General features: G+C 30.6%; 4 protein-coding genes across 22 annotated transcripts in view; 3 read left to right on the top strand and 1 right to left on the bottom strand.

Moving 5' to 3' along the window:
• Positions 1–2,658, top strand: part of LOC110649243 (protein SEMI-ROLLED LEAF 2) — a 15,854-nt gene extending 13,196 nt beyond the window's left edge. For 4 of the 5 annotated variants that reach the window (XM_021803742.2, XM_021803739.2, XM_021803743.2 and 1 more), the window contains 2 exons: positions 1,530–1,730; positions 2,191–2,658. In XM_021803742.2, the coding sequence (XP_021659434.2) occupies positions 1,530–1,730; positions 2,191–2,349 (360 nt within the window). In that variant the 3' untranslated portion in view covers positions 2,350–2,658. The remainder of the gene's footprint in view (positions 1–1,529; positions 1,731–2,190) is intronic. The other variant, XM_058144830.1, reaches the window with a different exon arrangement.
• A 6,929-nt stretch (positions 2,659–9,587) lies between these two features.
• On the top strand, positions 9,588–24,715 carry LOC110649240 (ATPase family AAA domain-containing protein At1g05910). 2 transcript variants are annotated; one of them, XM_058144840.1, is made up of 11 exons: positions 9,588–9,795; positions 11,404–11,678; positions 15,751–15,852; positions 16,022–17,848; positions 17,920–18,108; positions 18,837–18,973; positions 20,777–21,022; positions 21,671–21,857; positions 23,290–23,355; positions 23,444–23,693; positions 24,204–24,715. In XM_058144840.1, the coding sequence occupies exons 2-11, from the start codon at positions 11,454–11,456 to the stop codon at positions 24,605–24,607; spliced, it is 3,633 nt and encodes a 1,210-aa protein (XP_058000823.1). In that variant the 5' UTR covers positions 9,588–9,795; positions 11,404–11,453; the 3' UTR covers positions 24,608–24,715. The 2 variants fall into 2 exon arrangements, with proteins under 2 accessions (XP_058000823.1, XP_058000822.1); XM_058144839.1 differs by having other exon boundaries at positions 9,608–9,795; positions 11,399–11,678.
• A 765-nt stretch (positions 24,716–25,480) lies between these two features.
• LOC110649241 (uncharacterized) lies at positions 25,481–44,106 on the bottom strand. 14 transcript variants are annotated; one of them, XM_058144859.1, is made up of 12 exons: positions 43,857–44,094; positions 41,893–42,085; positions 40,292–40,817; positions 39,774–39,924; positions 38,363–38,476; positions 34,522–34,864; positions 33,672–33,923; positions 27,227–27,296; positions 26,965–26,994; positions 26,617–26,777; positions 26,074–26,140; positions 25,481–25,950 (listed from the first exon to the last, which is right to left on the bottom strand). In XM_058144859.1, the coding sequence occupies exons 2-12, from the start codon at positions 42,040–42,042 to the stop codon at positions 25,790–25,792; spliced, it is 2,025 nt and encodes a 674-aa protein (XP_058000842.1). In that variant the 5' UTR covers positions 42,043–42,085; positions 43,857–44,094; the 3' UTR covers positions 25,481–25,789. The 14 variants fall into 14 exon arrangements, with proteins under 14 accessions (XP_058000842.1, XP_058000834.1, XP_058000845.1 ...); XM_058144851.1 differs by having other exon boundaries at positions 41,893–42,077; positions 43,784–44,094; XM_058144862.1 differs by having other exon boundaries at positions 38,363–38,473; positions 43,784–44,094.
• An 8,844-nt stretch (positions 44,107–52,950) lies between these two features.
• LOC110652796 (NAC domain-containing protein 55-like) lies at positions 52,951–54,634 on the top strand. The gene is made up of 3 exons (XM_021808414.2): positions 52,951–53,092; positions 53,375–53,634; positions 53,965–54,634. The coding sequence occupies exons 1-3, from the start codon at positions 52,951–52,953 to the stop codon at positions 54,349–54,351; spliced, it is 789 nt and encodes a 262-aa protein (XP_021664106.2). The 3' UTR covers positions 54,352–54,634.
• The last annotated feature ends 1,734 nt before the right edge of the window (positions 54,635–56,368 follow it).

Below are 56,368 nucleotides of genomic sequence, written 5' to 3' on the forward strand. Positions count from 1 at the left end.
TCCCTTTGTCAAATTTTCCTTTATTCATGCTATTCAAACTACTATTTAGTCCCCTTTATCTTAATGAAACTAATTAGCTGACCCTATATTTTGAAAAACACTACTATGTAGTCCCTCTATTTTAGTGAAACTAATTAGTTGATCATTGTATTTTGAAAACTATATTATTAGATAAAAATACAAATTTTACTATGTTGAGACTAAATTTGAATTTACATTTTTTTCTTAAATTTCTAGTTCTTTGGATATCATTTTTGTATTTTCTTTACGGGAAAATAATTTTCCTTTATTACTTTTAAATTTAAGAAATTAATTAACCTTTTTATATAGACAGCTTATACCGTTTTTATCAACAAATAAAAACAAAAAGAGAATTGAGGGGGAGAATGGTGCGGGCGTAAAGGATAAGAAACATGAAGAGAGAGAAATAAAGCAAGATAAGAAAGAATGAGGGGGAGAAGGGTGCGGGCGTAGAGGAGAAGAAATATGGAAAGAGAGAAATATGATAAGATAAGAGAGAAATAAGGGGGAGAGGATTAGGATAATTTAGATATAAAAAATAATTATGGGACTAAATAGTTAACGGAGTCAGATTACAGAAACTAACTAATGTTTTTTTTCAAAATATAGGGACTAACTAAATAGTTTCATTAAAATAGTGAAACTAAATATTAATTTGACTAAGCAGTTTAACGGAAGCAAAATACAGGGACTAAATAGTGTATTTTTCGAAATACATGGACTAAGTAGTTAGTTTTATTAAAATATATGGACTAAATAGTAACTTACCTTTTTTTTTATTTAAGTAGGGACATGAGTGTTTTGTCAAACCTCATGGGTGTTTTGTATTTACCTTCGATTATCATATCAATTTTTAGAATTTGGAAAAAAAAATCTTTGGAGATAGAGATTGATTCTCTCTCTCTCACACGCACGCGCACACACACACACACACACACACACACACACACACATACACACGCACAGAGACAGACACACACACACATATGTATGATAACATAGCATGTGTCCCATGTAATCACTAAAAATGACAAGCGTGCATCCTTGGTGCTGATATGGCACACGTATAATTTTTATTCTAATTACTCCAGTGAAGCAACTTAGAATGACCAGACACGCATAATGCACTCACTTCCACAATAATGTTCATGCACTCAAAGAAAATAAAAAAGTAAAAAATAAAAACCAAAATGTTTGGTTGTTCTCAATGACATTGTCCCCTGATCTATAATGAAAAGACAGGCTAGATCTATATTCAAGAGCCGAACAGTGTTTAATAGAGGCCAAATACTAGCTGGTAAATTTACCGCAAAAACAAGGTTGTTATGAGAACAAAAGCACATTTTATCCTTTCCTAGTTGTCACATACAAGTAACCAACCATTATATAAATGCTGTTGGTTGTGTATATAATGTATGCAGCATTCTTTTAAAGTTTTTTTTCTTTTCTTGATGCATGTCTCTTTCTGTTTCACATTTGCAAATTATACGGTTTCTTAATACCTACAGGTCTTGGAAACTGCACATCAAGTTGCAAGCTCCCAGATTTCCTCCACACCTGTACCTTATGACCAAATGAAGAGTCAGTGTGAAGCTCTTGTGACAGGTAAACAACAGAAGATGTCAATGCTTCAAAGTTTTAAGCAAATACATGATGCCAAGATTTTCCCCACTGGAGATGAAAAGAAAAGCGCTTCAGCATTTAATGAGGTGAGTTTATTTATTAAATGACTTCAGCATTTAAGGTGGTGAATTTAGTTACTAAATGAACGTATTGATACGGTGAAGTGATTTTTCCTCTAGTTCCCACTCTCTCTCCATACAAAAATACAAAATAGGGACATCATTTTCAAAAAGAGACTAGAAAATGGAAATGACAGAAACAAGAAAAAATAGTGGGCAACTTAATAATAAAATGGAGACTAGACTCTGCGGGGCCGCTAGAAAAGCTTTTTGAATGCTCCTTTGCTGACAATGTTTACTCATTTGTTTTCTTCTTCCTTTCTTTTTCTTTAGTGGCAACTATTGTTCAGAACTTCAGATTTGAAGAATCTTGAGTCTAATTGTATCTAAAATTGACTGCCTATTAGCATCATATAATTTTTGTACCTGATAACATGAAAATATTTGCAAATTATTCCTTTATTTATTTATTTCGCCTCTGTTACAGAAAGTGAAGTTTTTACAAAGTGACTCAAAGTTAAACAACAAGAATCAAATCCGAGCACCTGACCAACTTGCCCTCTGCTCAGTTGAGTACGGACATAGTTCTTTCAGATTACCACCTTCATGCCCCTATGACAAATTCATGAAAGCAGCTGGATGCTAAAGGTTTAAATGTCTTGAACACAGCCTCTATATGTTGTTTGTCTTCCTTTTCATTCATTTTCTTCAATTTAATTTCCATTTTTGAGCCAATTCTTTGTGAAGGAGACTGTTATTTAGCATTAATCATAAAATTAATATCAAGTTTGATTAGAAGGTTCTGCCTGTCTGCCTCAAATGTATGCAGGGAAGGAGAGTTTGTGTTCTTGGAAAATTGGGATCCTAGGCATATGCATCGTTTTGAACATTTTTAGGAATATTTGTTAATACCTTGATAGATCTTTATATAAAATAAACATTTACTTGATTTGTACACTGCTTTGTCATATGTTTGTAGAATGTTTTGTATAAAGGGACATCAACCTTGCTCAGTGCCTCTGTAATGTTTAGGCGTTACTTTGCAGATATTGATTTGTATTATAGCATGGCATTATACCTTCTTGGGGAGCATATTCTTGTAATAGGAAGTTCTGTTCTTTTTCCTTCTATTTTCTGGTTGTCATTGGTTTTTTTTTTTTTTTTTTCAGAAAAAAGGAAAAATTGAAGCCTGTAGCATGGTAGGAGTAAAACCATGTCTAACAGAGCTTAACGGGGAACAAGGATTCATATATTCGATCCTAAACTAGTTTATAAAATTAAGGCTTTGTTGTTGTTGTTGTTATTTTTTCTAGTCCTTCTAACTCCAAAATACATGAGTAGTATTAGAGACTCAATAATAATAAAAGAAAATAGAACGAACTTCAAAAAGATGTGCAGGAAAGAACTAAAAAAGCCACCAATGGTAGGCTCTGTTTGGCTTGAGGAAAGGAAACTTGAGAGGAAAGAATGAAGCATAGGAAAAGAAAGGGGAAGGAAAATGAGTGACTGCCATTATTTCTTCTTGATGATTGGTTGCCTGTATAGATAAGAGTTGAGAAGCGATTTAAATTACTGACTGTTCCCTTGATTTTACCAAAACCCATGAGATGTAACTTAAAAATTATTTGTTGGAGTGGTAAAAATGAAAAATAATCAATCACACTTCTTTTCCCTTCCAGCAAGACACAATGGGATGATAGACAGCTCTCTTCCTTTGCTGGTTATACTGTGAAACCAAATAAAACAACCATTTTTTTAGTGGGTGTAAATGTACACTTGTAAATTTAATGCATTCTTTGTACTCATTAAGATTAAGGTTAAGGTTATGCTATGTTTGGAGCAAGGGATTTTATCCTATGAATTTGGATTTAGATTAAATATATTGTTTGAATATTTTAAATGAAAATGAATTTAGATTTAATCCAAATTTCAAATATTCATGATAAGTTGAAAAATTAAAGAGTTAAAATAACTACTTTTAGTTTATTATTTCAAATTTATTTCACTATAATCAAATATATCAGCTCTATGTGATGTTATAATTTATAGGCACTTCCATGAAATTTTATAGGCACTTCCATGAAAGCTTTTTTAATAATGAAATAAAAGATTTTAAATTTATAAATTTTAAATTAAATATTTGAAATTCAAATTTAAAATTCAAATCTTAGAAACTAAAGGCAATCTTAATGTATTTCACTTATGGTTATTAAACTTGGGCAAAATTAGCCAATCGAATCGATAAATAGGTCCTCAAACCGATTTGAGTTTGTAATTAAACTAAAGAAATAAGCGATTTGGTGTAACCTAGTTAATCCGGTGAATCAATATGATCCAATTAACTTGATTGGTTTAATTAGTTAATAGAATTAATTTTTTTATTTTTATTTTTTTAGTGTTAGTTTGGTGTCGATAAATAAATTCAAAACCTCTTAAAATTAAAACCAATTGAATTAGCATTTTTTTTTATTTTAATATGCTTATTTTTTACATATATTTCATATTTTATAAACATTAAAAAGATTATTATACATTTATAAAAAAAATTTATGTATTATATTATTTTAATACTTTTATATAAAATTTAAAAGTAGTATTAAAATTTACGTAAATATGATTTAATAAATGTTAAAATTTTATTTTAAGTCATTAAAATTTAATTCTTTATATTAATAAATATTATATTTAATATTTTTTAATAACTTACTGATTAAACTATTGATTTATTGACCTATCAACCCATTCTCTTGGTCAAGTCAATCTCAGGATTGAATTTAACAACACTAATTCCACTAATATGAGGAACTACAATTTTAATGACAAATTTATTGAGGACATAGAGAATTAGCATCAACTAATGTACTTGACAATGTTGTGGACTTCAAGGACATGACAAAGCCTAATTTTTGCAAATTGGCCACGGTCCGATTGGACCCATGGAAATCTAAATTATTGAATGTCTAACTCAAATTAGTATTGTCTTTGCCGAACCGATCTCGATCTTTTTCCCTTTTTAATCATAAATCAAACCGAAATCAATGATTCAATTTTATGCACTAATCCAATTCGACCCGTTTTTTAAGCCGAGCTTGTGGAGATCAGTTGCTTTAATTTTTTTTTTTAAAATATTTTAAAAAATGCCATTATAGCTTTTTTTTAATTGGAAAATAAATATTAGGGTATGCAAGCAATAAATGTAAAGTAATTTGTATTTAAATTTAATGATGGATATAATAATTAAATTTGTCTTTAAATGTGCTTCATTTATGATTGTAATTTTTTTAAAATTTATTTTTTATTATTAAAAGGCATTTTAAACAATATAAGTTGCTAATTTTTTTTTATTTTAATTGAATTAATAAAAATAATTCTTTTATTTTTTAAAATGTGAATTATTTAATTGAATCAATAAATAAATATTATATTAAACTTTTGTTAAAAAATTTTATGTGAGCCAAACGTGATAATTTATTAAAAACATGCTTACATTAAGATGGACGATCTCTCCTACAAGTTCCCTTAAGTCCATCATTATATGAGCATCTTAATTATCAAATAATTAAGATCAAGTCTTCTTTTTTCAAAATTTTCACTTCAAAATTTTCAATGTAAAAAAATCTTACTGATTAGAATACTACTAGTTATATTTCATTCCTTTTATTTGTAAATATACATAATTTTTTATGATATTTTTTTTTATTTAAAAAATGCATGTAAAAGAATCCCCATAATATGTATCCTTCATTTTTATGCTATCAAAATTCACAATTGACTCGGATTCAAATAGAGATGACAACGGGTTAGATTTTTGTAAGTATTTGATTTGATGGAATCCTAATAGGATAGCTTTGGATAGTACATAATCAGGTTTGAGACGGGTTTGGGTTTTATATATTGAGTATTCGTTATTTGAACTCATTTATATAAATATTTAATTAAATATAAATATATATTTTTATAATAATATTTATAAATTTGTATATATTTTATTTTATATAAGATAAAATTAAAATATTTTATAAAATTATTAAATTTTTAAAAAATAAATTATTAATAAATATTATTTTTTTATAAAATATTAATTAAAATATATAAAAATTAAACGGGTTCAGTTATTTACCGAGTAATAATAATCGGATTTGAAATGGGTTCAGACAATTAAAAATAAATTTTAATTGGGTTTGGGGCAGATCCGGGTTTTGAGAATATTAATTGGGTTCGGGTTCAAGTAAAGTGATTTTCGCGAGTACCTTATCAATTGCTATCCCTATATCCAAACCTTGAACTACCATTAAGCTGGACCAAAATCAAACTAGAATATTAAAAATTAAAATTATTAAAAGTTAGGAATTTAAAAAAAAATGAAAAACCAACTCCCAATGTATAATATGATCATAAGCATGCATGATTGATGATTCTTTTCTTGGCCAAATATATATTCATACCTTAGTACTCTCTCCATTCACTTTTATTCATTATATTTTAAAAATTAATTTATTTAAAATTATTTATTGTTTTGTTAATATTAAAGAATATTAATTAATTTTTTTTTTATAATTTTACTCTTATTTCTACTAAAAACAATAACTATTTCTATAATTTCTTAAAATCTATTTTATTACCTTCTCTCTCTTAATTAGGTGAGATAAAAGGTAATTTATTTAAATAAAATAGAATTATGTTATAATTTAGGTAATTTAATTATTTTTTTAATCACCATATTAAAACCTTATACAACAAATAAAAGTGGATGTCATTGACACACGGGATGACTCGCCAATTAAGTAATTATAAGTGTAGTAGTGATTCCATGTATTTTGGATAAATTTTAATAACTGTCCATGAATTTATATAGTTGTAATATTATGATTTTTTAATTTTAAAATATAATATAAAACTCTTTTAATTTTAAAATTTTTTATAGTAAAATTTCTTAAACTTCCAATTATTGATTTTTCAGTTAGATGCTGACGTGAACAGATCAAGTGTGGAGTTTAATCGGTATTTTTCTTTTCTTTTTATGTAAAATGCAAAATTATTTTCTTAACACATGAAAAATTATTTTCTCTACAAATAGTAGAAGAATTCAATTTACACCTAACTTGAGAGAGGAAAAAGAATGACGACTAAGCATTATGTTGGAACTATACAGGTTAACGTTTAACTGGAAAACCGGTGATTGAAGATTAGAGGAATTTTATTATACAAAATTTAAAAGTTGAGGAAGTTTTATATTACATTTTTAAATTAAAGGATTATAGTTTTATAACTAAATAAGTTCAAAATAATTGTTAAAATTTACTCAAGTATTTTACATGAAATGATAAACCAATAAAGAAGAAGCATATATAAGCAATTGGGCCATATAAAATTATAACTATCTAATAACTATGAGGCAGTTTGTATTTTTCTTAAAATTTAATAACTAAAACTATACATGTGTCGAACCCTCGTTGACTGGTCATTTCAATGATAACCCTACATGGAATAATAATTTTATAATATAACTTCTCCAAATTTTAGGCCAAATGTTAAATATTCGTCCAAATTTTAGGCCAAATGTTATTAGTTGACTTTTTATAAGTCAGCTAATAACTCAAAACATGAAGAATTTCTGTTTTTTTTTTTTAATAAAGAAATTCTCTCTCTTGATATCCTCTCCCCTCTTTTTCTGTTTTTTTTTTTTTTTTTTTTTTTACCGGATCCCCTCTTTTCTGTTTGTTTGCTTAGGAAAGATGTAAAATTATAAGAAAAACTAATGGAATTCTTGGGAAAGTTAAATTCTTTTCTCTTTATTTTCTTGGAAACCAAACAGAGACTATAGCTTCCTTTGTTTACCAACCGCATGGCATGCGGCATCTAATTCAACAACGGTATTTGTTCCAACTCAGTCTAATCCATTATTCTAAGTTGGTGTTATTATTAATTTTTTTTTTAGGTATAAAATTTTTTTTATTAAAATTTAAACTCGAAAATTTACGAATTTAAAAATAATTTTAATATTACTAAATTAAAGTTGATGGTAAAATATACACATTGCACACAAGGACAAAAATTTAAAATATTTATTATGGAACACTCAAGTCTCAATTTCTTTAAAATGTTATTAAATTATTTATGCGAATCAGTCTGTTATTAATTAAATTAAATGTGTAATCAATAAATTTATTATCTTTGTCCTACTTTAACTTTCATATTAGTTTTAATGAGAAAAAAAAATTTAATGTTTGCTTAAATTTATAATTATGATAAATATTTATAAAATTTTTTATTTAATGTCTATTATGTCTAAGTTTAAAAATAATTATCATAAAACTTTAAAAGTGAAATTGAAATATTTAGTCTGACTTGATCTAGTGAATAAAAACATATCACTTACTTAAAAAATGTTAGTTTTGAGTTTATACTGCCATAATCCCTTTGTATATATATATATATATAAAAAAGTGAAATTGACATATATTTTAAGAAAACGTATACTTTAGTACCTTGTATTTTAACACTTTATTTTTTTGTAATTAAGTATAAGAATTTTAGTATCGTTAGCACTTTAAGGACAAATTGTTAAAAATATTAAATGGCTTTGATGTGGCACTTGTGGCATGTTGACGCAAAGCCCATGTATGATGTGGCGCTAATATAGCATGCTGTGCCATATTAGTAATTTTTATGTTATTATTCATTATATGACCTAAATTCAAAAATGTGAAAATATATATTCTGAATTATAAAAAAAAAATTCAAATCCTATATGCTAAAAGCGTAAAAATTTTGAAAGTACATGAAAAATGAGAAAAAAAAATATATATATATATAGAGAGAGAGAGAAAGAGAGAGAGATGAAAAGGGAGAGAGACATGTGAGAGTCAATCTGTCTTTCTCTTTCTCTCTCTCTCTCTCTCTCTCTCTCTCTCTTTCCTAATTTTTTATCTCTCAATTGATCAAAGCGAAAGAGAGAGGGGGAGAGTAGGATAAAAAAAAAAAAAAAAATTAACAAATAGAGTGAGAGAGGTAGTGATAGATGGAGAGAGAGGCAAATAGGAAGAGAGAGAGGCATGAAGAGATAGAGAGGGACAATGAAAGATATCGAGAGATATCGAGAGAGAGAGAGAGAGAGGAGACTCTCTCATGCCTCTCTCTTCATCTCTTCCTCTCTCTCTTTCTCTAAATGTGTGTCTTTCTCTTTGTATCTCACCCTCTCTTTCTCTTCCTATTTGTCTCTCTCCCCTTATTTTTTCATATATTTTCAATTTTTTTACAATTTTAATATTTAAGACTTGAACTTTATTTATTATTATTATTTTTTTTTATAATTTAAGACATGTACTTTCATCTTTTTTATACTAGGTCACAAAATAAATAATGTTATAAAAATTGATGACACAACACTGGTGTCAATATGTCATATCAACGCCATATCAAAATGCCATATTAATGCCATTTAATATCGTTAACAATTTATCCTTAAAGTGCTAATAACATTAATATTCATGTCTTTAATTATAACAAAATAAATAACATATTCTTAATACTAAAAAAAAAAAGTGTACTTTCTCTAATATTTTATTAAAAATTATCGTATTTGTTTTTAATAAAATATATTTAAATATATTTCTTATTAAAGTCAGCATTATGTGTGGTAGCGTCTACGAGTTCACTAAGCATGACCCAATCACAAAACGCCACGTCATACGTAAAACATTCATACGTCACTAGACTTTATTGTTTGATGTCGTGGCAAGTTTCTAGTGGGCAGTATACGGTCACGCCGTAACGCGGAGATTCTCTTAAACGTTATAGACACGTGGTGAACAATGACGGGACCAAGAAACAAGTGGGTCCCAGTCAATATAAAAATATGCACATGTCGTGACTCGTGCCCATCGTAAAACTAGTCGACTCACTGAGTCTGTACTCAGATTGGAAACTCGGCCTCCTTGTACATTAGGTTTTTATAAAACACAAAGCTCTCTGCAAAACCAGGCCCTGGGGTTTTAGACCTCTCTTTCTTACCCTCTTTCTCTCTCGCTTGGAATTTATGTTCTTAAGCTCGGCTCGCTCGCTCTCCCTGTGTAGCTAGATCTCTGATCAGGTAAATCTCCATCTTCCAGTTGCTTTTTTTTTTAATTATTTTTTTGTGCCCTCTGTTAAGCTTATAATGAGTAAAGGTTTGAAGAATTTTGTTAATTCGAAGTGAAATGCAGAGAACGATGGTTAGGAATTTTTTGAAAGTGAAACTTGAAGAGTCTGTATCTGTAACATTTCTATTGTTCAATTCCAGAGCTGTAAATTTCTGTTTTGGGTACATGCATTAATCCCGTTTGTCTTAAATCTGTGAATTTTTGAGTTATTGATGTATGTTTCGCTGATTAGAGCTGAGAGGTTTGTTTAAATTGATTGAGGTTTTATTCCCAAGTTTTAGGGCTTTGATTAGCTGCAATTTCTTAAATGCATACATGTGTGTCTTTTTCATATATTCTTGTGCAAGTGAAGAAGAGCACAAGGATAACCTAAGAACAAAATAAGGGAGTACGTGTTGTGTTGGTGGCATGTCAAGTTTGTGAAATTTGTTTTGGATATTATCTTTTTTCGGGGGTGGGAGTGGGGAGTCCATAGAATGAACATAAGTTTATTCTTTTTAAACACGTACACACACCTGGCCTGCTGCCTACGTGTTAAAATAGTGTAAGTTATTAAGCATTGGATAGAATGTTCTGAATGAGCGTAGCTTGAATAGCAAAATACAAGAACTTTTTAGTGCCAACTACAATGTCATGATTACCAGATTGTTGTAATTCCCATCAATGGAAATAACGTAGAGCTTGTTATGTCTTTGCGTGAGCTTGTTTTCAGCTATGCTTGTATATGCACTTAAATATGCATATTGAAGTTGCTATTCCTCGGAATCCTGTTTACCTCTACCGTATCATGCTAGAGATGACAGTGCTTCTGATTAATGTACCAATTTCTTCTTTTGATAGTTAAGTGTTCTGTTTCTGAGCTTCCATCCATCTATTGTTGGAATGAGCTCATGCTTTGATTTTAAAATTTGGGGCTTTAGGGGTTCTTTTATTTATTTATTTTTTTAAGATATCTGTATTTCGAGCTTTACTATATTCCTTTTAAACTTTATGCATCTTTGCTTCTTTTGGAAATATTACAATATGTGGATTATTTAAAGTTGTATATCTCTGTCTGGGACTTTAGCTGACTATTTCTGATTATTGTTCTTGTTCTTTGTATCTTAGACTCCTTAGATAAAATCATGTTGTAATTATTGTGAAAATCTGTTTGATTCTGAGTTTTCCTTAGAAACGTTTCATTTTCACATTACAAACCTAGAATAGTAAGTCTTTTTCTATTTTGTAATTGGGTGATTCAGATTTCATTTTGCACTGATGAAACTATTTAGTTTGGGTATGTGACTTAAATTTGAGGTTTTATTTTTATTTTTATTTTTATGCTAGCTTCATTTTTTGAAACTGAAAGATTTCAGTTGTTTTCACGCTTTCACTAAATATAGCATAAATCAACAGGGAAAGAAAATAAGAAAAAATTGGGTGTGACTATTGTATGATTCTTCTCTATTTTTCCTATTGGGATTAATCTAAGGTTTCAATTTGGAGTATTTTAGAGATGCTTATGTCTGTTTATTTGAGGCTGAAACTTGCATTCATTGTTTCTCTAAATGGGAGATTAGGCATTTCAAGTTGCATGGAAGAGAATAATCACTAGAGCTATCATTTGCATATGTATCCAAAGCGTTCTGGCCAAGGAGATGGGCCTGTTTCAAGGCCAGTACGAACAAGTGATAGGCTCAGGAGGAGGCCAAAAGTTTTTAGTCGTACATACTTGTATTACACTCCAACCATCATTCGAAGCAGGAAAGGTAAAACTAAGACGAGGACAGCTGCATCTCGAATTGCTAAGATGTTGTGTCCATCAAATCGGCCAACACGGAGCCCAAATAATAATGTAAGCACCTCCATTTGTTTCCCCGCATTTCCCTTTTTCTGTTATGAACTTTAAAGAATATTAACTCATATTGCTGGATAAATGACCCTTTCCTGCCAATTTAGGACAATAGTTGATGCAAGATAGCCTGTAGGTCTTAAAATTAATGTTGAAATTTAAGGTTTGTGAAGGCTAAAATAAGTAGGAATTTAGGTGGATAATTTAGGTTTTGAGAAAGGATGGAACAGAAAAGAGAATTTGAATAAGAAAAGATTTGTGCGTTGTGAACAATAAATAAAAGGGTTAGAAAGTATAATTAGTTCAAGAAGCAGGTTTCTTGGGGGCTATTTGCAAGACTGATTTAATCAAAGTGAACATTAGAATAGATAATGTTTCACACCTAAAATTCCTTGGGCCTTACACCCAAGGTTTCATAGACATCACACCTAGGGTTGAATTGCAAACACAATGTCACAACTCAAATCATAATTGCTAGAATATTTATCGATCAAAATTGTCCAACAACATAACAAACATAGGTATTTATGGACTTAAAAAATTAATCATTAACCAATAAGGACTCTAAATAATGACTCTTATAAAAATCTAGAACTTGCTAGCAAATATGAAATTAGAAAATTATCCCTAACATAAATAAAGGACCAACAACTAATATATTTAAATAGAACTCTACATTAATATTGAACCATAATCCTAAGCATCTTGAATATTTGATTATGAATTTTCTTGAATTCCTTGACTACATCATTCTCTCTTAGTTGGAGAAAGCTCGACCTCGAGTTTTGAAATGCCTAAGTAACAAAAATGACAATTTCTTGATTGAAAATGTTGCCTTCTTGGTTGTCTACAACAATAGAAACATGCGGAACCTGCCTTTGGATTCGCTAATGAACTTAGTTGGAATAATAAAATCCATTGAGCATCATCTGCAAGTAACACATCCATCATCTTCAGCATCTTGAACAATGAATCCAAACTCCTTTATTCCTTATATTTTTCATTCAATAGCATTCTTGCTAGAGAATTCCTTGAATTGATGCTCAATCTCATTCTGATGCAAATTTGGGAGCAAGTTTGTTGTTAAAGCTTTTGAGATAGCAATTCTAGCTTTTTTGGTTCTTATTCTATGTTGAGAATACTTGTCCCATATTGAGAAAATACATTTTGATGTGTAAAGCAACTTAATCACTTATATAGGCCCATATTAAAATTAATTAATATATAATTTGCCCAACACTCTCTCCAAATTTAACATTCTAGCTTATCTTCATGCTGCATAGGCTCTTCTAGTTGTTGCCTCTTTTGTTCCACCTTTATTAGTTGCTGATGAGGCTCATCTATGTGTGTCACATTCATTGCATGCTGTCCAAAATTTCCTGCATGTAATTCTTTGTTCTACTTTTGGTTTTGGAGAGGTTGTATTATATTTTTATTGTCATAATTGTGAACCCTAGAAATTGGAAGATTACAATCAAATTCTTGTGTAGTTCCTTTTGTTGGTTGGCTTGGAATGCTTGACTCTTCATAATATCTAGCAATTGGCACATGGCCCCTTTTAGAAGTATACACCTATGGTGCATCTTTTCCTTAATAATTAGGTGGCAGGTACTTCCCCTTGTAACTTATCTTACATCTCTTGCTACGTAACAATTGGTGGTTGGCCCAGGCTTTTCATATCGTTCTCAACACCATGCCACCATATTTTTGCTAATCTAATGAATTTCATCTTTGCAAACCTCACTCTATGATCTTCCCCCTTGCTATACTTAGCAAAGTATGATTCAATAGAATTCAGCCAATAACAAAATAGAGCAGGATCCAACAAACCTTCAAAAATAGGAACCTCTATCTTGTAACTCATATCAAGTTGTCTTTTGTATCCTTTCGTTGAAGTTACCCTCTATCATGTGAACGTCAATGATAGGAGTGGAGAACGAGGTCCATCTAGCCCAAAGACATTCTAGGTGTATTCTAGAAGAATCAAAGATATCGATAACAGAAAAAGGGAGGATGTTGGAGCAAATTGTGGAACGTGAGCATGTGAAGATGACAGGTGGAAGAAAAGGGTTGCTAGTAGGGAATTATAAATAAGAGGAAGATTTGGCAAAAGGGAATTCATGAACATATTTCTCCTGTAAAGGGTTGGGGCAGAATTGTTCCATGGATTTCTACCTTGGGCTATTTGAGTAAAAAAAGTAGAAAGGAGCATGGCCACCTTAGAGGAGGCCTTAGCTACCTTTAGACTTGAGCAGGATCAACGATTTAATAAGTTTGAAACTCTACTCACTTTCTTCATGCGTGGAAAAATGGTAGCAGATGACGGTGAATCCTCCAATCTTCTTCCTCATCTGGTGGCTACTAGCAATGCATCAACTGCTTGACCTAGCGCTTGTGCCTTGTTGCTCGAAGACCCTCCTATTACAAACAAGAAAGTTGAAATGCCCAATTTTGATGGAGTAGATCTGGTGGGCTGGATTGTTTGTGTGGAGTGATATTTCGAATTACTTGGTACTTACGATGATGTTAAAGGTCTTCTTGGCTCTAGTGAGTATGGATTGTGCTCCTTTTCGCTGGTTATACTGGTTGAGACAGCAGAATCCATTGCTTTCGTGGGAACAATTAATTGCCTAGTTGTTGCAACATTATGGGGGCGATATAGTAGAAGACCCATTTGAACACAATGTTGCTGTTCCCATTGCCTTGGCTATTTTCTTAATGGTTTACGAGATGATATTCGCATAAGACTATGGTCCCACGACATTTTGGACCTATATTGCACCATGAAGTTTGTGAGGGAGATTGAGTGGGAACTACAACATTCATAATGAACTAGAGATTCATTGCAACCTAAGTTTGGCGATTCTAAGGGGTAGATTACCATTGGGTATGGGCTTGGGCCTCAAGCAGCCCGTTCCTCCCCTCGTGACTAGCCTGCTGTACACCTTTTAAAAAAGAATTTGACTAGTTGTCTCCCTAATAGTTCCTTGCCAGATTTCATAGATGACATTATCTTAAGCATCCTATTCTTATGTAGCTTAGCTTCCATTAAATTCAATCTTGCATTTGTTTCTTAATGGTCTTGACAAAAGGAGATGAATTCTTGTTGAAAAGAATCAAAATTTGAATTTAATTCAACATTTGTCACCATAGGTGAAATAACGAATCATAAACTTCAAGGATCTTGAAGCTCTGATACTAAACTAATGGAGGACAACTTACAAGTTTTAGAATTAATGTTGAAATTTGAGGCTCTATGAAGGCTAAAATGAGCAGGAAATTTAGGATTTGAGAAATGGAACTGAGAAGAGAAATTTAACGAGAATAGAAGATTTGTATGCTTTGAACAGTAAATAAAAGGTTTAGAAGGATATAGGTTTGGGAAGTAAAATTAGTAAACGAAATAGGGTTTGGGGGCTGTTTGCAGGACTAAATTAGGCAAAGTGAACAATAAAATAGTGTAGGCTTCACACGTAAACTTCCTTAGACATCACACCCAAGTTTTCATATGCATCACACCTAGGGTTGAATCGCATCACACAACTTGAAGCATAACACAACTGGAATATGTATTGATCAAAACTGTCCAACAACATTACAAACATGGATATAGCCTAAATATCATTGCCTGTGTAAGGATGTGGCTTAAATATGATCATTTGGTTTTTGGATGAATTAAAATTCTTATGTATGAGAACTAGGGTCTCACAAGAATAAGAATAAATTTCAATCTTCAAAAGGCCAATCCAACAGAGCAGCAAATTACCAAAAATTATCCCTGACATGTAAAGCATTAAAAAAAAAAAGTTGAGCAGCAAATTAACATCTTAGATCTTTAGATTGCTATAAAGGGCACTTGTTCTTGGACCAAAATGTCTTCTTATCTGGTTTAGTGTCCATGAAGACAAATATTTTAGTTTCCTGGATATACATCTATGTAGATTTTATTGACATTTACATTTTTCAGGTGCATACCTTTTCTCTTTCTTTTAATTAAATTCAAAAATCCATTTCCTTTTTCTACTTAGTTAAGCATTCTAACTTCTGATGTATGCTGCTTTCACGTTCATTGCAGTCAGTTGCAACCAATCTTCGACGCTCAACCAGAAAGAGGAGGATTTCTGTAAATCTTGAAGATTATACAGACAGTTCTGGATCAGAAGATGAAGACTTGATGGTGAGGAACTGTACTCATGCATGCAGTGGTTCTTATGATGATTAATTACTATTTTCATTTGGCCTTGATGTGTTTTAGCTTGAACACTGTAACAAATACAGCCAGTCTGTATGATGATTTGTTCTTCACCTTTCATTTTATGTAATGCTTTGGTTAACTTTATTTTCAGAAACCAACTTATCGAACCTTGAGGAACCGGATTGGTAATAGTGTCAGTCAGGATGAATTATCATCTCCTAAGTTCAAGAAGATTATGAATACCAGATCAACCCCTCGACGTGAAGGACTACGGCCTCGTCGTTCAAAAACATTAGCAAGAGAAAAATTGAATTTAGAATCTGGTGATGAACAAGAAGCTTTTGAGGAGAAGGTTGTTGAGGATGAAACTGAAAATGGGAATGAAATCGATGATAATGATGCAGATGATGGTCAGAATGATGATGAGGCTGAGGATGAGGGTGATGGAGAGGGTGAAGATGAAGGAGAGGAAGATGGTGATGATGAAGAAGGTGAAGAGGAAGAACAGGAGGGAAGGAGGAGATATGATCTCCGAAATCGTGCTGATGTCCGTAGGCTTTCTATGGAAGAAGGTAAGCAAAGACCACGATCTCCGCGAAGGGTATTGCATCAAGGAATAGGGACTAGGGTTAATAGGGATGTAAGAAAGGGTGGATCACGAGTTCACAAACGTCATCGTATAACAAGAGCTGAAGATTCTGATGATTCCCTTCTTGTGGATGAGCTGGACCAGGGTCCTGCTATTCCTTGGTCTCGAGGAGGGAGCAGATCTGGTCCACCTTGGCTCTTTGGGGGACTAGATGTCCATGGGACAACAGCATGGGGACTGAATGTGGCTGCATCTGGTTGGGGTCATCAGGGTGATACAATTCCTACATTAACTTCTGGGATCCAAACTGCTGGGCCAAGCTCTAAGGGAGGGGCAGATATCCAACCTTTACAAGTTGATGAGAGTGTAAGTTTTGATGAGATTGGTGGGCTTTCAGAATACATTGATGCTTTGAAGGAGATGGTTTTTTTTCCCTTGCTATATCCAGATTTCTTTGCCAGCTATCACATCACCCCACCAAGGGGAGTTTTGTTATGTGGTCCTCCTGGCACTGGCAAAACATTGATTGCAAGAGCATTAGCTTGTGCTGCTTCAAAAGCTGGTCAGAAGGTCAGTTTCTACATGCGTAAGGGTGCTGATGTACTTAGCAAATGGGTAGGTGAGGCTGAAAGACAATTGAAATTGCTTTTTGAGGAGGCACAAAGGAACCAGCCTTCTATAATCTTTTTTGATGAAATAGATGGACTTGCTCCAGTGAGGTCAAGCAAACAAGAGCAGATACACAATTCTATTGTTTCCACCTTGCTTGCCTTGATGGATGGTCTAGATTCTCGTGGACAAGTTGTTTTGATTGGAGCAACCAACAGAGTTGATGCCATTGATGGAGCCTTGCGTCGCCCTGGTCGTTTTGATCGTGAATTTAACTTTCCTTTGCCTGGTTGTGAGGCACGTGCTGAAATACTTGACATTCACACTCGAAAATGGAAGCAACCTCCTTCAAAGGAACTAAAATCGGAACTTGCAGCTAATTGTGTGGGGTATTGTGGTGCTGATTTAAAGGCACTATGCACTGAAGCTGCCATCCGTGCTTTTCGTGAAAAATATCCTCAAGTGTACACAAGTGATGATAAGTTTCTGATTGATGTCGACTCGGTCATGGTTGAAAAGTATCATTTTATTGAGGCCATGTCCACAATTACCCCTGCTGCTCACAGGGGTGCTGTTGTGCATTCTAGACCATTGTCTTTAGTGGTTGCGCCATGTCTGCAAAGACATCTCCAGAAAGCCATGAATTGTATTTCTGAAATATTTCCCCCCCTTGCAGTGTCATCAGAATTTACCAAGCTTTCTATGCTTTCCTATGGGTCTGCAATTCCTCTTGTGTACAGGCCACGGCTTTTGCTGTCTGGTGGTGAAGGTTCTGGCCTGGTAATTATCTTGAAATCTTTGGTCATTATGGGAAACTCAAACTAAATATACTTACTGAAATAGTTTAACAGGATCATCTTGGGCCTGCAATTTTACATGAACTGGAAAAATTTCCTGTTCATTCTCTCGGACTTCCATCTCTTCTTTCAGATCCTAGTGCAAAGACACCAGAGGAAGCATTGGTACATATATTTGGTGAAGCGAGAAGAACAACACCTTCAATCCTTTATATACCTCACTTTAATCTTTGGTGGGAAAATGTAAGCGCTTTATTTATTTTTTCAGTGTGGGGAGGGGAGGGCATGTTAATTACCAAAAAGAGCATGAATTTTGGCCCAATTTATTATTGTGGCCAATTCTTTGGAAATGCATTGTTATGGCCATCGTTTATGTGTCATTTACATTTGGATTCAAAGCCTAACATTCCTTTTCAGATGATGACATGACCATTAAAAAGAATATTTCTTAAAGCAATATTACTCCATTAGGCTTAAATGAGAACCATGTTTGACTTAATGTGAACTCCATTAGGTATGAAAAAAATGTTGTCTTAGTTGATAAGTATTATTGTCTTAATGGTCCTATGATAAATTGCAATAAGATTTTTAACCCAATATGAATTCTATATCAGAAAAAACTTCGTTGATAAATATTATTTTTTTAATGGCCACATTATAACCTGGAATGAAATTTTAGATTTGGATACAATTGTAATTGATATATGAATTATAGACCATATAATGCATTTCAAAAAGATTGGCCATAACTGTAAATTTGGCTAAATTTGTACGTTTTTGGTCATTAACCCTCCCTCCTTCCCTCCTCAACTTTTATTGTGTCTGATCTGATTTGACGCAATTGACAAAGATTGCCTGAATTTTGTGATTCTGTTCTGTTGCTCTTAATAACGTGTTTATGATCTAGTACATTTAAATTTAATGATATCCTTGTGCTGTGTAATCTGATTTCAATAACCCTGATATTTCAGGCACATGAACAGCTCAGGGCTGTTCTACTGACGCTATTAGAAGAACTGCCATCTGACTTGCCCATTCTGTTGCTTGGAACTACCACAGAACTACCCACTGATACACAGCCATTTCCAGTGTTTGCTCAACGTTCCATGTATGTCTTATTTTTTAAAACAACTGTTTATTGCAAATGATAGTATTGAAGCTCCTAAGTTTTCTGATGCATAAGTTTGATTGTTGGGAAATCTCATTTGTAATTGCACTATGGACAGCCTTTCATTTTAATTTTTAATAAAAAAAATACTTTTTTTCCCAATTAAATATCATAGGATACCATTCTGCTTCTGGCAGTCTTCTGATTCACTGTATTTTTCTCCATTATTTTTTTCCTGACACTTCTACATTCATATGGTTGTTGTGAGATTAAGTTGGATCCTATACAGCTAATCCTAAACTAAGGGTGAAGAGTGTCTTGCTAAGGTATGGAAAGCCATCAATTGCAAGCTTAAATACCTTAAAAGTGCTTTAGTGCCAACATTGAATTTATGTTGTTATTTAGAGCATCTTTGACGTAGGATTGCTCACAGACCTGAATATTGGGGCTAGATTTAAGTTATTTGAAACCTAGAATGAGTAGAAAATTATAGGAGGACAAATAGGGTTTGTAGAAGGGTTGGATTGAGGAGCAAAATTAAATAACAAACAATTTGTGGGCTGTTTGTAATGCAAATTTGTTAAGATCCCACATTGATTTGGGATAGGGGTAATATGCCCCCTTATATGGCCTTGAGCACTCCTCCTCTCTTGAGTTAGCTTTTGGGTGTGAGTTAGGCCTAGCCAATTTTCTTGAGATGGTATCAGAGCCTCTCCAACCAATGTTTTGGTCTCCCATAAGTGTTTCACACCCCAAATGTTTGGTCTTGGACGTGAGGTGGTGTTATATTGGTTTGGGATAGGGGTAATGTGCCCCTTATATGGCCTTGGACGCTCTTCCCCTCTTGAGCTAGCTTTTGGGGGTGAGTTAGGCTGTGCCTATTTTCTTAAGAAAATTAGGAGTTGTAAACAGTAACACATAAAATAAGGGCATAGGCTTCACACCTAAACTTCCTTGGGCATCATACCTAGGTTAGAATTGCATCACACAATCCAAAGAAGTTTAACTGTTTGTATTTTATTCAATAACAAAACTCAGTTATAAGCAATCATAGGTACTTGTGGACTCACATTAACTCTGAACTTTCAAGATATTGAACTCAAAACTAATTCTAAATCTCTAAAGTATTTGTTCCTAGGAAAACTAAAAGAGTTATATTATCCCAAACCAACGTGGAGGCTAACGATACTTCAAATTAAAGATAGATTCCAAAAGAAATATGGAGATCTTTTTTAGCAAAACTGGAATAGGAAATCTAGATAAAATACAAAAATAACTAATCCTAGTTGAAATAGGAAAACTAAATTAAACCTGTTAGAATAGGAAAAAGTAAGTCCTAAATAGAATAGGAAACAATAAATAAATCCTAGTTAGAATAGGAAAACATCTAAACTAAGATTTCAGCCATTGCATCGTCCAAAATAGGAAGTCTAGCACCGTGTCACATATAAATAAGACATGAGCACTAGAAAGTGTTTTATGCTATCCCAAAGAAACCAATTATGACATCTAAATCATAATTCTAAGTTTCTTGAGTTCTCAAATTTCTTGACATCTGCATCGATCTTGATTAGCCTCTATTTGAAATTTAAATTCCAAATTTAATGTTGCTTTCGCATTATCCATTTTCATTTTTTGAAGTTTTTGGATGTCATCCTGTGTTAACAAATTAATTCACATTAATAGTGAATTTTTCTGCCATACAAAACTTAATTCTAGTAAATTTGAAGAATGCCATTTTTATGTATTTTTAGCTTTAAGATTTTTTTAAAATGTAGTCATAGATTTACTTTTTATTGTCAGCTATCAAGTGGGCATACCGTCAACTGAAGAAAGATCTTTGTTTTTTGACCGTTTAATTGAAGCTGCTTTATCAGTCTTGTTAGAGGGTGTAACGAAGAAATCCCAAGGATCAGTATCCCTTCCTGATCTTCCCAAGGTACCAAAAGTGGCAAGTGGCCCAAAGGCCTCAGAATTAAAAGCCAAGGTAGAAGCTGAGCAGCATGCCCTTCGCCGAATGCGTATGTGCCTCAGAGATATTTGCAATCGGTGAGATGACCTTTAGTTTGCCCTACTCCATTCCTTGAATACGAGTGTCATATTTCTGGACCTTGTCCTACCTTGCAAGTACATTATAAATTGTAATTTGCCCCCGGCATTCAACAACAATTTCGCTGCCTCTTGTCATGTGACATTTTTATATTAAAATTGCACTTTAAATTATGAAAATGGACATATGCCATGTCAATTTAAGTATGTATTATCTTTTTTTTTCTTATTTTCTTTTTAATCTAGAGATCAAAATGGAAGATGATGTCATTGAGCATATTTCTATTCTCAATGTATTTTATGCCAAATGTGAGCTAAAAGAAGGGAAAATTCAGATTGGATGTTGAGGTAATAATATTTTGAACAAAAAAAAAAAATGGAATCAAGTCATTTTAATGTTCTAAATTGGATCATTAGCAGTAGATTGTGCGATGTGTTGGCCAATCTTTTTGACCTGTTAAGCAACTGGAAGCAGGTGCCTGTAGTGAATGTGATGAATTAGAACAAATTGCTAGCCAAATTCTTTGGACTAACAAATAAATTTTATACACTGTCAAGTTAAACATGATTTTAATAATAAACAATATTGTATTTACACAGTAAATGACAAATAGGAAATGACAATTGATTTGTCTTCTTTTGTTGCAGGATACTGTATGATAAACGGTTTAGCGCCTTCCATTATCCTGTCACAGATGAGGATGCTCCAAATTATCGCACAATAATCCAGAATCCTATGGACGTGGCTACTCTGCTGCAGCGTGTCGACTGTGGTCAGTATATTACATGCGCAGCATTCTTACAAGACATTGATCTCATCGTGACCAATGCAAAGGTCTGTTCATTAGTATGGTTTTTTCTTCTAACTGAACCTTTTATTCCATTTCTATCACAGTTTTGTTTATTTATCAATACTATTCGATATATATTCATTGTTAATTACTGATCAGGAACATTTTTAGGGTATAACATTGCCTCAAATATTAAGTCATGGACAATTATTTGTGTACAAATAAATTATATAGAAGTTTCATAAAACACTTGTGGAAGCTGATAACACTTGCCAAACTCATACACACGCACATATATATTTGAATACAATGAAGGCACAACGGGCGGGATAATAACTAGTAGGCTACACAATGAAAGGTAGTGAAGCATACCATATCGGTTAGTAAGGGAGGTCTTGATTGTTATATATATGGGTTTACAATCCTCCCCTTAAAATTTGGCTTTTAAGGTGGAGTTAGGCAGGTAATATCATTTGGTATCAAAACCTTACCTTGTCTGGTCGGTGGGCTATGATCTCGGTTCTATGTACAAGGAGTACAGTCTAAGGGAGTCAGTAATGATGCATCCCACATCGGTTAGCAAGGCAGGTCTTGGGTGTTATATATATGGGTTTGCAATCGTCCCCTTATAAGTTGGCTTTTGAGATAGAGTTGGGTAGGTTCATATCAGGTAGCCCTCTCCTTTTCTCACTATAAAAGTGAATAATCTTATAATAGGTAGATGGAAGACTCGAATTCGAGACTTCTCCACTCCCTGCACCTTAAAGTTGAAGGAAAACTAATCGGACTACCTCTTGATTGGCACATATATATCTCATTATAATATTATCTTACGATTGTCAAGTTAAAATGACCTCATCTATTCACTGGTGCAATTTCTGAATAGCTTTTCTTTTTGCTTAATTGCTACTGTTTTAATTTTATCTAATTCTTTTAATTATCAATTTAGTCCGCATACTGTGGGAATATTGGCTAAGATGTATGTCTACTCCGACGTGGCAAAAATTTGCTGATGTAGCATAGAATATTTGCTGCCTTCACATTTGTCATGCGTTGTATTTGCTATTTTGTTAGCACATCTGCCAGTCTGACCTGTACATTAATGATCCATCTCTTGTTCTCTTTTGTGATTAATTCTTATAATAATTTTCTTATTATGAGGATGCCAGAACTTAAGCAGCTAATTTTTTGGATCCTCTGCTGCTTCGGAGCTGATCATGTTCAGATGTTGAATTTTATAAATTTTTTCACCTATATATAATTGCGTAAAAAGCTCTGTTCTTATTATATGTATCTTTTTACTGTGAAAAGATGCTGGAGTTATGTTATGAACCAGTCAATGCATGCATGAATTTCAACTATGTTGTGTTCAAGGATCTGGAGTTCGAATGAAAAGAAATTTAGATGATGCTTTAAAATTTGTCTTGGACATTTTACGTATCTTCCAAGTTGACCTTTCTTCTCTTTCAATTTCAGATGTATAATGGAGATGATTACAATGGTGCCAGGATTGTTAGTAGGGCTTATGAGCTTCGGGATGCAGTGGGTTCTTTCGTTCTTTTGTTTCCTCTCCTTGTACTACCTCCCCCTTTTGCCTATAAGGGCCTCACATAAATCTGTCATTTTTCAGGTACATGGAATGCTGTCACAGATGGACCCTGCACTTGTTGCATTCTGTGACAAGATTGCTGCCCAAGGAGGTCCAGTTCATGTACCAGAGGATTTAGGGGGATCTATTTTCCCACCAACGCCAGTTGTGCAGCTGGCAACTGTTACCAGAGCAAGTGCCCGACTACGTAATGTACAGCCAGAGGTTAATCTGGATCAAAGCTATGAGGCTTTGAAAAGGCAGAAGAAAAGCGTTGATGTTGCAATTGCAGGTATGGTTATTCATTATTATGGCATTTGGTTTTTATCTAGAAGAAAAACATTGATGTTGCAAATGCTGTTCAGTTTCCTAGTGATTTAAGCATACATATTTTAAACTAGAAATAAGCAGTGTCTTGTCAGTGTAGCATTCTGATTTTAATCTAGAAGATTGATCAAAAGTTTAAAAATCCCTGCCGGTGACCGTAAGCCATCTCCAGATAAAGTATGTGTTAGCTTCTTTGTTGGAGGTTGCTGTTATGTAATTTCCTTTGGCTGTTCCATGATTTAAGCCAATCTTTTGTATTCTTTATACTTTTGGTTTGATATTGACTATGAACACAGAAGATACACTGTTGAGAAAGAGTATGAATTGAACCCTCAGTCTGTACTGAATCCAACATTTACTAGATCCTTTTTGGTTAATGCACGCTTTCGTAGTTTCGAATGATATTTTTAGTGAGTGCTTAATTTTTTGATGAATTATGTTACTTATTAATCACATTGTGCTTTGATGAAAATAGCTTCAGTGGCAGAAGATAAATCGCAGCATCAAGATACAGTACAAGCAAAGCCATCAGAAGAGCCAGGGGCAAATGAAATTGATCTTGAAAAGCCAGAATCCCCATCTGCTGATGCCAATAGGCTGGAAACTTCCAGAGAAGCTTCTGCTCATACTGAAGCGAGTGGATCCCAAGATGCTACTATGTTGGATGCCAAAATATCAAGCCAAATCGAGTATGTGAAGAAGCTATTTGTGGAGCGCACAGAAAATTATGGCATTCCACAGCTTGAGAGGCTCTACACACGCATAATGAAGGGCGTCTTTGAAATCAAGTATAGAGAGAAAGAGAAGGTTGAAGATGATCCCAAGTACTCAATTTTGAAGTTTTTGGTGAAATTTGCCAAGGATAAGGCAAATTTCTGAACTGGATACCATTTTTTTTCTTAACGTAGAAAGAAAAAAAAAAATTCTTGCATTTAGTTGATGTAAAGTCGGGATTTTCTTTTCAAAGCAAAATTATTTGAGTGAAAAGTGACTCAATCTCCTTTCAAGTCCCTGCATTTCCATGTATCCATGGTCTTACATTTCATCTTCGATAGCAGAACCCAACTGCAAACTGAACAGCTCACTTCGGAAACGTATGCAGAAAATGGAAAGAAAAATTTTTAAAAGATCTGTTTAAATGTGTGACTTATTTTTTTTAAGAGCTTTAAGGTTAACAACACCAATCTGTTTGTTGAGGTGTTTAATTTAGTTTATTTTTAATTTTTTAATTTAATTTAATTTAAATTTTCAATTTAAGTTTAATCACACCATTGCACTTATTTATGAAGTTTAATTTACTATTTTTTTTCTTAATTTATTTTAAAAATTTAAATTTAATTTAATTAAAAAATAAAAAATTAAGAAATTAAACTTTTCTTTTTTTAAACTTCAATTAAGAAATTAAAAAATTGTTTAAATTAATTTTTTATTTAAATCAATAAATTTAACTCATTAATTTTAATTTTTAATTTAAATTAAGTTTAAATTAAAACTATTGAAAATGAATTAAATTACACTTTGTATAAGGACTAAATTATATATTTTACCTTTTTTTTAAGTGGTCAAAGTACTGATTTTCATGCACACTTTGTAAAGTGGAATTTTTTTTTTCCTGTACTCTTTTCCCACATTTCTACTTTTCCTCAAGGGTTGTGGGAAACATCGAAATGCCAAAATCTTAAAAACTCTAAAACTCGTCAGTTCTAGGAATTCCAGATTAGCTTCAAAGAAATTCGAGCAAAGTCTATGGTGACAAGAAAGCTTTCATGTTTGGCGCATTAAACAATTTGACCAACATCAGTGCAGCAGCTGAATCACTTGGATTGTTAAATCTGTTCTAATGTTTGCAGTATTTTTTTTAATTAGTCAAAGTATTGTTATACACAAGTATACCATACCACTTTAGGTTAGAATTTTTTTTTTTTTTTCCTTTCTATTCTCTCTTTCCCCAGGTTTCTATTTTAATGGGTTGTGAGAAACATCAAAATGCCAAGATCTTAAAACTCTAAAACTCATACTAATCTTCTATTGCTAGCCAGTTATAGGGATTCCAGATTTGCTTCAAAGAACTTTGAGAGCTTTCATGTTTGGCTCTTTAAGCAATTTGACCAACATCTGTGCAGCAGCTGAATCTCTTGCCTCACGTGGATGGAGATGCAAATCGCCATCACTTGAATACTCGAAGTCTATCCCTTTCACAATTACTTTGGCTTGGAATCCACCTTCAAAGATAACAATCACACTAGCCTTAATTCTAAACTCAATGGTAAGTGGCTAAAATTGCATTAAATAGTTTAACAATCAATTTCGTCATCTTTTTAGCTATCACAGATTGAGTAATTTACCATCTATTGCAGTCACACTGTAAGTCGGTAATATCCAATTGTTTTGATAACATAAATCATCCAATTCCTGCAGAATGAGCATACGAGTTAATTAGCCAACTATAAAATGGCTAAATATATTTCAATCTTATTCTGCAGGAAGAAATCCTTGGACCAAACCAGCAACTCATAAACAAGGTGTAATATTAATTGCGAGCAAGACATTTAACAAAGAATTGTACAGCTTCTAATAGAAGTTCATTAATTTAGGTCTTTTCATTTTTCATATGCTAACAAGGCAAGCTATCATATGCGGTAAACCCACAACTATCAGCTACTCCATGCATTATGCACCAAACTGTCAGGGTGAGGTCTCCTAAGTAAGCATAATATGAAGATGCGAGGAAAGCAACAAAAAATACCATCATGAAAAACATTTGAGCATAGAGAATCAGTTGTGATATTGCTAGACCTGCTTACCATCTGTAGTACTCCAATGGTTGATACAATTTTAGAGTTTTAAGTACAAAAGAAACGGAACTAAATAAAAATGCACAAACTTGCCTGACAAGGATTTTGCGTACTGGGTATACTTTTGATAAATTGAGGTAAGGATTGGTCCTTGCCATGTTGATAAGTTGTATCTTGGCTAAGACTTCTCAAGGACACATCACTACAACCCTCTATAAGGGATTCTATCTTCACGGCCAAATTACCTTCACCACCTATTATTAGATCAGATAGGGAAAATAGCATGCAACTTCAGATTGGGTCTGACAGAAAGGTCGAAAGCTCATGAAAGTAAGGGTACAACTAGTTAAAAAGAAAACTGATGGAACTGTTAAACTGCTGTATGTGTATGATCCATCCAGTAGGTGCATGTAGACAATACACCTATATATATAATTCTACCTATGAGAATTTCTTGCAAAGTGATTGGAGCTAAAATGAAAAACAAAAAGAAAACAAAGACTATCATGAGAAGAAAAATTTTCAAATCATGGAGACATTTCATTCTCTCTCTATGAAATGAATTGTTATATGAAATTATATGAAATTATTATAACCCTTCATAATATGACAAGTTGAAGTCAGTATAATCTCAAGGTTCCAATTCTTATATATATAAAGATAAAGCGTGCATAAAAACGCAAGAATGTAAATAAAACCATACCATTCAAAATTATCTGCATATTTTTATCACACTGAGCAATCTGATCTTGTATATCCCGTAGCTGAAAACACTGCACATACATGCAGAGATTTAACATGCACTGGAAGAAGTTGAACCAAGGACAATATGAAATATGCCACAATTAAAAGAATTACCAAAAAAATAGTGCACACCATCTGCAATACTTTGGAGCTTGAAATTCAATGCATAATCTGAGCATTTAGTTTCTATTCTGAATAATCCCATTTTTCAATTATTCAACTAAAGTATCATATATATATATACATATATGAATTTGTGAGGAGGTTCCAAAAAACTGTCCATGTGCACACATTGGGCTATGACTTACCTACCTGGAGAATGCATTCAATTAAATAAAGTCATGCTAATTACCAACATTGTCAAACTGAGACTGGACCGGATTAACTGGGGACTATACCTAAGGCCAATCTGATTTGGACATAACCACTCTTTTAAACAAGAACAGTTCCTCACCAGAATGAAACAACCAGAGAACTGGTGAACCGAACAGGTCAAGTTCAAGCAGGTAGGGAGGGCAGTTTGCAGCCCATGGTGGTTGCACAATAACCATTTGAATTAGGCACCACACCAAGATGTGACATAGAACTGGTGAACCAGCCTGGTCAGGTTCAAGCATGTAGGGAGGGTAGTTTGCAGCCCATGGGGGTTGAATTTGAGTCGTCTGGTTGTGTTTGAGTACAATAACCATTTGAATTAGGCACCATACCAAGATGTGACATTTTTTTACTGAAAATATGTTTCCATTACAAAATTTATTTTAATTTTTCTTTTTAAATAAATTATCACATATAAAATATAAAATTATTCTAATTTTATTCTTATTAATACAAATAAAATAATTGTGATTTATAACTTTGTTTTAATTATTTCTTCCATTATAAGTTCCATAAAAAAGAAATTATTGAAAGAAAGATACAATATTAATTTCAAATTATAATAAAATTCCTCAAATAATTTATAAAAGTAAATTTATTTTATTAAAATTTTACAAGTATTTTAACAATTTACTTGTAACAACTATTTTAACAATTTACTTGTAAGCTTTAATAAAATCTTCTTTTTTAATATATTTTATTTGTTAGAGAATTCGGATAAACAACAACTAATCCTTCTCCAAACTAGTTGGGATTCGCTATATGGATTATTTGTTGCTATTCAGCTATGTTAGACACAAAGTTCACATCAATATCCAATACTAGAGAACTCGGATATAACTTTACTAAAATTAGGTATTTTTTATAATCTCAATATTAATTTAATTTCATTTCAATTCTAGCTGAGCTTTTGACCCATTACCTTCGATTGGTTCTGTTATAGAAGTCTGTTTCAGTAAGGAAGTCATTTTCAATTAGGAGATTGACTCCTACAGGATAAGATTCCTAATCCATGTAGAAATAGAGTTTTAATCCATATAGAATAGGGGATGATTGTATATATATATATATATATATATATATATATCTGTGTATATATATATCTGTGTATTAACACCTTTGAATATATGAAAAATACCTCAATTACATGGTATCAGAGCATCAGGTCCCCAGTCCTGAAACCCTTTTTTCCCTGAAAATTTCCTCCCATTCCCTGTTCTCTGTCAACGGCAAACTGTAACCTAGGAGGACTCCGTAGGGCCATCAAAATACCTCACAGCCAGTCTTAGAAGGAGACCCAGGTGCCGATCGACCACCCCTAAAAGTCCAGTGACCGAAGCCACTTCTTTGTTTCAGCCCCTATTCCATGCGCCAGCACGTGTCCGTGCGTGTAGTGTTTTCTGGCGACTTCCGATAGCTGAACATCCTTCCCTAGCGTCACCCCGATGAGGTAATTCCAACCCTGCAGGCTTTGTTTGGTTTTGAGGCTACGTTCTAGGCAGTGTTTGAAGATTCTCTTTTCTCGGGTCACTAGATCTATTAATATTCGATAGCTTGGGCTATTTGTGGACTGTGGACAGTTAAGGTGCAATGGCTAAGAGTGAGACCAAGTCTATAATCACTGATGTAGTCCCGGTGATGACTAAAATCACTGAAAACAAACTTAATGGCTTGAATTACTTGGAGTGGAGCAAAACTATTCGGATTTATTTGAGAAGCATTGACAAAGATGATCATCTCATAAAAGATACACCGGATGATGATACTAGGCAAACTTGGTTAACGGAAGATGCCCGTTTGTTCTTACAGCTTCGGAATTCAATTCACAGTGAAGTTATGAGCCTTGTTAATCACTGTGAGTATGTTAAAGAATTGATGAAATATTTAAAATTTTTATACTCTAGCAAAGGCAATATTTCTCGCATATATGATGTTTGCAAAGCATTTTACCGACCCGAAAAACAAGACAAGACTCTTACAGCATATTTTATGGAATTTAAACGTGTTTATGAAGAGCTTAATGTTCTATTACCATGCAACAAGCTCAACGTGAGCAAATGGTTGTTATGAGTTTTCTTGCTGGATTACCCTTAGAATATGAAACTGTTAAATCTCAAATTCTCTCTAGTTCTAAGATTTCCTCTCATCATGATACTTTTACACTCGTCCTTCGTACAGAAAGCACTTATTTTTCACAACCTACTAACGGTGCTCTTATTAGTCGAAATATAAGTGGACAGCAGGGAAATAGAGGAGGATATAGAAAAGGGGTTACTAACCACAGAAACAATCAATATAATGTGGAGGCTAGTTCTAATCAAGACTAGGGAGGAGTCACTTGTTATTATTGCCATGAGCCTGAACACACAAAACGTAACTGTTTGAAACTTCAGAGGAAAAATTAGCGATCCCAGGTGGCAAATATGATAACAGAAAATTCCTCAGTGTCTTCCTCTTCTAAGAAAACTATCTTAGTGTCTGCAAAAGAATTTGCCCAATTCTCTCAGTATCAGGCATCTCTAAAGTCTACTAATTTTTTAATCACTGCTATCGCTGAGTCAGGTAAATCCACTATATGCCTTGTGTCCTCCTCGTCCAAATAGATCATTGATTCTGGTGCTACAGATCATATGACAGATAATTCTGGTCTTTTATCTGATTTTCAGTTTTTACTACTCCTTCCACAGTCACTTTAGCTGATGGATCTATTTCGTGTATCATTTATTCTAGAACTATGAAACCAACCACATCCATATCTTTGTCATCTGTCTTATGTCTACCTAACTTATCTTTTAATTTACTCTTTGTCAGTAAACTCACTCAAAACCTAAATTTTTCTGTTTCCTTTTTTCCTAACCATTGTTTGTTTCATGATTTTACGACGAATAAGATTATTGGTAAAGGGCATGAGTTAGGTGGTCTCTACATCCTTGATAAATATGAACCACGATCTATTGCTTGCTCCAGTACCTTAACTCCTCTTAAAGTTCATTGTAGATTAGGCCATCATTCCTTGTCTACCTTGAAGAAATTATGTCCTCAGATTCAACCTTTGTCAGTACTAGAATGTGAGTCATGTCAGTTTGCTAAGCATCATCGTTTACCTTCTGTGCCTAGAGTCAATAAACGGGCTTTGTCCCCTTTTGAATTAGTTCATTTTGATATTTGGGGTCCATGTTCTATTACTTCTAAACTTGGATTTAGATATTTTGTTACTTTTGTAGATGATTACTCTCATATTACATAGTTATATTTAATGAAGAATCGTTCTGAGTTATTTTCTATCTTTAATGCTTTTTGTGTTCAAATTAAAACTCAGTTTAATAGTTTTGTACGTATGCTAAGAAGTGATAATACTAAATAATATTATTCTGAGCACTTTCAGAACTATATGACTCAGAATGGTATTCTTCACCAGTCTTCTTGTGTTGATACACCATCTCAAAATGGTGTTGCTAAGAGAAAAAATCGACATCTTTTTGAGGTAGCTATGGCATTTCTTTTCCAAATGAAGGTACCTAAACATTTTTGAGCTGATGCAGTTTCTATAGCATGTTTTTAACCAATCGCATGCCATCTTCTGTCCTTGATAGGGACATTCTTTATACTATTTTATTTCCATCTAAATCATTGTTTCCTGTTGAACCCCGGATTTTTGGTTGCACTTGTTTTGTGTGAGATGTTCGTCCACAGGTTTCTAAACTGGATCCAAAGTCTCTTAAGTGTGTTTTCCTTGGATACTCGCGGCTCCAAAAAGGATACATGTATTTTTCTCCAACTCTTAATCGTTACATTATTTCTGCTGATGTTACATTTTGAGTCTACTCCATTATTTCCTCAAAACATCTGTGTATGAGAATCAGGGAGAGAATGATGACCTTTTAGTTTACACTGTTAAACAAAATCTTCATCCTCCTCCTCCTCCTGCTCCTTCTGTCCCTGTCCCTGTCTCTATCAGACCTCCTGTTGTTCATGTTTATTCAAGGAGATTGCAAACTTCAGACTCAGATCCTCCACCACCTTCGTCATTGGAAGATCCAGTTACTACTACTGATCATGATCCTACTTTAGATCTTCCCATTGCTCTTCACAAAGGTACACAGCATGAACTTACCCTATTTCTTCTTTTGTTTCTTATAATCATTTGTCTTCTTCTTCTTGATGTTTTGTCACCTCTTTAGATTCTATAAAAATCCGTAAAACAGTCATTGAGGCATTATCTCATTCTAGTTGGTGTACTGCTATGAAAGAGGAAATAGAGGCCTTAGATACAAATGATACACGGAAACTGGTGCCTTTGCCCACTACAAAGAAAGCAGTTGGATGCACATGGGTTTTTTCAGTAAAGACGAATTCTGATGGTTCTATAGCCAGATTGAAAGCACGCATTGTAACCAAAGGATATGCTCAAACATATGGGGTGGATTATTCTGATACTTTTTCTCCTGTAGCTAAACTAACTTCAGTTCGATTGTTCATCTCCCTAGCAGCTACATATGATTGGCCTTTGCACCAATTAGATATAAAGAATGTCTTTCTTCATGGTGATCTTTAGGAGAAGGCATGTATAAAGCAACCACTAGGGTTTGTTGCTCAGGGAGAGTTGGGTAAAGTTGCAAACTTCGAAAGTCTTTTTATGGCTTAAAACAAAGTCCTCAGGCTTAGTTTGAGAGATTCAGTGAAGTAGTACAAGATTTTGGTATGGGAAAAAGTAAGTGCGATCATTCGGTGTTTTATAGGCAATCTAAGGCTGACCTCATTTTACTGGTAGTGTATGTTGATGATATTGTTATCACTGTGAGTGATTCTGCATGTATTTCGTCTCTTAAACATTTCCTTCAAACCCAGTTTCAAACAAAAGATTTAGGCCCACTCAAATATTTCTTGGGTATTGAAGTTATGAGAAGTAAGAAAGATATCTTCTTGTCTCAGCGGAAGCATGTTCTTGATCTACTGACAGGAACAGGAAAATTAGGTGCTAAGCCTTGCAATATACCAATGATCCCAAATCTCCAACTTGGAGCAGAGGATGGTAAACTATTTGAAGATCCAGAAAAATACAGGAGGTTGGTAGGTAAATTGAATTACCTTACAATAACTCATCCTGATATTGCATACTCAGTCAATGTGGTAAGTCAATTTGTCTTCTCCAACTATTGCTCATTGGGAAGCTTTGGGATAAATTTTGTGTTATTTGAAGGGAGCTCCAGAGCGAGGCTTATTATATAGTAATCATGGACATTTGAATGTTGAATACTTTTCAGATACAGACTGGTCAAGTTTTAAGGCTGATAGAAGATCAACGACCGGATATTGTGTTTTTGTTGAAGGTAATTTGGTGACATGGAGAAGAAACAGAGCGTAGCCTCGCAATCTAGTGCTAAATCGGAATACAGAGCTATGACACAATCAGTGTGTGAAATAGTGTGGATACTTCAATTATTAGATGATATTGGCCTTAAGACCTTTTTGCCTTCGCAGTTATGGTGTGATAATCAAGCTGCTCTCCATATTGCTTCTAATCATGTGTTCCATGAACGGACCAAGCATATTGAAATTAATTGTCATTTTGTTCGGGAAAAGCTTCAACAAGGGATTATCTCAACACAACACATCAAAACTAGAGAGCAATTAGGAGATTTGTTTACAAAAGCTCTAAGTGGAGCCCAGGTTGACTACATCTGTAACAAGTTAAGCATGATTAACATCTATGCTTCAACTTGAGGGGGAGTGTTGTAGAAGTCTGTTTCAATAAGGAAGTCTTTTTCAATTAGGAGATTGACTCCTATAGGATAAGATTCCTAATCCATGTAGAAATAGAGTTTTAATCCATATAGAATTCGGGAAGATTGTATACATATATATATCTGTGTATTAACCCCTTTGAATATATGAAAAATACCTCAATTACAGGTTCAAAAACTGGACAAAGTCTAAAAGCAATGCTAATTACCCATCCAATGTGCATGTTGCAATAATTTAAAAATATGCAATTGACAACTATCAATTAAGGGGGAGAAACATCATACCAATTTAGCTCTTTTACTTAAAATAACTCTCAAAGCAGCTTGTGACAGTTCCTGATCTCTTGAAGCTATGATGGTATGCATTTTGTCAAGATCATTGGAATTTGACTGATGTTTGACAAGTCCACTGTCATTTATTGGCATCCCATCTTGATCTGAAGAGATATTGTTACATTTTCTGTCTCCAACCACAACAGTTCCAGTTCCATCTCCACATTCAGTAAGTCTCTGCCTCTTCAAGGAGTCAGCCGTAGCCTACATACCCAGTGGTAGCTTGCATAATAATTAAGCATGAAAACTTAGAAATAAGTACTAAAAAGCTTGTTAAGATTAACAACTTAGAATGACACTCGTTCCATGGACATATAATATAAAGCTATACATACACACAAACAAACACACGTGTGTGTGTGTGTGTGTGTGTGTGTGTGTGTGTGTGTGTGTGTGTGTGTGTGTGTGTGTGTGTGTGTGTGTATAGCATTGATAGCTATAACTAGAAACAACTGGCTTTCATAGCTATAAGTAGAAAAAGAGAAGTATACATGATACCAAATTGCAATGGGAGCAGGTGTACAACAAGAAAATAACAAACTTTTCTTTTTCTCATTTCATTTTCTTCCTAACAATGGAACACACAACATGCATAGATCAATATATCGATAATCACCATCATAAAAGCCAAGCGACATCAAAACATAAAGAAGTTTGGTGAAGGGCAATTAAGTCATCTAACATCAATTTTGATAAGCACTTGGTAACTCTACAACAAATTAACAGGAATTATGTATCTACATGTCCAGAATTACAAGAATGATAAAAATGGCATTGGATATGTAAGATAAGGAAAACTAACCCCATCAGTCAAGCCATGTAAACATCCATCTATAGAAGTTGTCATTTTCTGGTAGTTGTCATGTGGAACTTTACTAGAAACATCTGAGCCTCTCTCCTTGGTTTGGGTGTGAATCACAAAAGAGTTATCCACCTCCATATTGCATAGTCCATCATCAAGCAACTCAATCACACGAGACCCATCATCCTCATTCTGCTTTGTTGATCCAGAGCCTGTCTTGCTGCCTAGTTCCTCCTTTTCAGGAACTTCTGACTCGCAAGGTTTTTTAAACTTTTTGGAACTGTTTACATTTATGGTTTTGGATCCTACTCTTTGCACTTGTGAACTATTGGGAAGCATTTCCCTGTTGAAAAAGGCAAATTTGAGACAACATATTGTGTCACCCCTATATCATAAATGATAAGTACAGATATATGTGTGTACCCAAAAAAAAAAGATATCAACAGCATTAGATATCCTAAGTGATCCAAAGAATTCAAGGGCAAACCCACACAAGAAGGTCGACAATTGCTGTCCTTGGTTTACTGGCATTATTAATGATGCTAGTACCATGAGATTCATGAGAAAAATATTTGCTCTGAACCCAAGAATCAAACTGTGGTCAACAAAATGGTATGCGCACCCCCTCCCAACTCTTACAGTTTTATTTTGAGATTTTAGTTTTCCATTTGATTTTGTATGGAAGTGGTTTATTCTGAGGTTTTTGCCAACAATACATGATCATTCGCATCACAAGCACATCAAATCGTTGCTACTCATGTTCCTCATTCATCTCAGGTTGATTTAGATGGTACACAAGATTATAATAATTTCACAAGAAGACATAACTGAGATGTCCAAAAAAAAAAAAAGTAGCACTCCTAAAACTAGGCCACTTGAACTGAAGCTATATTGTGCTGTGACAACTTCATTTATTCATCAATAATATAGATTGCATCTCAGGCCATACACCAGCTGTACCAAGAAAGGTGATCTAACCCTTTTTAATCCATGCATTGCATTCACCTAAGATAATATCCACATGCAATCCCCCACCTCCTGTCACCCAGAACAACCCATAATGGGGTGTAGAGTGTAGAAAATATCCACACGCAAGTACCCCCTAGTGAAAAAAAAAAAAAAAAAAAAAAAAAAAAAAAAAAAAAAAAACCCTTATGATTTATAAAGAATAATCATAGTGTGTTGAAATTGCCCCATTGGGTTTATGTGAAAATGGGGTCACAAAATGTTCAAAATGGGAATTTTAAAAAAATAAAAGTGGGGTAATTAATATAATATAAGTACTCGAATGGAATTAGAAACTTCAATGCAAAAAATAAAAATAAGGCTAAACATAATTTTGAATGGTTAATGCTTTTTACAAAGCCTATTCCCTTTTCCCTTTTTTTTTTTTTGTTTTTGAATAACACAAAGGTTATTTGTTTTTATTTTTAATTAAATTAATTAATTGATTTGATTTTAATGTCCTCATCATGGTTTCAAATAACGGTCATTCATTTACAAGTTTTTGAAGAACTGATATATATAAGCAAATTTTGAATTACAGGTGTAACAGCCGTTACCACCATTACGTAAAAGCAACGGCCATTATTTACCGTTAAATAACAGTAATGGCCGTTACCACAAATATGCATTTGCCACAAATCACATGCAATCGGTTTTTTTTTCTTTTCTTTTCATTGTCTAGTCGCTCTACCCTAGCCTTCCAAAACAGCTATTTCTTTCATATTTTCTCAAAATTTCACCCAAAAATTTGTCCGTCCTTCGACAAATTCTCTCCCTCCTTATTTTCTAAGTTAAGATCACCATTAAATACCTCTATTCTCCAAAGCTACTTCTTGCAAAAGGTGAGTTATTTGCTATTTCTTTTCATTATGTACTTTTTTTGGCATATTTGTTGAAAAAAATTATTATTCATGCTAGATTTGTTGTTAAATTTATAGTCTAAAAGATTAGTTTGCCCAAAATAAGGTTAGTTTTCTACTATATCTACATAATTATTTCAGCTATAAATTGTTTAATTCTAATGATGTCTAAAAATGTTTAATTCTAATGATGTCTAAAAATGCTTAATGTCTTTATTTGATATACTTGTACTTATTATATAGTTGTCTATCTTAGTTTTACTTGTATCTATCAATATCTAGTCATTTTATGAACTTCACAAATTTTTCAAAAAAATTTGCATTGCACTAGGTTGTTATGTTACGTTACGGCCGTTACAAGCCTGTTTCAGTTACCTGAGACCGTGATTTAAAACCATGGTCCTCAATGATTGGAATTCAACCTTTAGCCTATTGAACAAAACCAAATAGTTTGTTTTACTATATCGTTGAATTGTACCCTAATAGGCTAACATTTTTTGGCTCTAAACAAATAAACTTTATGTAGGAGAAAGCATTCGGTCGGTTCGACTCCGAACCAAAACGATTACGAAAAACCAAAGAACCGAATCACTAATAAATGTGGACTGAACCAAACCGAACTTTAAAGAATAACTAAACCAAACCGAACCGACAAACAGCAGTTCGGTTCGATTCGATTCCTAAAAACCAAAATTAAAAAAAAAACATAAAAATCAATTCACATTGAAGTAAATATCAAGCTTCCATCCAAAATCTTTAAAACCCACATTACAATGTGCAACAAGAAATCCTAGATTTCAATATGCAATAACAAATCGCAGAGCAAAACCGCACATTGACAAATTGCCAAATCCAACCATGGAATAAAACAAATCGAAACCCAATCATAAAATACAAAATGTAAGAACAAATCAAAGTTACGATCAATCAAAACCCAGAATGCAGGAGCAAAACCCAAATGAGGCAACAAGAAGTCAATGAATTGGAAGTCGAAAAGTTGGACATGCAGCGGTGAGGTAACTGCCAAATTGAGAACATCAACATGAGAGTGAGGAGTTACTGCCTTCATCTTGTAGTCCCTTGCTTCCATCTTTTCAAGCAGTAAAAATCCAAGTTGAATAGAAAAGGAATCGAAGAAGAAAAATGGGCATGGCAGAATGGTGTGAGGGGACTGGGCAGTGGAGTGGGCACCTTTTCAGCATGAGGGGACCAGGCACTACTCCCCAGATAAAAAAGAAGATGAATTGAAGAAGAATAAGAAGAAGAAGAAGAAGGAGGAGGAGGTTGGGTTGGGTGGCTGCAGTTAAGTGGCATAAAAAATAAGGTTAATGTTTAATATGTGATATATGTAGCCTAGATAAAAACGATATCACTTTAGTATTGGGTGAAAATCAGTTAGGTTCACTTTTTTTTATTTTTCACTGAATTAACCGAACCAAACTAAACTAAAAAACCAAAAATATTAAAAATTCATAACCAAACTCCACCTAAAGAACTCAAAAACCAAGACGATTGAACCTAATTGGCTCAATAATCGGTTCGGTTTTTCGGTTCAAACTGAATACTGCTCATGCCTACTTTTATGTATGTGAGTCTAGAAATGGAATGGGGGAGGGCTGAATTGGGAATTAGAGTACATGGCAGGTGAAGCTAGTGGGTAGATCCACTTAAAATATTTTTATAATTATTAAAAATACATTCTTATATATTATTATCAAAAGATACAAACAGATAAATTTTTAGATCATCTTAGTGAATATTTGAAGGGAAAAAAATCAAGAAATAAATGTTATATTTCCATATATAAACAAGTTTCCAAATATTCTATAAGTCAAGAACATAGCATAAAATTTTTACAGTTAGCGTATACCAGCCCCACTAACTTTGGCCAGACAAGATGATAACAAAAAACCTCTTAATGCTAAAATCGCAGGCTTCCAATAGCAAGCAAACAATAATTTATATAAAAAATTTACCTGGCAAGCCAGTCAGATAGAATCTCAGCATAAGGAAGTAAATGGAAGTACTCAACAACTTTGGTGTGCATCCATTGGCTAGAACTCCTTACAAACAAAGGGCCCTGCAAGCTACTTACAGTAGAGACAAATTGTTTTCTCAGAAGATTTAAATTTTTTTTTTCAAATTATTCAGCCTGTTCAAGTGCAATGCAAGTCAGAAAACCCAATTCAAAAACACAACTAAGCCTTAGAAACACAATTCAACAGAAGTCAAATAATATCCTGTCTCTTGTTGGAAGCAGCACAACTAGTGATTGAAGACCGAACTTCGATTGTCAAAATCTCATTCCCAAATTAGATGAAATCAGTAAATATTCTCCTCCCCCTCCTTTCTATTCGATTTAGGGCCACAAAGCATAATAAACGGTGAATCATCTGGAAAATTTCACCATATTACATAATCAGGCATTATTTGAAACCAACGCGGTAATCAATTAACCATAGTAGCTTCTAAAGTTAATAACATGAGTGAAAAAGATGTAACCCAATATAATTCTTTCTGAGGTCAACATCCAACTACCATCATCATTTTCCCCCACACCTTTGCATTCAATATTTAGATCTGTGAGATAACGATTAAAAAAATAATAATAATCATGATGCCTGCGGCAGCAAAAGTTGACCTGAACAAAAACAGGTTCTGCTCGCACATAAGTACCATGTCAATTCGTAACTGCGTCTATTATTCATCTTTCTAAGGATGGATTAAGATCCAACACACTAATGTTTAAAATAAAGATTTGCAAAGAATAAAAAAGTCAAGGAATTCAAAGAAATTTGGATTTAGAGTGGAAAAAGAAAAACGGAAGTCAGAAACCTTGCAGAACCTTTTTCTTCAAGCCAATACCCAATAGTAAAGCAACCTCACTATCACACCAATCAGTATTAGAAAATGCTAGGCTTGCATATCAGTTCTGTATCTGCATAAGAGCAATTTACAGATATTGTGCACAATTTTCTATTTATATAATTAAACAAATTATAGAAAAATACATTATAGTTATCGTGTGTGCATAGACTTGCATATAATTTTATGATAAAAACGTCCAGCACATAGTCCATATCTAAGTTGAAGGTGTTTAGCAGAAGGTGTTTAGCAGATGCCTCTCAGAAAATTAAATTTAATACATGTGTGCACACAAACTGAGACACATTTATATAGTTGAAATGCTTGCTCTGAATCTAACAGGGTGTGCTTTACTCATTATCACATGCAATACTGCACCCAAGCAAAGAAAAAAATCAAAACATCCAAACTACAAGTCAAAATGCAACCCATACTCTAACCAGAAACCGATGTTGAGAGCATTGCTAAGGAAAAAGCAAAGAAATTAAGAAAGTGAAAGGTAAGGCTGTGCTATAACCAAACCTATTAATAGCATCTTCAATGGGAATTTGGATAATATGATTGTTGTTTGGTAGAGTGCACTGCATTATATAAAAGCACGCAGCTGCCTTTTCTTTACTCATAGAATAAACAACATGTTTCTCCAAAATCATAAGGTCTCTCTCATTAATGCCTGTTCCACATACAAGGATCATTTTCAATTATCAATTCACCTTAAAGATTCATAATAATAATAATAATAATAATAATAATAATAATAATAATAATAATAATAATAATAATAATAATAATAGTGATTTAAGTAAACACACTAATTTGGGTTAGAGGCTACAGAAGGATATAGCCATTAAACTAATCATTTACATAGATTAACTTATTTAATTTGAAATGGGAGCCTAAGTAACAAGCTAACAGCAGGATACAGCCACTAAAGTCATCCTCTGCACATATATTGATAGTTTAAATTAGTTCGATAAAGAGCATATGAAGTGATCAACATAAGCAAGTACTATTGAAAGCTAAATTGTTTGATCAATAACCTGTTGCTTCCTTGACAGCTGAAAATGCAAGTTGCTTATGAACTGCTTCATTAGCATCCGACTCATTTCTGAATGGTTTTCTAATAAATCTTGTCTTTTTGTTCACTTGATTTGAATCCATGCTACCATTTAAATTGTTATTAGGAAGTTCCAAGTCTTGCTCAATCATCGACCAAACTCCTTCAGTGATGGAACCAAATTGCAGCAAGCAATTCTCCTTTCTCAAATCTATTAGAAAAACAACAACCTTGGAAATTGGCCATCCCTCTGTACTTGGGGCAGTTCTGGATGCATCTAATCTTGTAGCTATATCACATGCATCCATAATCTTTTTCTCAGTTAGTGAAAGCTGTTTTTCCATGTCATCCAGCTCGGTATCATCAGATAATTGCATTAACTTCATATGAACTAATAAAGTAGGTCTTAAAATTACAGCCAACTTGCAGAAGTTCTCAAATCCTAGAAATTCTAGATGTGTATGCTGCTTCCTGTAGTAATAGTTGTAAAGTAACACAACTGCGTGGATCTGAAGGAAATCAATTGCAATAGCAAAAAGAGCAGTTAAAAGAGTGAACACTAAACCAAATGTCTCCAAAGGAGCAGTACCGAATGGTGATATTTAAATATGAGTGCATATAGACCTCCAGCCAAATGAAAGTATGAAAATGGAAAACAAAAATGAGGAAGTACACTAAAAAAAAAGGTATCTATCCATTTTAACTCTCTTATAATACAGATATCGCTAATATTTTATTAGTCATAAAAATCAGTCAGAATATTTTGTGTATTTTTACTTAATATTGCTTTATGTACTATGATACTAAGTATGCTGATTGATGAGATAAGTAAAGCAGAAAGGGGGATTGTACATTTCCTACATTCAATGTGACATAGGATATGCAGAATATGAATTATTGGTACATGGAACAGGATCGGGGAACTTCACTTGATGCAGAGTTTGTTATATCGATATTAGGCTTCTTTGGAGTATTATATCATGTGGAAAATGAATGGCAAAAGTCTAACTGGCCCTCAAAACTATTCCACTTGACCAGGTTAATTTAAGTGAAGTTATCGTGCTTATTTAAAAAGACGGATGAGCCAAAGTCCAATTAGCCAATACAGTATTGTTTCGATAACAATTTCTTCTCAGTGAGGAAGACCAACTTAAGAAACTTATTTGTCTTTTTTTTTCCTGTCCGCCAGAACAGTATCTAAAAGTTCGTAGTAAAAGAAAGAACCATAAACAAGAATGGACACTTAGATATTTAACAACCACTTACATGAAATCCTATATTTATGGAAAACTTCACCAAAAAATAAAAAGCAACAGAAAATACATTCAGAGCCTCCACCAATAATAACAACCGCGCTCTATATGAGCTGATAAAAAAAAAAAGAGACAAAAACAACTCCCAAGTGATTCATCAGTGAAATATATATAAGTAGCAATAGATGTTACTTTAATAGTTCACTAATTGTTGACATTATAAAATATACCTTTTCAAGGATAAAAACTTCAACTAAAAACTTAAAACGAAAAATTTTTGGCAGCAGTCACATGATTTTGGAAAGAGTCAAAGGCAGCAAGTAAATGAGACCTGTTTTGCAACAAATTCCTGATCAAATTGTGATGGAGAACCTCTTGCAGAAGACTTTGAAGGTAGTTTTGGATCAACAAGGTACCCTAACAATGTATTAAGAGCATCCTCAGTTGGACAGGGATCTGCTGAATCCATGACCCCTGACATAATTCCAAGCAGGACAAGCCCTCCAATTGTTATATCTACAATGCTGAAGAAACCACACACTCAGGGCTCAGCTCCTAGAGTTTACCAAAAAATAAAAGCTTTTAAAAAACAAAGAAAACAGTCCATATAATAGCTCAACAGAAATTTTCACCAACACAAAATTCCCTCCACCACCATCTCCCCCCCCCCCCCCAATGTGGTAAATATACTAACTAGTAACTACATGTTGCTTTGTCAATTCCCAGCAGAAATTCATCATAAATATCAGGTCATTAACAAATTTCCTATTTTTAAAGATAAAATCATATACCTGAGACCAATTTTCTCTAAAGAAAAGAATGTTGTAGTAAATAAAACGAAAATCCAAAGTTAGTTTAATTATTAGTTCAATTATCTGAGACCAGAAAAGAACAATGCTAGACTCAACCTCATTCAACAATTATTCCAGCTTCATTACAATGGCTATCTATTTTTTCTCCCTTCCTTTAATTTTTCTTTTTTAGATCTTGTTGAGAAACAAATACAGAATCAAATACAAAACGCTGAGGTAGTTTCTTTTCTGCTCCATTTTAAGAAAAAAATTTGCACAAGAAACTTAATTGACAATTGCTATTCAATTGACTAGATGGCCAAAAAATCTAAGCATTTGGAAGTTTTTCCATTTTAACTGACCCTTTCAATTTTTTAGCCTAATGGTAATGATTTTGGCCAATTTAATGAGGAAGAAAGGAAATACATTTGAAAAGCTTTCGCTATTTCCATTATATATATATATATATATATATATATATATATATATATATATATATATATATATATATATATATATATATATTACTTCTTTCCAATGCTTTTAAATATAAATTTTTAATTTTGATAAGAAAATTATTGTAATTTTTAATAATAGATAAATAAAAATAGTAATTATTTTAGAAAGAAAAATAAAAAATAATAGTTTGTATTATCAACTTTGATATATATATTACTTCTTTCCAATGCTTTTAAATATAAATTTTTAATTTTGATAAGAAAATTATTGTAATTTTTAATAATAGATAAATAAAAATAGTAATTATTTTAGAAAGAAAAATAAAAACTAATAGTTTGTATTATCAACTTTGGCAAGAAGCAGAAATCATTTTCATTTGCCTACTAAAATAGATATGCGAGCTTTAAACATACATACCAGTTCTCAATCACTAACCACTATATTAGCCAAAAACTTCAGCAATATCATATGGTTAGACTCAATATGATAAAGGATTGGCTAAATTGAAAATACATTAAAAGGTTTGGATTCTTTTGGCCATTTAGCTAGGAAGATTAATCAATTATACATGTAAATTTTTTTTAATTAAAGAAAGGATTAAAATTTTCCTTTGTCATCGCAAATGCACAATACAATCAGCATAAAATACCAAATTTAAGGATTTGGGATTGTATAATCTCACTTACACAACACCCCTCCCCCAGCCCAAAACCATAAACAACTGACCTATCAAAGAACGAGCGAAAAAAAAATAACAAAATGAGGGGGAAAAAAATCATATGTCTGCCTATTACCATTACAAATTCAGCACAAGATCAGAAAAAAAAAAAAAAAAAAAAAAAAAAAAAAAGACTTGAAAGACAATGACAGAATTTAAGCTTCATAATAAAACCCTAAACCCCAAATACAGGGTTATAGGACAAGAAAATAGCAATTTTCTTTTTTTTTTTGGAAGGAAAATCAGGGTCTTACATATTTAACAAAACCCACTTAAACAAGGAGAGCAATCAAGAAATTAATGATCCATAGAGACGAGAGAGCGAACTCAAATGGAAAAGAACAAGAGCCTTCTCCTACAAAACTCTCTCCATTTGAAGAAAGAAGGCGACGCTGAGGGCCTTTAGGCAGAGGAGGGAAAGAGCAAAAACGCTGTGTGTATGTGTGTGTGTGTCAGTGTGTCAGTGTGTGTATTAAAAGAAAGCGCCAGGGCCTCCACCGTCCGTTATGCCGCGCACTGTAGACTGGAGACTGGAGAATTACCCATTGAACCCGAACTTTTACCCTTAGTTTGTATCAGGTAAATGAATAGAAAAAATTGAGAATATATATATATATATTATTTGGATAAGTCATTAGATTAAGAGAAATATTAAATTTTTTAAAAAATAAAAAAATAATTATCAATTTTTTTTAATGTCTAAAAGTATAAAAATAAATAATTATTTTATCCATATGTTACGTGATTTATTTATTTTTTATTTTAATATTATAATTTAATATTTATTTTTATATTTAAAATTATATTATAAAACTTTGTTAATGATGAAATCATTAGCTAATTATGTTAAAAATAATTTAAATTTATATTAAAATGAGTAATCATATGTTAATCAAAATTAAGTTAATTTTTTATTTTTTAAATAATTATTAATTTTTTCGTTAAATATTCATTCATAATAATGTAATAATATAATTTAAATATTAGTTCATAAGAATGTAATAGTATAATATTTTACAATAGCAAATATAATAATAAATATAATTACAATAAAATTTTAATAATAATAATAATAATAATAAGTACCGTAATTACTAGGAAAGTCATTTTTAAAGCTTTTTCATAAACACCATGACTCAGTTAAATGGCTTAATTATATAAGCTATTCTTTTTGTCTTAGTTTTCACATTAAGTATAGAGATTTTAATATAAATAATACTTTTATTTTTTAAGGAAATGAAATTTTTTTTTATTCTTTTTCTTTCTTTCTTTTTACTCTCACTTTTCTTTGTTTAATATTCAAATAAAAAAAATAAAAAATTATATATTTTTTTTCTTTTATTTTCTCTCCATTTTAATATATAAAAACCACCTTAAACTTAAAGTAATATAGGAATTCATTTTTTTTTAATTTAACTATTATTAAGGCTCCATTGATTTTGTGCAAAATAACTTGTATATAATAAATATTTTTCATAAAAAAATATTTTTTAAAAAGATATTTTTTTAAAAAAAGTTTTTCGTTATTTGATTGTAATGTTAAATTAATAATATGTGTTTATATATGTATTAAAAATGAAAAATAATTTTATTTTTTAAAAAGAGAAAATTATTTTTTAAAAAAATATTTTAATTAATATTTTTTATTGACTTTTTTTTTTGAATACCTTAAATACTAAAAAATATGAAAAATATTTTTTTTCATAAAATAAACGGAGTCTAAATTAAAATTAATTATTTTGGCACTTATATGAAAATTTTAAATTTTTAAGATTTAAAATTTTTCTCTATAATATTTTGATTAAGATTGAAATATGATGTAATTTAAATTTTTTTAACAATAAAATTGTCTAATTTTGAAATAATAAAATTGAGAATATATATATATATATATATGTAACGTGGTACTGGACCATTGTTTAGAATTGTTATTTATCCTTCTAGAAATTTTTAAGTTTTTTTTTTTACATTTTCATTGGTTAATTAATATATTTTCAATTTTAAAAATTGATATTTTTATATAATTATTAACTATAATATTGAAAATATAACTATATTAATTTTATTTATTGTATATTACTATTTTTTTTTATTTTGTGACCAATTAATATATTTTTAAAGTCAAAAATTAATAATTTTATATAATTATTAATTATGACATTGAAAATATAACAATATTAATTATATTCATTGTATATATTTTCTTATTTTCTAATTTTTAATATTTAAAATTTTAATAGAAATTTAAGTTTATTCTCCATTTTTCTACATTTTGATTGGATTAATTAATATATTTTATAATATTATTTAGTTAATAAAATTTTTAACATAAAAAATATGTATTTGCATATATGTTTACTTGTTATTAATTTTATAGAAAATTGATTTTTTTAGATACCTATTTTTTTAGTATTGAACTATTTTTAAAAAATAATAATTAAATCTTTTATACCATGCTTATGTATAATTATTAGTAAAACATTGTATGGCATACATAAAGTATTAATAGCAAATATATATATATATATATATATATATATTTAATAATAAAAATAAATATGAATATGTATAACATAAAATATATTAGATTAATTAGTAAAAAATATATAACCACATGTATAGATTTTCAATAAAAAAAAAAATACAACCACATATAAACAGAAGATAATATTTTAATATCAATTAAATATGAACTATTGATGATCAATATATCTCAATAAAATTTAAGTTAATAATAATGCTTTTGTTTGATTATGTCCAGTTTAATTAAGAAAGTCCTAATTAAAATATTTTTAATTGAAAATTAATATTTATTTATAATTAATGATAACTTGAAAAATATAATTGTATTGATAATATCATTAAATATTGAAAGTTTATTGTATATGATATTTTTCTATTTTTTAATTTTTAATGTTGAAAATATTAATTATTGCACTATTTTTTTTAGAAATTTTTAAGTTTTTTTTTTATTTTTCTATATTTTAATTTGATAAATTAAAATTTTTTAAGTTAAAATATTGATATTTATTTATAATTAATTATGACTTTGGAAATGTATTCATATTAATGATATAATTAAATATTGAAAGTCTATTATATATTATTTTTTAAAGTATTTTGTAATTTTAAAATTTCACTTATCAAGAAGCACATAATCTATTATCATTTCAAAGTACAACTCAACTCAACTCAACTCAACTCAACTAGGCCTTTATCTCAAAAATTTAGAGTCAACTATAAGGATTCGTTTTCTCTATTCTAAACGATTTTGGGTTAAATCTTCAAAAATGTGTAATGTTTTTAGGTCATGTTGTACTACTCTCATCTAAGTCAATTTAAATCTACTCATTTTTTTCATTCTATTCTCTATCCAAATGTTTCTAGGTAAATGAATAGAAAAAATTGAGAATATATATATATAGTCATTAGATTAAGAGAAATATAAAATTTTTTAAAAAATAAAAAAATAATTATCAATTTTTTTTAATGTCTAAAAATATAAAAATAAATAATTATTTTATCCATACGTTACGCGATTTATTTATTTTTTATTTTAATATTATAATTTAATATTTATTTTTATATTTAAAATTATATTATAAAATTTTGTTAATGATGAAATCATTAGCTAATTATGTTAAAAATAATTTAAATTTGTATTAAAATGAGTAATCATATGTTAATCAAAATTAAGTTAAAATTTTATTTTTTAAATAATTATTAATTTTTTCGTTAAATATTCATTCATAATAATGTAATAATATAATTTAAATATTAATTCATAAGAATGTAATAGTATAATATTTTACAATAGCAAATATAATAATAAATATACTTACAATAAAATTTTAATAATAATAATAATAATAATAATAAGTACCGTAATTACTAGGAAAGTCATTTTTAAAGCTTTTTCATAAACACCATGACTCAGTTAAATGGCTTAATTATATAAGCTATTCTTTTTGTCTTAGTTTTCACATTAAGTATATAGATTTTAATATAAATAATACTTTTATTTTTTAAGGAAATTAAATTTTTTTTAATTCTTTTTCTTTCTTTCTTTTTACTCTCACTCTTCTTTGTTTAATATTCAAATTAAAAAAAAATAAGAAATTATATATATTTTTTCTTTTATTTTCTCTCTATTTTTCTAAATCCAAACAAATGGTTAATATATAAAAACCACCTTAAACTTAAAGTAATATAGGAATTCATTTTTTTTTTAATTTAACTATTATTAAGGCTCCATTGATTTTGTGAGAAATAATTTATATATAATAAATATTTTTTAAAAATATATTTTCTTAAAAAAATTTTGTCGTTATTTAATTATAATGTTAAATTAATGGTATGTATTTATATATGTATTAAAAATGAAAAATAATTTTCTTTTTCAAAAAGAGAAAATTATTTTTTTTTAAATAATTTAATTAATATTTTTTATTGACCTATTTTTCTGAATGCCTAAATACTAAAAATTATAAAAAAAATATATTTTTTTTCATAAAACAAACGGAGTCAAAATTAAAATTAATTGTTTTGGCACTTATATGAAAATTTTAAATTTTTAAGATTTAAAATTTTTCTCTATAATATTTTGATTAAGATTGAAATATGATGTATTTTATTTTTTTTTTAACAATAAAATTGTCTAATTTTGAAATAATAAAAATGAGAATATATATATATATATTTCTTTATTTATGTATGTGTTATTCAGTCTTTACAAATTTACCATAAATTGTTAAATAGATACATTAAAACTCCTTTAAAGCAAATTAATGGCATAATTATAACAATTAATGTAAATTTGATCCATCCTATTAATTGCAAATATTGTCTAATTAATCCAAAAGAAGTTTTGCTATATAACCTGAAGCATCGGTATTTTGTTTTCAGTGAAATTTGCGTCTTAATAATTTTGTTTTTTTATTTTTTTTAGAGTAAAGGTTAAAGATTGAAGACTCAAATCTACATAAATATATTTTTAACCATTAAATCAAACCAAATTAGAATATATTTTAAAATTTCTTGACATATTTGACATTTTCCCAAGATCATCTTCGTGCTTTGCCGACGTGGGAATCCCTTAGGCAAAGCACGGAATAGTTTGAGTTCAAAAAGCAATGATATATAAAATGGGGGAACTAATCACTAAAGGCGCCTTTTGGTGGAATGACTTGGAGAGTTGGAATAACTCTAGAATTAAGCATGCTCGCTTGAGAGAAATCCTAGGATTGGTGACCTCCTGGAAAATTCTCCATTCCACCTATGAGACAAAACCGTGAGACTTATGGCCAAAGCAAACAATTCCTTTAGTGGTTGGAACCCGATCATTATAAATTATGACTTTGAAAATGTATTCATATTAATGATATAATTAAATATTGAAAGTCTATTATATATTATTTTTTAAAGTATTTTGTAATTTTAAAATTTTACTTATCAAGAAGCACATATTCTATGATCATTTCAAAGTAAATGGAGAGATAATAAAGTGCTTAATAAAAATACTATATTCTATCTTTAATGAATTTGTATATATTTTTTTGTGTTGAAAAATATTTCATATTTAGATTTAATAATATATATATATATATATTTATTAAAATATAAAATAAAATTATTTTTTCATTAAAATATTTATTAAATAATTAATTCATATAATTTTTATACTTATCCATGTGAAGCACGAGAATTCGACTTACATTTCCATATCTAAGCATATTATATGTGATTGAAAATTAATTAAAATAATACTTATGTAAAATATAATTGCTTGCCATCTATTTTTGTAATTTTTATTTAATGAATATTTAATATCTGATTTTTTTTTTTAATTTGAGAGGTTTAATTTCAAATTTTATTATTTATAATTATTTAATTATTTTAAATTTAAAGTCCGAACGGCATCCTAAACTTTATTTTTGAGATTTAATATTTATTTTGATGTATTAAAATTAATTTTACGGATGGGGTTTTTTAAATTCTTCCAATGGAATAAAAGAGAGGAAAAAAATATTAAGACAAAATTAAAAGAGAAAATTAGAAAATTCAGTGTGAAAATTTTTTGACCCTCCTCGAATAAAAATTTTTAAGTATATTAATTGTGCGCATTTCTCTTATTTTTTTAAAGCAATTGTGAGAATTTAACTAAACTGAAAATATAAATTTTAGAAAATAAATACAAAATTTGAAATATTAAAAGACATATAAAATTAAAAATAAATAAATTATTAGAGTCTTTTATTATTATTGTTGAATTGGTTTATTGAGCCTTTTATGTTGCTACATATCTAATTCTTATAGCCTTCTTTACAGGTATCTAGAAGACTTTGAAAGACACCTTCTCACATTCAATAATTATCTATCTACTCTTTGAAAATGCATAAAACTGCTGTCAACCCTCTTATCTCAGCTAATCATCCAATAACCTCTAAATATTTATTTAATAATTATTTGAAGTTAATAATTAATTAAATAAATAAAATTTTTTAATAATTTTAAAAAATTTAATTAATTTTTAAGTTTAAAAATAATTAATAAATTAATTAATTATTTTAATTGAAACACTTTTATTATAGTTTTTTTATAACAGAGCGATACATAAATCTTACTATCAATCTCTAATAGTTTATAAGCTCTCTCTGATTTAGATAGGGATATACTCTTCTTACTTTTTTTTTTAATAAAAAAATTGAAACAAATATTGGATTTATTTTTTTTATTAAAATAAACTATTATTTACGTAATATAAAGAAATGCATGTAAAATCATTCACTCATATTTGATGATTAAGAAATTGGCTTTCATATGACATAATGGCCCTAATTAAATATTAGTTATGTCTCTTCCTTAATTTCCACAATTATACCATTTATTATGACTAAATTGGTGGTTTAGGATATTATTTAGACTTGTTTTTTAAAAGCAAACATTAATTATTAGGCACAGCAGACTAGGAAGACCTTGTGGAGGGAAACAATGGTCAATTTGATGAAGACATTATCATTCTAGAAGACCATGAATTTGATAAACAGATTCCTTACTCATATCACTTGCATTTGTAATAATTTCTTTCAATTCTGTGCTGGCCTTTTTCAACTGATTTCTTCCTATGAGACCGCACTTCTTTTTATTGTTTATTCATTTTTCTTTATTGTATTTTTCAACTGAATTATATTATTTATTTTATTATTAAAATAAAAAAATAATTAATTCTTAAAAAATATAGCTATTGAACCAAGCACCCTCTGAATGTAACTAATTTTTGATAATTAATTATTGTTTTTGTTATTTGATAATTAATAGGTAACAGTAATTAATTTATGTTAAGTGTTTAATAAAATTTTATCTAATTATTAGCTTATTTTTTATATTTATAGAGAGAATGATAATTATTATATGTAATCACTTAATTTTATAAATATTTTTATAAAAATTATTAAATTTTAATTTCTTTCATAAAATTTATTAAACTTTAATTTAATCTCATAAAAATTATTATGACTAAAATTAAAGACGTTTAGATTAATTTATTAACTTATAAATTATTTTAAAAATAAAATTATCTAATTAATAGCTGCTAATGAAGAAGAAACAGAAAGTGATTTGACGGTAAAAAAATAGTTGGATGTATTTTATTTAAAAAATAATAATAATAAAATAAAATAATTTTATTTTTAAAATTATTAATAGATTAATAAGTTAATTAGAAAATTTTTAATTTTAAGTTATAATAATTTTTATTAAAATAAATTTAAATTTAATAATTTTTATAAAAAAAATTAAAATTAAATAATTTTTATAAAATATATATAAAATCAAATAATTACGTGTGATATTGTACATAAAAGGAGAGAGTAAAGAAAATAAACGACTTTTTTGACTCAGTCATGGGGCAGCTGCGCACAGCGGGAAACAATCATCGAACAAGTAATAACATTATTGTATAAAAATATTTTTATACACGTTTAAACTCTTAAATTTTAATTTAATTTTTTATTCAAATTTTAAATAATAATTTTTAAAAATAAATCTATTAATTGACGAATAAAAAAATATTTTAATAAATATTTACATGGTTTACGAATTTTTTATGAAAGTATAATTTATAAATTTTTATTAATTATAATAATTAGACAACTATTTATATTCATAGTTGAGTTTTTTTTTCTCAAATCAACAAACTCAGTCAAAGTTAAGCGGGTTTTGCGGGGGCGACGTGGCACCTTTTGACGTGCCAACACCAAAATTTCAATATTGGGCTCATGATAAAAGCTCGTGAGAAAGGCTATATTCCACTACACCAAGTTGTGGATTACATAATTGATAGTGCCCTTGTCCATTTTATATAATATTTTTACTTTAATTATTTTTTTTTTTCTATATCATTTTTTCTCATAATGATAATTTGTTTTATGTGTCTTTTTGAGAAAATAAAATTAATTCTTTTAGATGAAATCAAACATGAAAGATAATTAATTTAATTTTAAAAATAATATAAAAAATTATATTTTCTTAGAATATATTTATATTTATTAAATTATTATATATAAAATATATCAAAATTATTTTAATTTTCAGCGATATAAATAAAATAATTAAACTATTTTCTTTTATAACTGAGCTAGCACGCCTCTAATAAGGCCTAATTATTTTAATATAAGTTAATTTACATATAATTATATATATATATATATATAAATTTTATTTTGAATAATTATTTAAATTCAATTATTTAAATTTTAATTTCTTTTATAATGTGAAAAAACTATCAACTTTCTGTAATGTTATTGTGCTCTAAAATTATTTTTTATAAGAAATTTATATATTAAAATTTATTAGATTTATTTTAGAATTTTGAATATAAAATATATCAAGTAATTAATTTTAATTGTTAATTTGTAAAGTATTATTAATTACATCTTTCAAAAAAAAATTATTAACTATATAACATATATTTAATATTTATTAAATAATATACCTATTGAATTTTAATTTAATTTTCATTAAATGTTAAATCCTTAACTCTATGCTTCAGTAAATTATTTAATAATTTGTCTATGTTTCAATGAATGGAATTTGAAACGATAAACGCATGCCCATTTGTTTGATATTGAGTCTGAGCTTTCACATTTGCTTTCTTTTGTCTGTAAAAAATTAAAAAAAGAAACCCTAAAAGGGGTCGCATTTTGCAAGCCTATGGTAGGCCTTGCCCCAAGAAACAGTCTCCTTCCTTTCAAATTAAAAGCTCTCCTTTCATTGGTTTAATTCTCTTATTGATGATTTTTCTTACATTTTTAAGTCTATATAAGGAACCAATGGCTTTGATTAGAGTCTCTTCCAACACAAAACAAGCACAGGAAAGAGAAGAGCCAATTATAAAGGCATAGTGAAGAAGAAGATCTATAATATGTTGCCTCACGGGTTCAAATACAGCCCTACTGATGAGGAGCTCATCGAATTGCTGAATCAAAAAGCATCAGGGCATGACTTGACCCTGCTTTTCTTTTCTCATAAAAATGTTTATGAGTATGAACCACAAGATCTGGAATGTACGTAAGTTGTATTCTTTCTTTAATTTCATCTCCTCTAATACAAGACAAGTTTTGCTGTAGTCAGATAATCTCGGTCCATGCTCATGCATGATAGAAAGAATGAGAGCTTTGTGCGTATAAATGCATGATTATAGTCTGAGAAACGTTTGCATGATATTACATGGTGATGACTTTAATAGGGTTTTTGCATACAGATCCCTATAATCGACTTCAACTAGTTTGAGTTGTTGTATTATGGTGATGAATTAATGGGTTCTTGTATACATGCATGGATTACAGGTGGTGATCTCAACCTCAACCTAGATGTAAGCAGGAATGAGAGTTATTACTATTACAAGAAGGAGAACGACTCCCGCGAAGTAGTTGGTCGTGGATGGTGGAAAGCAACTAGCCATGTCAAGAAAATACAAGTCAAGGAGATTGTTGGCTGCAAAAGGCCTCTAACATTTCACAGGTTCAACAACTATGCCAGAAATCGCCACAACGCTATCAAAACCAACTGGATCATGCATGAATTCAGTCTTGAGTCTACTCCAACGGTTCATTTGCAGTCCCATCTCGACCTTTTTATTTATATTATTTCTGTTTCTTCTGCTTTTATTCGAAAAATTTTGAAATAATGATTCCAAAGTTCAAATTTGACACCTTTGTCAATCAAGAATTTATTCAATGAAATGGTTACATGTATAGTGAACAGATTTTGATGTTGATTATGATGAAACTTACCATTAATTAATAGTTATAATAAAATTATTGTATAAAATAATCGTATTCTAAAATTTATTGAATTGCCCTAGATGAACTATTTATTGATTGCTGCCTTGTTGGGTTAATTTAATTATTAGTTTGGATTTTCACATTAATTTCAGGCATGGAGACTTTGCAAGATCAAACATAAGGGAAAAAGAAGTGAGCAGGAAACTATGGAGGATACGAGGAGAAATTGCTTAAAGAATAATGGTTTTGAAGGCAGCAGCTCAATGGAGGAAAGTCAGATCATGATGAATTTTGCTTGTGAGCCATCAAATCCTTTGGTGGTAAACGCAAGTGTACTCTCATACCAAAATTTGGAAATGCAAGTGGAGCAAACTAATGGGTTCCAACAGCCACAGCCCTCCTCAACATATGATCCATGTCTACCACTGCCAGATTGCGGCACCGATTACTACCATGTTGAGCTGCCAACTGAACCATTAGAGCTAGCCCAGCTGACCGAGCAGCCATTTCTTCCTAGCCATTGGTCCTCCTGGAATTGAAGATTTAGAGGTTATCTAATTATCGGGTAATTTTTATAAGTCAGTCCCTCAATTTTGGGCGTTTCACTTTTGTCTTTTATCATCATTTTGTTACTACAAAATACCAAAATTTTGAAAATATTACACTAAAATGCTCACGCTAGAATTCGATCAATCCTTTGGTAAGATGCTTATGTAAGTGCCACATAATAAGAAAACTAAAATAAAAACAAGAAATTACCATCACAATTCCTCTTCCATAGCTTCTTTTCATATACTAGACCTACTTTCCTTTACCCTTGCTCATTTTTGTCTACTTACAATACCTCTCATTAACCCTTTCCTACATGACGTTTCTCTCTCTCTCTATCTCTCTCTCTCTCTCTCTCTCTTTTTTTAACACGTGGCACTGCTATATAAGTGTCTTATTGAAAATTTGATCAGATTATGAGAAGAGAGATTTTGGTGTAATATTTTCAAAAGTTTAATGACTTTATGGTAACAAAATAAAGATAAAAGACAAAAATAAAACGCTCTACAAAGTTAGAGACGGCTAATAAAAGAATTACCCATAATTATATAATTTTTAGTATATTTGTATATTTTTCTGTTGATGATCTTAATTTAATGGTAGTAGAGTGGTTTTTGAGTGGTAATTAAGATGAATACTTTTGTTTATCTCATCAGTTTGTTCATCATTTCAGTTTCTACTGATACTGTTGTTTGTTTCACAATCTCCACTTTGTGGCTTTCTGCAGATGTTGCTATTAAACCTATATGGAATTTTTTTCCAGAAACCCTAACACTGGTTTGTATTAGATTAAAATATAGATACGTTTCACACATCGAAACTCTTGAAAATTCATATAGAAGCTTATTTATAAACTTCAAAAAAGATTTTTATTTATTATTAAATTATTTTTAATTTTAAAAATCTATATAAAAAGCATACTTTATAAATTATGTATTTAATAAGTAAAAAAAAAAAGGAAGAAACTCTAATTTTTATTTTTATAATTTATGCAATTGGTGAAATTAAAATACCAATAATTTCCACATATTATAATTAACTTCAAATAATTTTGCATCTTAAACACGATAAGGGCAATTTAATTATGATAGAAAATTTTGTTTCTTAATTTCAATTTTTTTTTATTTTACTAACATATTATTTTCTAAGTTGGATATATGAGGATAGTTTATTTATTAGGGTTTAGCTGGAAATATTTATATTAAGTTTTTCCTGATTTTATCAATAAAATAAATTAATAGAAAACAAATGCAACTTTAGTTTGAAAACAAGAAAGAAATAAGCATTTTAAAACAAAAGGTAAATTCGGTAAAAAAAAAAAAAAACAACAACAACAAAGCAAGAACTTAAGGGTAATAATAGGTCTCGGCCAAGATAGATCTTGTTAGGTTTTTTATATTTAATTTAAAAATATATTTATTACATTTGAAATAAATATATTTATATATTTAAATATCAAATATATATTTTAGTTATATTTATTTATACATACTATATTTGGATACTATAATATAATATTTATTATATTACATATTTAAATATAATATTTAAATTTGAAATATATAAAATATTAAATACACAAAACCCATTTTCCATGATCAACGGCCGTAAAGAAAAGCTATAACAATTCTCGACACACAGTGAGATTTATAGTGGTAACAAATGGTCAAAAAAATATTGAAAAGACTGATTTTTAAATAGTTTGGTATTGCAAATTTGGTTTAGGTCTTCTTTAGCTATGTTTAATTTTATTATCTAATTTTTAATAAATTAAAACTGAACCAATTAAGAACCGAAACTAAACCAAATCCAAAAGTAATCCACCATATTCAAATCATCTCATGCATCTATCACAAGCCTACAACTACTTTAACTACTTCTATCTTTTAAAGTTACAATTTGTTTGTAACACCCCTATATTCATTAGGTCAGTACATTCCACTGTTTCGGTGACCAGTGTCTGTTCGAATAGTTGGGATATATAAAACTATATTTAAATCACTTAGA

The sequence above is a fragment of the Hevea brasiliensis genome, chromosome 1 (assembly GCF_030052815.1).
Source record: "Hevea brasiliensis isolate MT/VB/25A 57/8 chromosome 1, ASM3005281v1, whole genome shotgun sequence".
Taxonomy (NCBI): Eukaryota; Viridiplantae; Streptophyta; class Magnoliopsida; order Malpighiales; family Euphorbiaceae; genus Hevea; species Hevea brasiliensis.

Excerpts from the sequence above, each read along its gene's own strand:
- LOC110649240 (XM_058144840.1), top strand. The coding sequence starts at position 11,454 with ATGTATCCAAAGCGTTCTGGCCAAGGAGATGGGCCTGTTTCAAGGCCA. Across the intron at positions 18,109-18,836 it reads TTAATCTTTGGTGGGAAAAT|GCACATGAACAGCTCAGGGC; the intron begins GTAAGCGCTTTA and ends CTGATATTTCAG. Across the intron at positions 21,023-21,670 it reads CTCAGAGATATTTGCAATCG|GATACTGTATGATAAACGGT; the intron begins GTGAGATGACCT and ends CTTTTGTTGCAG.
- LOC110649241 (XM_058144859.1), bottom strand. The coding sequence starts at position 42,042 with ATGTCAGGGGTCATGGATTCAGCAGATCCCTGTCCAACTGAGGATGCT. Across the intron at positions 34,865-38,362 it reads CTATCTGACTGGCTTGCCAG|GGAAATGCTTCCCAATAGTT; the intron begins GTAAATTTTTTA and ends CTTTTTCAACAG. Across the intron at positions 26,141-26,616 it reads GTACGCAAAATCCTTGTCAG|GAATTGGATGATTTATGTTA; the intron begins GCAAGTTTGTGC and ends CTCATTCTGCAG.
- LOC110652796 (XM_021808414.2), top strand. The coding sequence starts at position 52,951 with ATGTTGCCTCACGGGTTCAAATACAGCCCTACTGATGAGGAGCTCATC. Across the intron at positions 53,093-53,374 it reads TGAACCACAAGATCTGGAAT|GTGGTGATCTCAACCTCAAC; the intron begins GTACGTAAGTTG and ends CATGGATTACAG. Across the intron at positions 53,635-53,964 it reads GTCTTGAGTCTACTCCAACG|GCATGGAGACTTTGCAAGAT; the intron begins GTTCATTTGCAG and ends CATTAATTTCAG.